Source organism: Acinonyx jubatus, chromosome F2 (genome assembly GCF_027475565.1).
Source record: "Acinonyx jubatus isolate Ajub_Pintada_27869175 chromosome F2, VMU_Ajub_asm_v1.0, whole genome shotgun sequence".
In the NCBI taxonomy this organism is placed as follows: Eukaryota; Metazoa; Chordata; class Mammalia; order Carnivora; family Felidae; genus Acinonyx; species Acinonyx jubatus.
This window is the reverse complement of record NC_069394.1, coordinates 65,559,047-65,619,994: the sequence shown is the minus strand read 5'-3', so window position 1 is coordinate 65,619,994 and position 60,948 is coordinate 65,559,047. Positions and strand designations below refer to the sequence as shown.

The 60,948-nt window shown below is 42.5% G+C and overlaps 1 protein-coding gene and 1 long non-coding RNA gene across 2 annotated transcripts; one reads left to right on the top strand and one right to left on the bottom strand.

The window, feature by feature from the left end:
• Positions 1-232: 232 nt before the first annotated feature.
• On the bottom strand, positions 233-47,412 carry LOC128312917 (uncharacterized). The gene is made up of 3 exons (XR_008292872.1): positions 47,147-47,412; positions 46,878-46,977; positions 233-441 (listed from the first exon to the last, which is right to left on the bottom strand). It is a non-coding gene; the product is annotated as an uncharacterized LOC128312917 (long non-coding RNA).
• VXN (vexin) lies at positions 21,863-45,532 on the top strand. The gene is made up of 6 exons (XM_015077719.3): positions 21,863-22,329; positions 26,508-26,563; positions 34,501-34,651; positions 38,591-38,652; positions 41,628-41,719; positions 42,431-45,532. Exons 1-6 carry the CDS (start codon positions 22,263-22,265, stop codon positions 42,612-42,614), a joined length of 612 nt encoding a protein of 203 aa, XP_014933205.1. The 5' UTR covers positions 21,863-22,262; the 3' UTR covers positions 42,615-45,532.
• Positions 47,413-60,948: the final 13,536 nt, after the last annotated feature.

Here is a 60,948-nt window from a genome sequence, read left to right as displayed (position 1 = left end):
CTCAACCTTCAGCATACATCAGAAGCTTCTGGAAGCCTTAGCAAAACATGTGTTGCTGGGCTGGGTCCCCAGAGTCTCAATAGGTCTGTTTCAATAGGTCTGGGTGGGGAGTGAGAATCTGCATTTCTAACTAGTTCCCAGGTAATGCTGTTGCTCCAGGAACCACACTTTGAGAGGATTGCAATTTTCTCACATTTCAAACTTAGCTGGCTCAGATTTCAGCTGGAATTAGTTCTACCCAGTGTGTGGCAAGACCATGAAACCCCGAGGAGAGTCAGGACAACGCCCAGAAACTTACCTCAGGACTTCACCAGACTGGGAACCCATGCCTGAGCGCTGTCCTATCTCTTCCCCACCATGACTGGCTTGCCACACAGCTTCTGCCTCTCGTTTCCACTTTATTTTCAAGGCTGAGACCTTTCGGGATGTGCCCATCAAAGCCTGAGCAGAAAGGAGACGCTTGCTTATGACTCTAGACTTGATGGTATTTGCTTCAACCGTGATGAGACCATTAAAAAGTATATAAAGTACCAGAACACTGAGTTTCATTTCAGTGTAATTATTTTAAAGAATGTAAAACTCCCAGCTACAAGGTTACCAGACTGATAAAACTTCTGTCTTATCTCTGTTTAAAAAAGAAAATAACGCACCTGGGTGGCTCAGTCGTTAAACATCTGACTTCAGTTCAGGTCATGACCTTACAATTCGTGAGCTCGAGTCCCACATCAGGGGAGCCCTGCTTCTCTCTCTCTTCCTCTCCCTCTCTCTGCTCCTCACTCACTTGTGCGAAAGAAAGAAAGAAAGAAAGAAAGAAAGAAAGAAAGAAAGAAAGGGAAATATCCTCCTTGTTATATTATTTTAAAAGTTATGTTGGAGGCACCTAGGTGGCTCAGTTAAGTGTCCAACTGGATTTCAGCTCAGCTCATGAATTCACAGTTCGTGAGTTTGAGCCCTGCATCTGACTCTGTGTTAATAGTGTGGAGCCTGCTTGGGATTCTCTTTTTCTCTCTCATTCCCTTTATGTCTCAAAATAAATAAATAAACTTAAAAAAAAAGTTATGTTGTTAACAGTTTCCATTTTAACAGGAAAGGAATGTTGAAAGAGTGAATACATACATAGTAGTGCATGTAATTATTGGTACAGTAGCTCCTTGGATACAAATTAGAATCAAAATGTGCTTCAAGGGCAAAAGTGTCAAAGTGGAGAAAAGAACGACTGCTCACATCCAGTTAGAAAAAGACAACCCAGTGGTCCTGCTGCTCACTGAGAGGCACCACAGGGCTCCCAGTTCTGGCTCTTCTTGCTGACATCGAACATTAATTAATTACCACATGCCCCCATTAACCATAACAATCAGTTATTTTACCAGCAAAAGATGGTTTTATTTGGGAATAGCAGGGAATCAGGATCAAGGACAAGCATACTACTGCAAAAACAGAAGCAAGTAGGCAGAACAAAGGAGAAGAGGGAAGTTGGGAGGACGATTATAAACAAAAAGCCCATTGGAGTAAACTGAAACGTATAGTGGATTTTCATTGGCTGAGTTGTGGCTGTCTCTCGTTGGCTGGGCATCTCTTCCTCCAGCTGGGACAGCAGTGTCCACTGCAAGATCTGCTTCTTCCTGTTGGGTCTGCAATTGACAAGTGGTGGGGCCTAAGAGCACCCCCTGCTGGCATCCAACTCTACTCTAAACAAGATATCCTTTTATTAATTTTCACACCCTTGATAAAAGGTTTCGGATGAGCTCGCCAGAAATGAGCACTGGCCAGGAGGGCTGTCATGCTCCTGAAACACCAAAATCTATAGATTTAATTTTTTTGACTTAAAATTGAGTACAAAAAGATATTCCCTAACTTTATGGAGGGAGAGAGACGGAGAGGTTCTCAAATTTTCATCGACTGCTCCCTATGACAAACAGGAGGGATATTATCTTTGCTAGCTTGGATTCTCAGCCTCCCTTGACTGAATTGTCTCCCCAGAATTCATGTTAAAGCCCTAATTCCCTCAGCATGAGACTGTATTTGAAGGTAGGGCCCATAAAAAGGTATAAGGTTAAAAGGGGTCATATGTGTGGCCCTTAATCCAATCTGACTGGGTCCTTATAAGAATAGGAAATTTGGACACAAAAGAAACAGCAGAGATGCGTGCACACAGAAGACCATGTGAGGACACAGTGAAAAGGTGGGCCAAGAAGAGAGGCTTCAGGAGAAACCAGACCTATTGACACCTGATCTTGCACTCCCGGCCTCCAGAACTGTGAGGAAATAAAATTCTGTTGTTTAAGCCACCCAGTCTGCAGATTTTGTTATGGTAACCCTAGTAACCTAGGGTTTGCTGGCAAGTGACAGTCTTGAAGGATTTACATGAGAAAGGGCTAAGAGCCAGTGGCAGAAAAGAAAGTAATTAGTCAAGAGGCAGGAAAGAGAAGGAAAACCTTGATGTGTGGCAAACTGAGTGTAGAGAGTCTTGGGGGAGGTGAGCAGAGAGGGAGAGATTATGGGCAGCTAACAAGCAAGGCACTGGAAGGTAAAGAGGGGAAGGAGAGTGGTTTGGTCTTGTTTTTAAAGTTTGGCTCTGTGTTATGAATGGAACCCCCTTTGGAGTTTCTTGGGAGATGGCAGTAATGATATAGATTGTTTTAAAATTATTTCTGCATGTCAGACTTTTGCTGTGATACTTTTGCTAAATGCAACACCAAGCCAAGACTGATTCAAACTACAGGGAGTTAAGGTTATAATTACACACACACACACACACACATACACACACACACACACACAGTTCACAAAGGCTTCATGAAGGAGGTGACTCCTGTGTTGAACCTTGAAGGAAAGTCAGAATTAGATGAGAAGTAGGAAGTCACAGAGACATTCCAAGTAAAATGAACAGCAGGAATGACAGCACAGAGTAAAAATAGGGTGTGCAGAAAATTTTCAACAATTCAGTATTGCTGGAGTGTCACATGCAAGGCAAGAGGTGGTAAGCTGAGGCTGAAGAAGTAAACATGGCTCAAGTCTGGTGCCTTGTTGGAACTTGGAATGTATTCAGAAAGGTGGCAGAAGACCATCAGGGACTGGCTGGTATGCCACAGACAGATCTGTATTACAGATCGGTCACTTGGACAAGAAGTTAGATTAAGTAGTTACTGATAACAATTATAGAATAAAAAAAGATAATTATAAATAATCTAATATTTCTTTCATCTTTCTCTGTACCTTTTTTAAAATTCTTATTTGGAAATAATTGTAGATTCACATGCAACTGAAAGAAGTAAAATCCCATATACTATCACCCAGTTTCTCCCAATGGTAACACCTTGCACAATTGTAGTATAATATCACAACCAGGAAATTGACCTTGATACACTCCTTGCACCTTACTCAATGTCACCAATTTTACATGAACTCATTTGTGTATGTGCTTAGTTCTATCAAGTGTTATGTGCAGATTCACGTGACTACCATTACAGTCCACATCTGGAACAGTTCCATCACAAGGATGCCCTGTGCTTCCCTTTTGGAGCCATAGCCACTTCTCTCCCTCTCCAATCCCTGGCAACTACTGATCTATTTCCTATTTCCATAATTTTGTACGTTTGAGTCATGAAACCTTTTGAGGTTGGCTTTTTTCCCACTAAGCATAATTCTCTGGAGATTCACCCAGGTTGCGGTGTCTACCAATAGTCCCTTCTTCTTTATTACTAAGTTGTATTCCGTGGTGTGGATGTGCCAGTTTGTTAACCGTTCAGCCACTGAAGGACATTTTGATTGATTCCAACTTGGGGCTATTACAAATAAAGCTGCTATGAACAATTGTGCACAGGTTTCTGGATGAACACAAGTTTTCATTTCTCTGGGTTAAATGTCTAAGAGTGCCATATGGTAAGCACTTGTTTAGTTACATAAGAAACTGCCAAACTGTTTCAGGGGGCTGCACCATTTTACATTCCCACCAGAAACGTGTGAGTTTCCCCACATCCTACCAGCATTTGCTGTTACAACTATTTTTTGTTTTAGCCATTTGGGTAGGCATGCCATGAGCTCTCCTTGCCATTTTCATTTGCATTTCTCCAGTGGCTAATGATGTTGAACATCTTTTCAAGTGCTGATTTGCCATCTGTATATCCTCTTTGGTAAATGTCTGTTCATGTCTTTTGCCTATTTTCTAATTGGATTGTTTATTTTTTTACTGTTAAGTTTTGAAAATTCTTTATATATTCCAGATACAAGTCTTTGGTCAAATACGAGGTTTGCAAATATTTCCTCCCAGTCTATTGCTTGTCTTTTCATCTTCTTACAGGATGCTTTTTCACAGAGCAAAAAATTTTAATTTGATTAGGTCCAATGTATCATTTTTTCCTTTTATGCATCATGCTTTTGGTGTCATGTCTAAGAACTCTGACTAGCCACAGATCTAGATCTATGATTTTAGCCTAAGTTTTTCCTAAAAGTTGTGGTTTTATATTTAAGTCCATGATCCATTTTGAGTTAATTTTTGTATAAGGTATGAAACTTAGGTTGAGGTTTCCTTTTTTTTTTTTTAATGTTTATTTATTTTTGAGAGTGTGAGAGAGAGAGAGAGAAAGAGAGAGAGAGAGAACGAGCGGGGGAGGTACAGAGAGAGAGGGAGACACAGAATCTGAAGCAGGCTCCAGGCTCTGAGCTGTCAGCATAGAGCCCAATGCGGGGCTCGAACCCACAAACCAAACCATGAGATCATGACCTGAGATGAAGTCGGATGCTTTGACTGAGCCACCCAGGCGCCCCAAGGGTTTTCTTTTCATTCCTTATGCATGTTCACTTGCTCCAGCACCATATATTGAAAAGATGATCTTTCCTCCACTGGTTTTTTTTTTTTTTTTCTGCCTTTGTCAAAAATCAATTGGGCCTATGTGTATGGATCTACTTCTGTGTTCTCTATCCTGTTCTATATGTCTATCTCTTCACCAATGCCATAGTTTTGATTACTATAGCTATAGAATAGACCTTAGTATTGGTTAAGATGATTCCTATTTTATCCTTCCTTCTCAGAATTGCTATAGCTATTGAATAACATGTACCTTTCAATATAAATTTTACAGTAAGCTTGCCTATCCCAACAAAAAATCCTACTGTGCCTTTAATAGGAATTGCATGAAACCTATTGATAATTCAGGGAGACCTGACATCTTTAGTATATTCTTCCAATCCACAAACACAATGTGTTACTCCACTTATTTACATCAGCATTTCATTTCATCAGCATTTGTAATTTTGAGGACATAGTCCCTAAGCATGTTTTGTTACTTTTATACCTAAGTATTTCATTTCCTTTACATCAATTATAAATGGTGTGTTTTAAAATTCCTGTTTCCACATGTTCATCATTGGTATATATATCTGTGATTGATTTTTGCACATTTATATTATATTCTGCAACACTGCTGAACTCACTAATTAATTCTAGAAGTTTGGGGGTTTTATTTGTTGTTTTTTTTTTTTTTTTGTAGATTCCTTGAGATTTTCTACATAGGCAATCATGTCATCTGCAAATAGGGACAGTTTTATTTCTTTATTGTTAATAAGTATGTCTTTTTTATGCTTTTCTTGCTTGATTGCACTGGCTAGAACTTCCAGTTCTATGTTGAGTAAGAGTGAGAGCAGTGAGAGGAGTGAGAGCAGATATCCTTGCCTTGTTCCTGATCCCAGGGGAAAAGCATCCAGACTTTCACATTACTGTCAGGTTAGCTGTAGAGTTTTGTAGGTGCTCTTTACAAACTGAAAGAATCCGTCATCTTTTAAAAATAATATAATAACATAGTAGCTTTTATTATTCTCTGATGTTTATGCTTAGATAATTTATTGGAGCTGGTTATTTTTGTAATTAATAGAAAAAGAAATCTTTCCTATTCATTATAATCCTGTTAAGGTACCCATGCAGGTATTATAATTTCCATTTTCAAAGAAACCTTTTAAAGATTTCTTTTAAAGAGATTCCAGGGATCAGCAAAACTAAAAGGCAACCGACAAAATGGGAGAAGATATTTGCAAATGACATATCAGATAAAGGGTTAGTATCCAAAATCTATAAAGAGCTTATCAAATTCAACACCCAAAAAACAAATAATCCAGTGAAGAGATGGGCAAAAGACATGAATAGACACTTCTCCAAAGAAGACATCCAGATGGCCAATTGACACATGAAAAAATGCTCAACATCACTCATCATCAGGGAAATACAAATCAAAACCACAATGAGATACCACCTTACACCTGTCAGAATGGCTAACATTAACAACTCAGGCAACAACAGATGTTGGCGAGGATGCAGAGAAAGTGGATCTCTTTTGCATTGTTGGTGGGAATGCAAGCTGATACAGCCACTCTGGAAAACAGTATGGAGGTTCCTCAAAAAACTAAAAATAGAACTACCCTATGACCCAGCAATTGCACTACTAGGCATTTATCCACGGGATACAGGTGTGTTGTTTCAAAGGGACACATGCACCCCCATGTTTATAGCAGCACTATCAACAATAGCCAAAGTATGGAAAGAGTTCAGATGTCCATCAATGGATGAATGGATAAAGAAGATATGGTGTATTACTCGGCAATCAAAAAGAAGGAAATCTTGCCATTTGCAACTACGTGGATGGAACTGGAGGGTATTATGCTAAGTGAAATTAGCCAGTCAGAGAAAGACAAAAATCATATGACTTCACTCATATGAGGACTTTAAGAGACAAAACAGATGAACGTAAGGGAAAGGAAACAAAAATAATATAAAAACAGGGAGGGGGGACAAAACAGAAGCCACTCATAAATATGGAGAACAAACTGAGGGTTACAGGAGGGGTTGTGGGAGGGGGGATGGGCTAAATGGGTAAGGGGCACTAAGGAATCTACTCCTGAAGTCATTGTTGCACTATATGCTAACTAATTTGGATGTAAATTTTAAAAAATAAAAAATGAAATTAAAAAAATAAAAAATGAAGAGACTGCAGGGGCACCTGGGTGGTTTGGTTGGTTAGGCAACCAACTCTTGATTTCGGCTCTGGTCATGATCTCACGGTTTGTGAGTTGGAGTCCCTTCTCTCGTTGGGCTCCACACTGGCAGTGTAGAGTCTGCTTGGGATTCTCTCTCTTCCTCTCTTTCTCTCCCTCCCACACCTGCCAAATAAATGAATAAACTTAAAAAAAAAAATAGGGACTCCAAGGGGTAAAATGTTTTGCCCCAACTTACATGCAGATTAGAAGATTTACACTAAGTCCTAGGGAACTAGTTCAATAATACTGACTATAAACCTAATATTGACAACATGGTTGAACCCTTATGTGCCAGGCACTGTAAGTGCTTTAGGTGTGTTATGTCATTTAATTGCTCAAAACAGCCTGATGAGGTAGATATTACTATTATCCCCATTTTACAGATGATAATATCAAGCCTCAGAGAGCTGTATAATTGACCAAGGTCATACCGCTAGCAAATGGTAGCAAGTAATTTGAACATAGACACAGATCGTTCTTAAAAAAAAATTTTTAATGTTTCTTTATTTTTGAAAAAAGAGAGAGAGACAGAGCATAAACGGGAAAGGGGCAGAGAGAGAAGAAGACACAGAATCCAAAGCAGGCTCCAGGCTCTGAGCGGTCAGCACAGAGCCTGATGCAGGGCTCTAACTCATGGACCACAAGACCATGAGCTGAGTTGAAGTCGGACACTCAACCGACTAAGCCACCCAGGTGCCCCAACACAGATCTTGTTCTTAACAAACACTCAGTGCCAAATCCTGTGCCAGGTTCTGGGGATACAAAGATGGATAGGAGAGAGTCCCCTGCCCCTGAAGGAGCTAATAATCCAGCAGGAGAAACAGATCAGCATATTTGTAGCTTGGTTCCTGAAGAAGCAAGCCACAGCCCCAGTTAGTAAAATATCTCACAAGTGTTAGAGCAGCTCAATAATATTTATTGATTGGATGGCTAAATGAAAGAAAGGAAGGAAAGAAAGAAGGAAGTAGATAGGAGTGAGGGAAGGAGGAAGGAAGCCATATTCCTGGTTTCTTGGACAAATCTAACACTGTTTGACATATCTTATATAGAAGTTTCTAGTAGAAAGTACTTTCTACTTTCCAGAAGTAGAAAGAGTTCCTTAAGCCCAATCATATACCTACCTCAGCCAGCCTGGTCAGTTTGCACAATTGTGCTGGGTAACAGTGACTAAAAACTATCAAATATAAAGAAAGGGACAGCAATATTATGGAATATCAGAACAAAAAAAAAAGATGGCAGGAGCTGGTCATCCAGAAAGAAGAGTAAATCCTTCGCACACAGCTTCATGGAATAGAAGGGCTCAGCCACAACGGCTAAGGAACGGCTGAGCCCATGGTAGGCTTTCCTTTCCAAGTAACTTTGACCACAGGGTTTCCAAAACTGCCACCATCTCACAAGATCTCCAACACCAAGTTCACCTCTCCTTCTTCATAGAGACTCATCCACAGGTAAGGTTTCCTGCAGGGCAGAGACTCTAGGAGACACTGCGGAGAACTGTATTCTCACTACAGTGTCCTTTCTTCCTTCCCATTCCCTAATTTTCCCTCTCCTCCTACCCTCTCCCTGTTCTTACTCTGGGCTATGCTATGACCACTAGGAAATACTCATTCCCAAAGAGGAAAAAGAAATAGGAGTTAACATTAACTGAGTGTAGGTTGTACAAGTTCTACTCTAAGCACTTTACATATTTTTCAATGTTGTCATTTCAACAACTTTTCTATTACAACCAACTTATTATACCTTCCTCTTTACCCCAAACACATACACAACCCCCTTGGCTCAGGCCTACCACCTTTCACTTGGATTACAGCAATCACCTTCTTAATGGTTTCCCTGCCTCCATTTCTTAACCCCTGCAATCCATTTCCCACACTACCCCCAGGGTAGTTTTTATAAAACACAAATTGTCTGACCATGTCTTTCCTTTAATTAAAATCCTTCAGTGGCTTCTCATGTCCTTCAAGAGAGGGCACACACTCCATATCAAGCAGGCAAGGCTGCCCCTGCCTCCCTACCCAGACTCCTGTCTCCACATGGACACTTCACTGCCGCATCACCCTCCTCCCTAGGGGTCTCCTCCAAATTCCCATGATATTCTCTGTGTGCCTCTACTTATCACTCTGTTTCTTGTTGTTCTTAAATACATCTTATTCTTTGTGCAATCATGTATTTCCTTGTCTATCTCCCCCTTTAATCTGTTAACAGAGGGTAAAAGACTTTGTCCTAATCATCTCTAGATCCTTATCACTTAGCATGACAGCAGTAAGTCATGGATAACTTGGCAGAAAAGAATGGAAAGGAGAACATGAAACAATTAGCCTGATTTTTTTCCTACTCAGACAATCTGACCTTTCATTGGCCAAAGTCTTGAACTTTTCAAGTAAATAAATGCAAAGACTGCATGTCCCAGACCCTCAGCTACAATGAACAAGCAGTAGAACTGATATCTCTTGCAAAAAGAGGTATCTTTTTATATCCTGATATAAAAACAACCTGGCAAAAAGCAAAAAGTATTCTAGGATGTCTTTTAAAGTCCTGGTCCATTGAGAATACTGGGAGGGTAGCCTGGGGGGGTCCACAGAATTTAGGAGCCCCCCTCTTACAGATCAATGCACAGAGAACCCCCTAGCTAGGCCAATGAGGGACAACTTTGTAAAGAACAGACAACTATTTGCCCACACAAAAGAAAATCTTCCTACCATTAGTAACACCATTAACATCTTAGCAGCTTTTCCATTATGAATCTGACATTTTCTTTTTCTTCAAAGCCCAATTTGAGTGCTTTTGATTTTTTTAATGAAATAAAGCCATCAACACACAATAAAAGCTATGCACTATTAATAGTTAGAGGTCTCTAGAGTATATTTTATGTTACAGAAAAGACTGAATTTCTAGGCCTTCCCTTTTAAATCTCTTAAAACCTTCAGCTTTAGAATGAGAGACTCAAACTCTTCTCTAGGGTCTTAACTTTTATGGGGCTTATTACTTTTTTATCCCCTCTAAAACTCTAAATCCCTTCAACATAGCTTGGTTCCTTCCATGCCTGAATTGGCAGCAGGCTGATCTTTTTATTGGTGGGTAATGGATTTAGTTTGATTGCTGACACGGGAACAATGAGAGGATAAACAATTCCATTTGTGGCCATGAAATCCCCCATCTGTTGAGTGGTTCATGACTGAAGAGCGCTGGGCAGAGACAGATGAATGAGCCCGCCACGCCCGATGTTAATGACATCCGTCATACAAGCTGAACATGTGGCTTCATAAATCAAGAGCTAATAGCAACTCTGGTTGCTCATGTCATTAACTCGCCAGCCACTTAAATACCTAAGAATGTACCATAAAGTTGAGCATAGAGACCTGATTTGCAATTCTGATCTCACCAAAAAACCAGAGGTAGCAAGGGAAGGCAAAGTCGTTTTTCTAAGTTAGAAAGAAAGAAAGAAAGAAAGAAAGAAAGAAAGAAAGAAAGAAAGAAAGAAAGAAAGAAAGAAAGAAAGAAAGAAGGAAGGAAAGAAAGAAAGAAAACTCTTTCAGATGCAGCATGCTTAAATATTTGCAGATGAGATATATGATACCTCAGATATATTGATATCTGGAATTGGTTTCCAAATACAATAAATGGGGGGAGTGGACAGAGATACAGATGAAAAAAAAGATGGGCCATGAGTTGATCATTGTAAAAGCTTGGTGATGGGAATCTGGGAGTTCCTTATAATACATTCTTCACTTTTTCATATGCTTAAAATTATTCATGATGAAAAGTTTTGTTTTGTTTTGTTTTTAATTTAAGATATGGAGGGGGGATGCCTGGGTGGCTCTGTCAGTTAAGCATCCAACTTCAGCTCAGGTCATGATCTTGCAGTTCTGGAGTTCTAGCCCGCATCAGGCTCTGCACTGACACTGCAGAGCCTGCTTGGGATTCTCCCTCTCTCTGCCTTTCTCCCACTCTCGTTTTCTCTCTTTCAAAATAAATAAATAAATAAAATTTAAAAATAAATAAATAAATAAATAATTGAGGATATGGGAGTTTCCATTATTTAGCATAAACATTTTTACCAAATTCTTTTTCTTTAATTATTTTTGAGAGAGAGAAAGACAGTGAGTGGGAGAGGGCAGAGAGAGAGGAAGACAGAATACCAAGCAGGTTCCAGCACAGAGCCCAACTCCGGGCTCGAACTCATGAACCATGAGATCATGACCTGAGCCTAAAACAAGAGTCAGATGAAACCAAGAGTCAGACACTTACCCCACTGAGCCAACCAGGCACACCTTGCCAAATTCTCTCTTAAAGAAGAGAAAAAAAAAAAAAAAAGCTATACTCACACAACAGCTCAAGCATTTAACATGGCAAGTAAGTCATCATCACCAAAGAGGAAAGCAACACATTTCAGAGGGAGGAGATCAGGCAACACCCGCTATGAGTTTTCAGGAATCCACATCACTTGAAGCTCAAGCTCTACTGCCAGGAGATTACTATGTTTGGGAAGTCTCAACAGTCTTCCCACCTCTCACCCTTTTTATTTTCCACTGCAGTGAGTTACCTATTGTCACCATCACTTCTGCATTTTGTGGCTTTTCATGCATGTTCAGTCTTTAATTTGGGGGCTTTTGTAAAGAAATGGAAAATGAAAGAACAAATGGAAAGGAAAACAACAAAAGGAAAATGATACTGTCCTCTGCAAAGGACTGTTCAGTTCATTTCTGTTAGGTAAAGCCTCCTAATGTCACCCAGGGTACATTGTCTCAAGTTCAGCTGGATTCCCAGAGGAAGCTCTAGATATGTCTCTATCAATCCTGATATTGTTGGAAGTCTTGAAGAGGAGAAAGAGAGAAAAATCCGGGCCCCTATTAGCCTCCCAACTCCCAAATTATATACAAATAGAGTGTTGCTATACTGAGAACTTACTCTGTGCCCCACACTGCATTGGGCACTGGAGTTAACACAATGAATAGGGCACACAGCTTTTTGGGGGCAGGCAGACAAAGAAACAATCCATCACTACTCAGTGTAGTGCTACAATGGAGTCCAGACCCCTGACCTGCCTCAGGAATCTTCCAGTAAAAGTGATGCTGAAACTGAGAATGTCAAGTGCAAAGCCCAAGAGCCAGGGGAGATTTGGCAGGTCGAGAACCTGTGTTGTCTGATATGGTGACCACTAGTCACACATGGCTATTGAGCTCTTGAAGTGTGACCAGTCCAAGTTGAAACGTGCTGTAATATAGGTGTAAAATACGTACCAGATTTTGAAGACTTAGCATAAAAAAATAATATATGTCATTAGGATTATTATATTGATTATGTAATAAAAAGATAATATCTTGGATCTTTGAGGTTAAATAACATATATTATTGGGGTGCGTGGGTGGCTCAGTTGAGCGTCCAACTCTTGATTTCAGCTCAGGTCATGATCCCAGGGTCATGGGATAGAGCCCCTGCATTGGGCTCTATGCTGAGTGTGGAATCTGCTTAAGATTCTCTCTCTCTCTCTCTCTCTCTCTCTCTCTAATTTTTTTTAACCCATATATTGTTAAAGTTAGTTTCACTTATATCTTTGAACTGTTTAAGTGCGACTACTTTAATGTTTTAAATTACATATGTGGCTAGCATTATATTTCTATGGGACAGTGCTGTTCTAGTGGCTCAGTGTAAAATGGGGTAACATTATGGGTTGAGAGCCACCTTGAAGGAACTGAGAGACTGTACAGTCCTCTGGTATCAGAAAAGGGACAAGAGTCATTTAACATTTCCCTTAAATATCAAACTTCAGTTTCAAAACTTAGGTCCTGATCCATAGTGCATGCTGTGGTTGCCACCCAGATTCTCCTGGACCAACACACTCTTCCCCCAGCTGCTTAGTATTGGTTGCTGACAGCTCACAGCTGGCTTTCCACCAGAGCTTGTCCTCCCCTGGGAAGAACTACATTGCCCAAGATCATGCCCTTCCCAAGGTGGCCTCCAACCAGTGCCAGTCAATAGGTGGTCAATTAGGAGGCCTGACCAACTAACTTGAACCAGTTTGGGTAACTCTGAAGGCTGCCCAGGTTCAAAGTTCCTTCGTGGGGTTGGCCAAATTCCTTGTTGGGACCACATGGCAGCCCAGCAGCTACCTCTGGCTGACCCCACTTCCTTCACTTCGCCCCCAAGTGTTGATCCTGCAGGTCCTCGTCAGCAAACTTGCTACCTGCAAATTTCATCTCAGAGTCAGCTTCCTGGGAACTGGATCTACAACATGATCTGCCCTCCAAATCTCTTTCTTCTCTTGGTTCCATCTTTAACTTCTCTCTTTCTCTCATACCCACAGCCTATTGGTCAGAAATTCTATTGGCTTTACCTTAAACTATGTCCAGAATGTGACCAGTTCTCACCTCATCTCCCACCACTGCCCTGATCCAAGCCCCTATGGTATTGCAATGGCCTCCCAATGCCTCTCCCTGCTTCTGCCCTTGCTGCCCTTCAGTCTCTCTCAACAGAGTAACCAGAGTGAAGGTCTCAAGCCAGACCATGGCTCAGCTCGGCTCAAAGCTCACCTGTGACCTCTCGTTCCACTCAGTAAAAGCTAAATCCTTGTTATGGTCTGGCATGACTAGGACAATCCCAGTTTATACCTGATTGCCCAGAATAATTTTAATAGCAATTGCTTTCTCCATCAAAAGTAGCCTAGTTTGGATTATAAACTACATAGTTAGCCTACCTATAAGGCCCTTTATGTAGCTGCCTGGTGGCCTCTTGGGCCTCATCTCCTGTCTCCTTGTCCACTCTACTCCAGTAAGTCCAGAACATTCTGCAAACAGGTAGACAAACCTCTGCCTCAGGATATTTGCACTTGCTGTTGCCTTGCCTAAGTGTTCTTCCCTCAGTTATTTGCAGGCTAACTTCCTCGTGCCTCTCAGGCTATTCAAAATCATTTTTTGGGATGAGATCTTCCTTGGCCACCCCTTTTAAATTTTCAAATCAACCCTTTATTTCCTTCTTCCTTACTGTATTTTTTCTCCTTTTTTACCTTTTTATAATTTATACATTTACATTTTACTCATTTATTCTGGTGTCTCAGTCCATTCAGGCTGCTGTAATAAAATACTACAAATGGGTGGCTTATAAACAATAGAAATTTATTTCTCACAGTTCTGGAGTCTGGAAAGGCCAAGATCAATGCACCAGCTGGTTGTGTTCTGATGAACACTATTCCTGGTCCATAGCTGATGCTTTCTCACTGTCCTTATATGCTGGAAGGGGCTAAGGAGCTCTGTGGGGTTTCTTTTATAACACTAATCCCACACATGAGAGCTCCACCCTCATGACCTAAGCACCTCCCAAAGGTCCCACCTCCTTATACCATCACATTGGGCATTAGGATTTTAACATGAATTTTGGCGGCATAAACATTCAGACCATAGCAGCTGGTTATCATCTGTCTCTCTCAATAGGATGTAAGTTCCATGAGTTTACACTTCATCATCCTTAGGGCTTGAAGCATTGTAGGTGTTCAATAAATAGCAGTTTGGAAGAATGAATGAATGAAATGTGGATGAACTTCAAAACGTTTATGCTAAATGAAAGAAGCCTGACACAAAGCTCACAAATTGTATGACTTCAGTTATATGAAATATCAGAATATATAAATTTGCAGACACAAAATATAGATTAGTCATTGCTAGAAGCTGGAGGAAGGGGGACTGGGGAATGACCATTTAATGGGTGCAGAGTTTCCTTTTGGGGTGATGAAATGTTTTGCAACTAGGTAGTGGTGATAGTAGGGATGATAGCACAACACTGTGAATATACCAATGTATGTATGCTTTAAATGTATGCTTTAAAATAGTGAATCCCAGGGGTGCCTGGGTGGCTCAGTTGGTTAAACATCCGACTTCAGCTCAGGTCTTGATCTTGTGGTTCGTGAGTTCAAACCCCACATTGGGCTCATGCTGACAGCTCAGAGCCTGGAGACTGCTTCAGATTCTGTGTCTCCCTCTCTTTCTGCCCCTCCCCTGCTTGCTCACACACACACACTCTCTCTCTCTCTCTCTCAAAAAATAAACATTAAGAAAAAACTTTTTTAAATAGTGAATTTTATGTTATGTGAATTTGACCTCAATAAAAAAAAAAAGCAAAAACTCAAATATGAATGAACAGTTGTGGAATGGTGAGGGAGGTCTGGACATCTCAGGATTTTGCTGTCTTCAGTACTGAATGGGGAGTGAAGAGAGGTGTTGTACCTTCCTCAGGCCACAGGAGGACAGCCTAAGAACCATGGTAAAGCTCATTTTCTTTTCAGGGCAGGGAGAACGCGCCCTGCAGCAAATGTGGGACCTTCTCATTCATGCCGTGTTTCAACAACCATATTAAATGCCTACCAAGTCGAGGCATGATCCACTCTGAATTGTACAGAGCCCTGTGACAGCACCCCAAAGAAGAAATCAAGCTGCAATAACAGGTCATGCAAAATCTCTGCATATCATTTTCAAATGATTTTCTTCCAAATAAATGTGATATGATAGATTTCTCATGATTCCTGAACTTTTTTTCTGGATGAAATTGTTGCAGTGTCTCAGAGCACAAGCTTTGGGGCAGGCTGCCTGGGTTTCGATCCTGGCTCAACATCTGAACAGCTAACAAACCTTAGATCAGTGGTGCTCAACCAGGGGTGAATTTGCCAGCTGCCCCTCCCCCCCCCCCCCCCAGGGGACATTTGGTATAGTGTCTGGAGACAAGTTTAATTATTACAACTGAAGGAATGCTCTATTGGCAGCTAATGGGTAAAGGCCAGGGATGCTGCTAAAAATCCTGCAATGCACAGGACAGACAGTCCCCACAATAATTACCTGGCTCCAGATTTTGATAATGCCACTGTTGAGAAACCCTGTCTTAGAGCAATCAGTAAGCTATTTGGGGCGTTGGTTTTCTCATCTGCTAAATGGTGATACTAGCACTGGGCCTACTTACGGGTTTGTGGTAATAAGTAAAAAGTGAGCAAAAGGCTCAAGCATACTGCTTGGCACATAATAAGTGCTATTTTTTTTAAAAGTATTATTAGGCTAAGCCTATGTCTGATTATCTTGATTACTACAGAACCTACTAAGACTGGGTGAATTTGTCTTCTGCCCCTCCTCCAGCCTTAGCTGCAAGCTTCTAACACAGGAGCATCACTGATCACTAGGAGATGGAGTACGTTCATCACCAGGCCAGAAAACCCACTGCGATAGTTGTGCCTGATTTAGCAAATAAAACTATAGGATGCCCAGTTGCATTTGAATTTTAGTAAAAAACAAATAATTTTTTATGTAAGTATGCTCCATGCGATATATGGGGCATATGTCTTATGCTAGAAAACCATATACTTATACTATACTAGAAAAACTTTTTGTTATTTATCTTAAATTAAAATGGAACTAGGTAACCTGTATTTTATCTGATCACCCTACCCTCCAAGCACCTGCCCTCTGACAAAGAGTCTTTTACACACACAAAGAACGTCAATTTGCATAAGTTAAAGATTGAAACCATCTCTCTTTCCCTCAGAGGAACTGAAAAGTGAATGTTACACCCGCTAAAATTACAAATGTACCTCCAATTTTACAAAATGAGCCACTGAAGATTGAACACGGAGGCCCCTCAAGTCTGCACAGAATAGCACTGTGGGGTTGTAAGGAGTCATGACTGACCTGGATTAGGGACACTCTACTGAAAAGTGGTAGTAGGTCCGCCTTGCCAGATTGTGGTAGGACTAACGTATAAAGCACAAGGCACATAATAGGTGTTCGACAGTGATATCTTCAACATGGTGTCGACACATAATGGGGTTCTTAAATGTGGAGTGAATGGATGAATGCTGTACAGCATGAGCCAGGGACCATAGGCCACCATTCATGTTGAGGGGCTATCACCCCTCTGCCAGCCACTAAATCCACATCCCCTGGGTGCCTTTAACGCCACATACTCCTAAGAACCACTCCAGATCTTTGGAATCAGAAAAAAATGGGAGTGCAGCCCAGGCTATATCAAGTGGCTTAGCAGGTCTGATAGGCAATCAGGGCTAAGAACCACGAGTCCAAAATTGGAGGATGGCTCTGTCAAGAGTGGTTCTCAAACTGGAGAGAAGATCAGAGGCCCTGGAGAGCTTTTTAAAACACAGATTGCTGCATTCTGTCTGAGAGTTTCTGCTTTAGCAGGCAGGGTGGGCCTGAGAATTTGCATGCCCCCAGGTGATGCTGCTGCTGCTGTCTGAAGACAATTTGAGAACAACCTCACTCCATCCAAGCCCCAGCTGCACATTATAATCATCAGGGGTGTTTTTAAATACCTACGCCTTGGCCCTGGAGAATCATATTTAAATGGTCTGGTGAGGGACCTGAGCCCCTCATAATTCTAGTGCCTCTGGGCCAGGGAATATGCGCTCTCTTAAGTGAGCTTTCTGCTCTAACTCCAAAGCGTGCCCTGGCACCAACAACAAGGGCTTCCCAGGGCCCCTTAGAAACTCAGTCTCTCGGGCCCCACCCCATCTTAGACCTGTGGAATCGGAATCTGCATTTTAACAAGGCATTAATTCCTATCACATTAAAGTCTGAGAAGCATTGCTTAGGATTCAACCTAAATGAAACTTCTTCTAACAGGACTCCTCCTAGTACCTTTGTGAAGGTAGATCTCCAGAACTTTGAGGTTGGAAAAACACAGAGCTAGCACCACTCAGCCCTTCCCATCAGCCAGATAGGTAGTCAAGCATGCAAAAAATAAAGTCTTCCAGTACACTCATTGCCTGCCCTTGGAGTAAGTGTTGAAGCAAAATTTTTAAATGAATGTAAGTAGGCGTCCAAGTCCCAGGGGTGTAGAATCCTCATCAGTGACTTCCCAGAATCTGAGAGAAGCGGATTCCAGACCAGGACAGACTGCCTTACTTAGGCTTAGGGGCAGAGAATGCTACCAGTATTATAAGTGCAGTGTGCACTCGCGTCGCGTACAGATTATGGAGTTTATGTCCCAAAACGAGGTCTCAGCCATGCACCCCTTCATGGATTGGAAAGTACCTGGGCTAGGAGCTCCATAACTGTCTAGTATGATCAAGATTCTTAGCTCAGAGCCCAAAAGCCAAACAGTATCATTAGCAAAAATTTAATAAGTATTGCCTAGGGTGTGGGGAATAAGCCCCTCATATCCAACTGGTGAAAGTGTCGACTCATACAGAATTATTGGAAAGCAATGTGGAAAAATCCCTCAAAACTTCAAATGCCCATATGCTATGACCCACACTCCCACAACTAGATATGTATCCTACCAAAAAAAAAAAAATTAGAAGATATGTATAAAGATATATACATAAGAATGTTCTTTGCAGCATTGTTTCTAATTTTTTTAAATAAGCTATAACATCTATCAAGAAAGGAATGGATAAATTCTTATAGAGCAGTAGTCTTCTGCACATTTATTTTAAAAATGGAAACTATAGGGGCACCTGGCTGGTTCAGTCGGTTAAGCATCCAACTTCAGCTAACGTCATGATCTCACAGTTCATGAGTTTGAGCCCCACGTTGGGCTCCGTGCCGACAACTCAGAGCTGGAGCCTGCTTTGGATTCTCTCTCTCTCTCTCTCTCTCTCTCTCTCTCTCTCTTTCTCTCTCTCTCAATCTCTGCCCCTCCCTTGTTCATGTTCTGTCTCTCTCTCTCAAAAATAAATAAGCATTTTAAAAAATTTAAAACAAGGGAACTATAGAGGAGCCTGGGTGGCTCAGCTGGTTAAGCGTCGACTTCAGCTCAGGTCATGATCTTGTGGCTCGTGGGTTCAAGCCCTGCATCAGGCCCTGTGCTGACATCTCGAAGCCTGGAGCCTGCTTCAGATTCTGTGTTCTCTCTCTACCCCTCCCCCGCTTGTGCTCTGTCTCTCTCTGTCTCTCAAAAACAAATAAATGTAAAAAATAAAAAATAAAAATAAATTAAAAAAACAAGGGAACTATAAATGTTCACACATGAACAGATGCATGCATGCATGTGTGTGTGTAGTACAACAAATCTGGAAATGCACCACCAATCTGTAAGCAATGATTGCTTTTAGGAAGTGAGGCTAGAATAGGGGAAGTAGATTTCACTTTTTCTGTATACATGTCTATAATTTTTGAATGTGTTATAAAAAGCATGTATTATTTTTATTGTTTAAAAAACATTTGCAACAGGTAAAAATGATTTCTTCAGAATTGTTTTTCTCTAGGTGTGTTTCCTTACATTAGCTCATTTAGTTCTGTGTTTCAGGCTTATTCATTAGACTTAATACAACATACTCTAATTGACTAAATTTGGGCTTTTTTAGAAAAAAAAATAATCCAGCCTGGATTCCTTGAGATTAAATCCAGGTGACCCTGATTGGCTTCTGGGTACCCTAGAGGGTTCTTAATTTTAATTTAGTATCAGGTCTTTGAAACTACATTTGTGTCTTTTAGCCCCTGCCCTTTACTATTACCTGTTAATAAGTATGTGGTTAGCCAAAACTCCAAATTTCTTTTTAATAAAATAGTGCTAAACCAGGTCACCCCAATTCTGTATAATTTTTTAATATAAAGGTAAATGTTTACATTTAGTTTTATTAAATTCCGTGTATGTTTTATTACCTACAGTCTGTTAACAAAATTTCAGTCTGTTAACATAATTTTGGACCTTACTTTCAATTGCATTATATATTCCTCTAGATATCTGTTATTCAAAAATTTAATCAATGTGGAGATTATAAAATTTATAGACATGTCTTTTAGACAGTACTATTTTTAGCTTAAAGTGACCAAAACCTACTTAAACAAAAAGGACCTTTATCAGGTAGAGACCTAGGTATTTCATTGACCCCAAAGTAGGAATGACACTAGGCCAGAAAGAGAGAGAGAGAGAGAGAGAGAGAGAGAGAGAGAGAGACAAGGCAGGAAATGGAAAACTATCAAATTGGAGCATTTTACTCTCCCTCCCTGATCTCTGTCTCTTCATGCTCTTTCTCAATCTCCCATACCCACCCCTTACTCTCTCAATGCTTTCTTTACCCTCAACCCCCCATCTCTCCCACTGGCTCTCACCCACCTGTGTAGGTAACAACAGACCCACCAAGTGTAGGTCAAGGTAAAAGTACTTGCTTCCTTCCCCCAGAAAAAACTCTTTACCCTGGATTTGCATTGAGGCCTCAGGCCCCTTCCAGACCATGGGCTCCATTTATTTCCACTGGCTTCCCCTCAATGTCATCCCCATTGACCCTGAGAACCACCTAGATATTGATAGTTTATACCTTCCCTCTAGCCCCAGGTTAAGGTCCAATTTCTGTTTCCAGGAAGTAGCAGTCTGGGTTAGGTGTCTACCTGGTCCAATCAAATGTGGTCAAGGGGACAAATTCTGATAGAATAAACATGGCTTCCCAGAGCCATCCTCTGTGGCTGGGTGCAATTTTGAAACAATTGTTATACTGACAACTAACTGATGAGTAAAAGCCCCAAATTTGTCTACTCTAGAAATAGCAGTGGACACCAAGTCCAAATCTAAGAGGGGCTCTGAACCCCCAGATTCAAACTAGGGGGCAAGGCTTTGGAGGTAAAGAATGGAATATAATTTAGTGATTAAGTACATTGACTTTGGAGTCAAATTAGTTATTACATCCTAATTCTGCCATGAACTCGGTATTTTAATCTTGGACAAATTACTCAATCTCTTCAGGCCTCAATTTCCTCACCTATAAAATGGCAAAAATAATAGCTAATCTCATTGGGTGACTGTAGATATTAAGTGAGATTAGGGGCGCCTGGGTGGCTCAGTCGGTTGAGTGACCGACTCGGCTCAGGTCATGATCTCACAATTTGTGAGTTCGAACCCCATGTCAGCCTCTGTGCTGATGGCTTGGAGCCTGGATCCTGCTTCAGATTTTGTGTCTCCCTCTCTCTCTGCCCCTAACCCACTCGCATTCTGTCTCTGTCTCTCTCAAAAATAAATAAAACATTAAAAAATAATAAGTGAGATTATATATCATGCTTCCTAACTCCTAACAAGCATTTGATAAATATCAACTGTCATTATTTTTTATTTTAAATTTTTTTTAACATTTATTTATTTTTGAGAGACAGAGAAAGACAGAGCATGAGCAGGGGAGGGGCAGAGAGAGAAGAAGAAGACAGAATCTGAAGCAGGCTGCAGACTCTGAGCAAGCTGTCAGCACAGAGCCTGATTAGGGGCTCAATCCCACAAATTGTGAGATCACGACCTGAGCGAAGTTGGATGCTCAACTGACTGAGCCACCCAGGTGCCCCTCAACTGTCATTATTAATATCATTACATCATCATTACCAATATGAAGAAGTAAGTCTGTCACCGTGTAATGAAAGGCAGTGGGTTTGACATAATACACATACATCTCAGCCATACCTTGTTTGTGTGTGTGTGTGTGTGTGTGTGTGTGTGTGTGTGTATGGAAAATATAAGACAAAATACAGGCTATATATATATTACTCTATATAAATATAGGATAATAAAATATATAGGATAAGATATATTAGCATATTTAGGATAACAAAAACATAATCTTCCTGTAAATCTAATCTTCCTGTAACACCTTGAGTGTCGGGGCACTGCTTGTCACCATGTCTCTGCAAGCACCTGCAAGGTTGTACACGGCTCTCTAGAACTGTCAGCCTTGTCACATACGGGCATGAGGCGAAAAGGCTCTGGAAAATAGTCCTTTTGTTTAAAATAGAAACATAGAAGGAAGCCAAATTAACACACAAATTACTGAATATCCTGTTATTGGGAAGGGGGGCAGGGGGGGAACCCCTTCATTTCTAAAATGAAGAGAGTAATTGCTGGTACCAAAATTCATGTTTCCTTTTGGGTGAAATTCTCCAGCCAAGCTTGGCGTTAACCAAGTCGGCAATTTCACTTCATCATTACTTCACAAAAGACTTCCAAAATCACTGCGGCAGACAGGCAAAATAAAAATGTTAAATACATCCTGGCTGGGAGGGGACTGAAGCCTCCACACTCAATCAAAGGTTTACAATAATAGGATTCATAAAAAAAAAAAAAAAAAAACAAGAAAAAAAAAAAAGACAGATGGGATTAGAAAATGTTGCAGTGAAGACTCTGGAATGAGATGAGATCACAGCACCAGCCTGTCTTTTGTGGACCTGCACAATGATCCCCGAGCCAGACTGGATTAGGAAACCTCGCGACTAGGGGTTCAGAGAGAGGCTTCCGGTTCCCGGCACTTTGGGGGAGAGAAGGCTGAAACGATGCATCAGATTTACAGCTGCAGTGATGAAAATATAGAAGTTTTCACCACCGTGATCCCTTCCAAGGGTGAGTAAAATTGCCCTTGACTGTTTCCTTAGCGGCACCTTATGCCGGAGGGTAAGGACAATCACGTGCTGTTTTACTATGGTTTTCCTCCGGTCTCTCAGAGGGTTTGATGGGCTCTCTGTTTTGATGGTATTGTTGTTGTTTAAAATAAGGTACATGGATAGACATTAATCATTGAGAAACAATTGATCAAGGGGGTGGGGTGGGAACGAGGGCGGTTAAATACTCCCAGTTTCACTTAATTGAACACTGGCAACCCAATACGCCACCGAATGAAAGTAACAGCAAGCCATTGTTTTAGGAAAGAGAGATGAAAACAAAATTCCCAGGGCAGCCAGAGAGATTCTTTCATGTTCTCCAATGAGCAAGTGGATTTTGAAATGAGAACCAGCTGGCTCAAAAGTATGATTCCGAGCTATGCTGTGAAATGTGAGGGGAAATACTCCCAGCACTGGCCTAAAGTCTAACAAAGTGGTCAAATAGTGCCCTGACCCAGGGCTGGCCTCTAACACAGATCCCAGGGCCATGCTCCCAAACTTCACCTCGAGCTAGCACTGCCAAAAAGTGTGACTCTGTAAGCCCTTGTGCTCCAGGGTGAATGGTGTCAAGTCCCAGGAAGGGCTTTGTGTTCGAGCTCAGAGGACAGCAGGTGTCTGGTTACTGGACAGTTCCCCCGTCCATCCCCTCCAAAGCTCAGCCCTCTCTCCTGCTCCCTCTGTCCCTCCCTGCAGCCCCTGCCTTGCTGGGAGAGCCTGGGACTCTGGCTTAGCCCTGGTTTCATTGTCAGACTTGAATGAAGGGGGCTGGATGTTTGCTGGTGTTGTGACCCCCTGTTCAAACAATTCTTTTCTTCTTCCCGTGTCAGCCACTGACAGGGCCACTGCTCAGGGGGGGGGAAGGGAGAGACTCAGCCTGGTCACAAAGAGACAGCCAGCAGAACATAAATAAAGCTTTTGACATCTATTGCCACATACAGAGAGAAAAAAGAGCTAGGAGTCTGCCCACGTGCAGGAGTTGGAACTCTAGAGACTCTGAAAAGTACCTGAAAGTCAAAAGCCTACCCTCTGACCTGGCAGTTGCACTGCTGGATACTTTTATCATGGACGTTCACAGTGACATTGATTCTAGGAGAGCAAAACTGAAAATAAATGTCCTTGAGGAGGAGAGGGGTAAAATGTGGTATCATCATACTATGGAATATTCCACAGTTGTCAACAGGGATGAACTAGATCTATGTGTATACACAGATCTCAAAAGCATAATGTTGAGTGAAAAAAAAAAAGCAGGCTGAAAAATTTTATATGTATGATAACAGTTACTACATCTGGAAATAAAAAACAACACTATACATTATTTATGGATATATATCCAGAGAAAGTATGAAAACATAGGCTGGAAAGATGCAGATAAAATTAGTGATCTTATTAGCCCTGGGGAGGGACGGAAGCAGAATTGGGGGAGAGTAGAAAGGGAATCTAAACTTGCCTAATTTTTTTATTTCTTTTACACGAAAAAACAAATTGGAAGCAAATATGAAAATGTTAAAATGTCAATTTTCTGTAATTTTTTCCCATTTAACAATTTTTAAAGGGAGAAAAAAATCAAAGCCCAACGGCCCTTTTTAATTAAAAACTTATTCAACAATTCAAGAGCAATGTCACACTTCACCTGAATAAAATAATTTAAAATATGGCCTCTGATCCCATTTGCTTAGCATAGTGGTCAAGAGACAACTGCCACTTCCGCACTGTGTGACCCTGGTCAGGCTACTTCACCTCTCTGGGTCTAAGTTTCCATTTTTGTAAAAGGGAGAGCTAGAATTTATCTCCCAGGGTTATTATGGAGGGAAAACTGAAATACAGATAAAATATATAATGCATCTAAAACAGCATGTAGTAAGCACCATTAACTATATCACTTACAAAATGATTTCTATTTTCATTCCATATTTAGAGCAATGAATATTCAGTCAAAGATAAATGTTTAATCCTATATTCCTTTCTTGCCATTTTCATTCATGGCCATCTCCGGGTAATAAACCAAATATTCATTAGTATTCATGGACATGTCACTGCTCAGGAAGTTCTCTAGAAAAGGAGTATTTGCAGTTTGACAGTGAACCATAAATGGAAGAAGTTCACCTCTTTTATTTGTTTTTATTTTTTGCCTCATCTTGCCTTCTCCAAAGCTATCAAGCAGAGGGCTTTCAGTGAGAGAAGACTGTGCTAGGTCTTCTTAAGTAACTGCTTATAAGAGAGATTGGTAACTCTTCATTATGTCCCCACATTCTTTAACAGCAGAAATAGAAGTTGGCTTAATTTTATCTAACAAGTGTTACAGTCCTCCCTGGTATGCCCTTTTCCAAATGCTATCGTTTAGCATGACTAAAATGACCAAAACAGTTTCTGAGCACAGCTTCAGCAGCATGGGCAGTGTGGCCAATGGTTAAAAGTATAGGGCCTTGTTCCACAATCAGCTGTGCGGCCCCTAACCTTCAGTATCCACACCAATAAAACGTAGTTAATAAAGAATACCTAGCTCACAGAGTTGCTAGAAGAGTGAATGAGATAAGGCAAATTAGCCATCAGCTGGTAAAGCTCAATGCGAGCTATTATTACATTTATGTTATTGTATTATATCCTCCTGTCCAGCACACACATACATACATATATTGGGTTCAGCTTAAAGGCATGGGATCAAGTCTATGACTGAGAATAAGTGTGGATTTTTACTTTCTGGAGAGAAAGAACCTTACTTGAAGGGAAAGATTTCATAGACAAAATTCACAGTAAATACCAAAGATAAAAGCTGTGGTTTTACCAAGAAGTTATACCAGAAGTTATTTCCTGAGCAACACACTAAAATGGGTTTAATTCTAGGGTGAATAATACCACAGCATTCAAAATAATTCTTCTGAGGATAAACAGCAATCGGGAGGCATTCGTGAGGGGAGTCAGGGGACAGTAGGAAGAAATGGAGAAAACTCCAGAAAGAGAAATCCTGAAGGAATGCTAACTTAGAAGTTATCACCTATTCTTTCTACCTGCCTTCAGTTTGCAGAGATAGAAGAAAGAAAATCGTAAAAACCACTAATTCCTGAGAACTTTCTCTTTGCTGGGCACTGGACCAAGGGCGTTATAAAAATTAGTTTATTTAATACCTGTCACAGCCCTCTGAGATGGTTGCTATTAATTACCCTGTCTTACAGATGAGGAGAGTAAGGTGTGGAAAGGATGGGTAATTTGCCCAAGTCACGTAACTGGCAAAGGGTCCTGTTCCAATTCATCCTCACGTGAAAGGAATCAGGAACCCTGGCTATAAACCAGCACACCGTACTCCAGGTTTCATGGCTGTAGGTGCTCTGCAGAAAATACCACCAGCCAGCACTCCTCTGATCACTTATCTGGTAGGTGACAAGAAGTCATCTCAGTTCTAGGCAGGGCAGTGACATGGAAGATTTCAGTTCCAAGTATATCATTTTAGCAGCAATATGGAAAACATGTCTGAGTATCTCCATTTCAACAAAGTACACACCTTTTCCCACCAACTAACATGTTTTAATGGTTGATTTTTTAAGCTTTTTACTGTAGTGATAAAACATACATAATATAAAATTTACCATTTAGCCATTTATAAGTATACAGTTCTGTGGCACAAAGTACATTCACATTGTTGTGCAGCCATCACCACTATCCATTTCCAGAACTCTTCATCATCCCTGTTAAATAACAACCCACATTCCTTTCTTCCCCCAACCCCTTCGTAACCTCTATTCTACTTTCTGTCTCTGAATTTAACTACTCTAGGTATCTCACATAAATGGACTCATACAATATTTGTCCTTTTGTGTCTGGCTTATTTCACTTAGCTTAATGTTTTTAAGGTTCATCCATGTTACAGTATGTATCAGAATTTTACTTCTTTTTAAGGCTGAATAATATTCCATTGTATGTATATACCACATTCTGTTTACCCATTCATCTGTTAGTGGACATTTGGGCTGTTTCCACCTTTTGGCTATTGTGAGTAATGCTGCTATGAATTTTAGTAACACCTAAAATTGTAATCACACCCCATTCTCCCCACTTGCCCCTCCCCACTCTAGGTGCAAACCCTCTCTGAGGCTACATCAGCCTCACCAGTGTTCTCTAAAACTATCCCTTTCTCTCTCTTTGCAGTGTCCAGTCCAGCCAGAAGAAGAGTCAAAAGTTCTCAACACCTCTTGACCAAGAATGTAAGGACAACTTCAGTTTTCATCCCTTTTGTTGGTTTTCAGTTCAAAAGCAGCATATAGCTTCTTCATTCCCTCTGCCCTGCTCTCAATAACCATGAAGTTTTTCTCTATCGCATACTGCTGTTCTGTATTTCCTGTCCTCCACTTCACCAAAATGATTGACAAATGTCAACTAGACAGCAAACAGCCCCGTATTGGACTCCACCACCCCAATTCTGCCATTTTCCCCAGACACATAGAGCAAATCTTACTCTCTTAAAAAATTGTTGTTCTTATTTAAAGAGAGTCCAAGATGTGAGTATAGCATCCCTGACCTAAGTGTTCTTCTATTGTTGGGAATTGGCTATGTTCCATTGTTTCACTATTATAAATAGCAGTGCAATTAATTTGTAGTAAATATTATTCTTTTGGATTAATTCCTTGGTGAATTAACAAGTAAAAGGATAAGAATAGTTTCATTTATCCATCCATCCATTCCATATTTGCATTCCTACTATATGTAAGAGACACTGCTAGATGTGGAGAATAGTGATTTTTTTTAAAAAATGGTTTCTGCTTTCAGTTTTGTCACATATTACCAGGAATTCTGAATGGCTGCCAGGCTTCCAGCAATGCTTTTCCATTTGCCTCCAACCTCACTAACATCAACTTTCATTTTTTTTGTATTATCTTTTGCTATTCTAATAAGCATATACATTACCTTAAAATTAGTTTACATGTCATTAAAGCCAAATGGTACTGTAAATTTCTCATTTTACTTACAGATTTCTTTATACAAAAATTGTCAATACATCTTTGTACTTTCATTGAAAAGGTTGAACTGCTGATTGTTTCCCCTCAGTTATGCTGAAGTTTCTATTTCTATCACAATTTTTCATAGAACACCATTTTGATCTTCTGAGTATCTCAATTTTTTAAAGCCTCTTCTCCATTAAAAAGAATTTTGGGAGGGGCACCTGGGTGGCTCAGTTGGCTGAGTGTCTGACTTCGGCTCTGGTTATGATCTCAAAGTTTGTGAGTTTGAGCCCCACATCGGGGTCACTGCTGTCAGTGCAGAGTCTGCTTCATATCCTCTGACCCCCTCTCTTTTTGCCCCTGCTCATGCTTTCTCTCTCAAAAATGAACATTAAAAAAAAAAAAGAATTTAAGTGTCCTGGGAATGAGACGGGGTTTTAGTCATTGTTTTATAAACATTACTTTTTTAATTCCCAAAGTAATATGTGCCCATTATAAAATTTCAAATAATATGAACATATAAAGTATAATATCAGAAAATTCTAAAAAGCTGTAGAACAGAACAGTTAGGTATACAGACTTTGAGTCAAACTGCCTGGGCTTAAATTCCAGTCCTATCCATTTCTAGCTAGGTAACCTTGTGCAAGTTGCCCACCATACTGGACTCAATTTGAATGCTAAAGAGCATTCAAATGGGAATAATAGGAGCACACATCTCAAGAACCATTGGAAGGAGCAAATGACTTAATACATGTAAAGTGCTTAGCCCAGAACCTGTGACACATTAAGCATTCAATTAATATTGGCACTTTCTTTTTAAACTTTTTTTTTAATGTTTATTTATTTATTTAGAGAGAGAGAAAGGGCATGAGTGGGGAAGGGGCAGAGAGAGAGAGAGAGGGAGGGAGAGAATTCCAAGCAGTCTCCATGCTGCGAGCACAGAGCCCAACTCAGGGCTTGATCTCAAGAACCTCAAGATCATGACCTGAGCCGAAATCAAGTGTCAGACATTTAACTGACCGAGCTACCCAAGGACCCCAGAGTTGGCACTTTTTAAGTGAAAATTTCCCATATACTAGCATATCATTATTGTGCTTCATTGCTCAATAACATACTGTTGTGCAATTTGCTTTTTTCACTAAACAATAAATCTTGAATATCTTTACATGCCAATTAATACATATAGATTTACCTCTTCCTTATGAAGACTGCATACCATACCATTATATGAATGTACTATATAATTTTCTACCCAAATCAAATTTGAAGTCTTCTAGATTATTTAACCAAATTACCAACAAATGGTAATTTTACTCTCTACTAAAACAATGCCACAAGCAATATCTTTGAACATATCTTTCATGCTCTTATGCAAATATTTTTGAGGATAAATTCATAGATATGAAAACGCTGGGTCATCACATCAACGCATTGTACTCCTTAAACTTACATAATGTTATATATCAATTATATCTAATTTTAAATAAGAAAATGCTAAAAGGATATGAACATTGAAGAAAATGTATAGTCATTGCCAAATTCTTAGCAACTGTTTTCAAGTACTCTTACCAGAATACCCAAGTCAATACTGTATGTCACAATGTTTTTAATCTTTGACAATCTGATAGGTGAAAATATCTTGTTTTAATTTGCATTTCTTTAATTATTAATATCATTCTTCACATTTTCAGGGATTTGAATATTTTTTCTCTATAGATTCCTAATTCATGTCTTCTGCCCATTTTTCTGTTGTACGTCTTTCTAAAATGACTTTTAAGAATATTTTATATATTAAGAAAAAAAAGGACTTTTAAAATTTTTTAGTTTTTTTTAATTTTATTTTTGAGAGAGAGAGACAGAGAGACAGAGCCCAAGTGGGGAAGGGGCAGAGAGGGAGATACAGATTCTGAAGCAGGCTCCTGGCTCTGAGCTGTCAGCACAGAGCCTGATGCAGGGCTCAAACTCACAAACCACGAGATCATAACCTGAGCCAAAGTCTGATGCTTAACCAACTGAGCCACCCAGGTGCTCCAAAAAGGGCTTTTAATGGATGGAAATTTCTTTGTGGTAGGGCAAGAGATTCTTACCTTTTTCCTGGTCCTTGAAAACTTAAGCCCACAGTCTCAAAGAAAAATGCTCCTGACTTTCAAGGAGTAGTGAATGTTACCAAAAATGGAAAGGGAAATCGTTGTCTGCAGGTAATTTAGAATTTAAGAAAAGTTTCACAACACACTTTGCGCTCAAGGGGCATCTGGATTTGAAGGAGACACAAATCATTCAAGAATCAGAGCAGATCTCTTGGGAATTGGGAATCTTTGGTTCTCAACCAAGTTCTTGCTTTGAATTTCTAACCTTAAACAATGTGCCTGTCTGAATCACTCCTAATACCAATACCTATTGGCTTTATAATGATAGAACAGTATTTACAAAAGCTTTTTTTTTTCAACGTTTATTTATTTTTGGGACAGAGAGAGACAGAGCACGAATGGGGGAGGGGCAGAGAGAGAGGGAGACACAGAATCAGAAACAGGCTCCAGGCTCTGAGCCATCAGCCCAGGGCCTGACGCGGGGCTCGAACTCACGGACCGCGTAATCATGACCTGGCTGAAGTCGGACTCTTAACCGACTGCGCCACCCAGGCGCCCCTACAAAAGCTTTTAAAATGGAAACTAAATCATTATGCTTTCCAATAGTTAAGATTTAGAACCTAAATAAAGGAGACAACTCTCAGTAGTGATGTTGAAGCCACACAGGCCTAAGATACACAAAAGAACCAAAACATGGGGCACAATCTCCTGGAATATCCAATTGACTTCAACCGGGCACTGTAGAACCAGGCTCTCAGGTTTCTTGGGAGTGGAAATTTTTGAGAAAGACTGTTATGTTTATGGTTTACGACTTTCCCTCTCCAAAATATTTTTACTCAGAGAAAAAAATGACTCAAGTATATGAATACATATTAAAATTTGCTTTCTATTAAAAAAATAAAATCGGAAGCTAGGGTCTTGTTTTCAACTATGCAATCTTCTGGGTGAGACAACTTAATAAGACCCTCTGGCCTTTGATCTCTTCTCTAAATTTCTCACTTCCCCTAACAGCCTGACTCATCCTTTGCTTGCAAAACTTAGCCTAGCTGTACAGAACATTCAAATTAGAAAAGACAAGAAAGGTTTTAGTCTACCTAAGATGAGGAAAGTGAGTCCTAAAGAAAGAACTGTCAGATTTTTTGTTTCTTCATCCAACTGGCTCTTGGCTTCCCTTTGAGTTCCCAAGAGAAACAGTATTTTGCAACTGCTCAAACCTACCAATGTCTATGACTTTCTTTGTCCTGAAATTCTTATTTGTATCTATTCCCACTCCTTGGGCTACCATGTGGAGTCAGGTTCCTTCCTTTACAAATATCTCTCCTCTCTAAGCCATCCTTAGTGCCACAGCGTCACTAAGGTATGGTCAGTTAGGCCTCCCAGTACAATGGAGCCACTGCCACTGATTGCCAGTCCCAGGATAATGAGCAGCATAAGTACCACCACCAGGAAAGACGGAGAAATAAAATGTGTAAATGTCACATTCTTCCCAGATTTCAACCTTGCCGGGGAGAAAGTGGTCTAGAAATCTACTGATTTTTCAAAATGCACTGAGCAATCAATTGTACTTGAAATTTCTTATCTGGATGTAGGCATTTCTACAGGTTTTACAAAAAGCACTCACTTAGAAGTCATGAAATCATGGCTCTCATCCTTGGCTCTGCCCCTTATAGCTCTGTGACTTTGAAGACACATGACCTCTCTTGGCCTCAGCCTCCCTATGTATAAAATTAGGGAGTTGGCTAGAACATTGCTATGGATCCCATCAGCCCTAAATCATGATGATTCTCCATCACTTAGGTCTCACCTATCTTTCCAACGCCCCACCAGCCCCCTAGACTTCAAACAGAAGTGTGAATCAAGGATGTCAGTAGATGGAATCCTGAGGCTTCGGTATTAGCCCATGCCTTCTGTTCTTCCAATCTCTGACCCAAGACCAGCAGGGGATCATCAGCATACTGCACTAGTACATTCCCCTACTTTCAGAAGGCAGTTTGCTAACTAGGAAAGGAAAATCCAGCATTTAACCTGGTCTCCCCGTTCCCTCTCCTCATTCCCCGGTCTTACCCCTGTACTCAGGGTGCTAAAGAACCTGCTCTCAGATCATTTTTTTTCTAAGACCAGCAGCAATAGCAAGTTCAAACTGTGCCCTACAGACCAGAAAATAACCCAGGCTTTCAGAAGGCCACAGCCATCCATTCAGCTGTCCATTCCCTGGTATGGGCCCAATGTACTCCTCTGGAGCCCTCTTAGAGCTGAACACCTCTCTCTTTCCTTTCCTGCCATTGGCATCCTTTGGGGACTCTAGAAGATACCCAGAAGAGGCACTTGGCCCTAAGTCATGACCTGGGAAGTAACCAGCCTCATCCCCATCCCCAGGAAACCTCCTGCATCCAGCAGAGGGCTGAGCAGCTAATGCCTCTATCCTTCCCAGTTCTCTTCTTCCACCCCACAGTGCAGAGAAGGGACTGCGGAGGTGGTTTCTTGTTCCTGAAAGGGAACATTCCCCTTTCAGAGGAGGAAATGTTGGGTTTCCCCCATGGACTCCTCAGGCTCTCATTACCTGCCTTACTTTCTCCTTGTACAAAGTAGATCTGAAAACATACCAGTTTTCACTCCTCCTCACTTAGAAGAATGCTGACAGAATGAAAATAAAACCAGAAATACCACTGAGAGCTGAGAGCCCTGTGTCAGTAATGAGGTTCAGGTCTCTCCTGTTCAACTTGGAGGTTCATGTTCCAGAGGAAGGCCTTTAGGCCAAAGATTACGTGTCCAGGGGAATGGAGCCCTGAACAACCATTAATCCAGAAATTTCCAGTATTCTGGGGCAACATCATGGCTAAGTACAGTGCCAAGGGTAAGGAAGGTAAGGGGAGAGCAGAGGGGACTGTTAGTACAGGGTGGTCAGTGCTGGACACCCACTGCTGTGCTTTACAGTCCCCAGTGAGCTGGTGCAAGGTGGATCCATGCTGCCCCCAGCTCAATGGAAACACCACCTTCTAATCATACTGCAATTTATAAATGTATCAAATCAACACATTGTATACCTTAGGTACAATGGGAGGAAAAAGGAATAAATATTTGAAGTTATCGGGGAGGGGGGGGTGGAGGGACCACCTTCTGCAGTGCCCAGAGGAGAAAAAGGACTAATCCTACATGCTCCTCAATTATCAGCTTTCTCCAAAGGCACAGAATGAATGAGTCTGGGCCCTAAAATGGGTTTGAGAAGAGTTATTTCCTAATCCAGAGAAGACCAAATTTGGGATATATTAATTTTCTAAGCAAAGGACTATTTGTGGTAAACTGAAGCAAAGAGTGACAGCTTCTCCCATTTTACTCTTTGGGAGATATGAACTGCTCTCTGATTCTGTAGATAAATATGTGGCACAAAGAGACAGCGCAAGCCATGCTAATAGAATCTCTACAAATGACAGGCATTTACCATGCCCCAATACAGCAAGGACACACAAGAATATCGATCTCCTTTTCACATAACCACAAGGTGTCAAAAGTCAGGTGTGAACTCCAGTCTGCATGACCCCAAATGGAGTTCCCTTCTTCATCACTGACAATCTGAGAGGAGAAAACAAAAAACAAAACAAAGAACTTTGTTTTCAGTTGCATTTAATTATTATTCAACACCTTTTCATGTTTAGCGTTTGTATTTCTATGGTCAATTGCCAGCTCATGTTTTTTGCCCCATTTTTCTGTTGTTTTCTTCCTCTTTATTGATTTGTAAGAGTTCTACATACATGGGATAATTCCTCCTCATATGTAACAAATGTTGTATTGAGCCATATTCAAGTCTAGTGTTTGTTGTTTTGTTTTGAACATGTATCTTTATCTGTCTGGTATTTACTTTAGTATGAGAAGTGTGAACACAGATTCATTTCCTCCAGTGACCTGACATTTATTCTAACACTATTTATTAAAAATCCAATTTTTCTCCACTAAATTGAATTATAACCCTATTAAAATATTTATAAATTTAGTCTTATTTGCTTCAGCATCCTCCAAAAGCAGCACAGTTGTTCTGTATGGACAACTGAGGGGGATCTATCACAGGTCAGACTACGGGGCTGAGGTGGGTCCACCTAATTCACAGATGCTCCCAGTGCCCAGGATCTGGCACAGAACATGGCCTCACAGGATATCTGCTGAAGGAGCAAGAGAATGAGTGTATGCTAACCTCAGAGAAGCCATGGTGTACTACTGGAGATAACTAACCAGCTTCAAAGAAGTGAAGAAATTCAGAATGAATGACCCCAATGTCCTAGATATGTATAATACTATGCAGGGTATGAGCCAAGAACTGCTAAGGTTCCCTTCATCACTCCTGGTATTAAGATAAAATACAGTATTATTTGTCTCAACTTTTTACATTTAAATTATTCCAGTGATTTAAGTATGTTTGTTATAGCTTTTAAGGCCCATTTTGGTGGGTCCTGATGAAAGGGGTGTTTCTTTTTAATGTACTTCCCAAGATAACTATTCAGCAGGTGATCATTACTGAAAACACCTTAGCTCCTAGCATTCTCTCTGGCTTTCTGGAGTTTCCACTTAGTGAAGCACACACAGTGGAACTTCATCTCCCAGCTCCACCTGACACAGGCGTTCTGCAAGGAGGGGAAACACGAGCAGGGGGGCTGTGCCTGCTCCATCTTGCCAGCAGCTTCTTTCTTTTTAAAACCTCAGAATCAGTTGGGCTCTGAGTCCTCTCCCTAGCTCTTCCCTCTGCTAGAGCATTCAGAAAACTGTCCTCTGTGTGAACAAGGGTGTCTGCCTAGCTCAAAGACTGGAAGACCCTGATTTCCAGAACTGTTCTCATTTCAAATAGCCTGTTCTGTTACCAAACCAGGTGATGGCTCAGGCTCCTGACTCTGTGAAGGGCTGCTGGTGAGGAACCCCCAGAACCTTCATTTTCCTACACCATGGCACCATTTGGCATGCTGAAATTGAATAAAACAGTTGACTGTTGGAGGCCAGTTTACCCAAGTTCTCTCACTGCTGGTAGCATTCGCTGGAGTAAGGAATACTCCAGTAATTCACTGTTGGCACAAAGTGCATCTGAAGATCGGAGGAGAGGAACAAGCTGACTGTCCTTCCTCCTCCCGGCAGGTGGTGATCGAGTCAGACCTCTACACTCCGAGGCCCCTGGAGCTGCTGCCACATCGCAGCGACCGCCGCGACGGAGAGGGCCGCAGGTCGGGCAGGCTCCACGGTGCTCGGCAGCAGGGACCCCACCTTGCCAAGGCCCCAGCCAGACCCGGTATGTGCGTCCTGGATCGAGTCCCTAGAATCTCCCTGGGGGGCAACGACGCGCTTAGACCAGCAGCCACAGTGTCTGTGGCCTGGCTTGCATTTTGTCCAATAACCTCACGATCCTCCCTGGCGTCCTCCATCACGCCAGGTGAGCGCAGCACCTGTGGTGTGGGGCGTGCGCTTCCCCCGCCCCCGCTTCCCCCGCCCCCGCCGCCGGGGCTGGCTCTTTGTGTTCCTGCTCTGAATGCGCCCGTTCTCCGGCCCCACCTACAGCTGCAACACAAAACACCTTCTACCTGAAAAACACTCCTGGCTGTGTGTAATGAGCAAATGCTTTCATCTACCATCTTGCTCCACAGGAAGTCCTGCTGGATTCAAGAGGAGATGAAAATCATCATGTTTTGGGGAGAGAAAACCAGTGTAGACATGACTCATGAAGAAACAGAAGCTTACATTATTTTACAGGCTGTGTGTGTAAATTATACAATCCTTCATGAACTGCCATCTTAAGATCTCAGAATTGTAAATGTGAATGATTTGGGCTATTTCAACAATCTCTAAAAAGAATGTAGGGACAGATTTGTTTTGGAAACCGAAAACATTGTAAGTCTTAACCTTAAGCACTATTTTGAAAAATGGCTTCCACCCCAAGCAGTTAAACAGGATTCTGCATCTAGCCCACTGAAGTCTGTGATGGTATTTCACCTTCAATTGCTGGTTTAAGTTATTTATGTCCACAGCCTAAACTAATTCATAATTTAACTCCAAAAATACACAATAGAAAGTCTGGGATGTCCTTCTCAAGGCTTTTCAGTGTCAGCAATTTTATATAAGAACTGAAATAATACATCATGGAATATGTATCTTTATCCATCCATCTACTCTCTCCATAGATGCTGGACTGGATCTCTAAGATTTCTTTGATCACTAACACCCTGATCCTGTTTTTATTATCCTACATATAATAACACATAAATCAAGCCATATTCTCTAGCTAAGTGATTACATATACACATATGTAGAGTGAAAGCATTAGGAAAACCACAATCTGCCTTGCAAATTAAGAGGAGATAAATTTTTCTCTGTGTCTATATATAGGAGGGTGGGTGGGTGCATGTGTGTGTAGAAAGAGAAAAAGAGAATATCTTCGCTACAAAATCATAAAATGAATTTACAGCCATGCTTCTCGAATTTAAGTGTGCAAAAGAATCACCTGGGAATCTTGTTTTCATGCAGATTTCAATTCAGTAGGACTTAGCAGGGCCCCAGATTTCTAAGAAGCTTCCCCATGATGTTGATGACGTTGGTCTGAAGACAATATATTGACTAGCAAGGATTTAGAGATGGTCTAATGGGTGGTTCTTGAAGTGGGGTCTCCAGAGCAGCAGAATCACCTGGGAACTTGCTGTAAATGCCTATTTTAGATCCCACCTAAGACTTACTGAATCAAATTCTGGGCTACAACCCAATAATCTCTGATTTAACAAGCCTCCCAAGTGATTCTAAAGCACACTGAAGTTAGAGAACCACTGATCTGCAACCACCCCATGCCCATTTACAGAAAAGGAAACTGAAACCATAGAAACTGTTTGACCCAAAGTCACACTGCTTATTAGCAATAGAACTGAGAGTAAATCTTAGGTCTTCTAATTTCCTAGCTAATGCCTCTATACCCCCCTCATTTCCACCCCTAGAGAGCAATGTCTTCCCAACTGTCTAGTTTTAGGGGCCACTTTCCTTCCTTTTTAAGTAGCCTGTGGAAGCTTAACTGCCCAAGTCAGTCTTTTATTCTGAAAGAAAACAGTAAGTAATGAAATGGAGAGAATCTGCCCAACATGTGACAGTCAGCTCATGCAGGGAATGTGCTAGTCAGGTTTAAAAAAAAAAAAAAAAAAGACCGAGCTGGGCATGGATTCAATTCCTTCAGCTCCCCCAATCTGATAGACTCCAGAGGGGGTTGGGGAAGACAGCAGGCTTCTGAGTCAAAGCCAGACCCAGTGCTTTCCACGGGAAAGGCTTGGTATTGGCCTTGGGCAAGGAGTCTCCCAACCTCCCATCAAAAGGATGTGTGTCTCCAGGAATCTCAGATCTGGGGGCATGCTTCTTTTCTGAGCTACAGGAGAAGGTTCCTGGATGACATAGACTTCTCACATGGGAGAAAGATTCTCTGAGGATCTCGGAAATTGCAGGAACTCTGAAGGAAGACGCCTTCACCATGAGGCCCTGAGCAGGTGAACCTCAAGTGCCTGGAATAGGGACACCCACCTCCTGGGCCCAAGAGAAGTGGCAGTCTCTGGAATGTCTCTACCAGGATGTCCTCAGGCACCTGAGAATCAACTTGTTTAAATGGAATGCATCCTCCTCCTTCAAACCACTCTTCCTTCCTCAAGTAGGATGTTTTCCTTAACATCCCCTTTGTCCTCCCCATCCCTACTCCACCCCCTACTCCACATACTAAATACTGACAATGTCAATTCCTGGATGTCTCATCTCTCCCTCTTGGTACCTACCTCAGGTTACCTGGACTCAGACCCCTTCATCTCTGGTGCCTAGCACCCCACCGTGGCCCTCAGCCACCAGTCCCTCTCCCTATACAAGGCTACCAAAGGGGTCCTTCTAAAGCAGAAAAATCTGCCTCTGCCATCCTTCTGCTTCAGTGTCCTTCCCATCCCCACTGCCCTGCAGACCATGCCCAAGGCCCCCCAGAACCCCTCCTCTGCTGACCTCTCCAGGGCCACCTCCTGTGACACTCCTGTCCCTGCCTGTCCATACAAACAGCAACCCTGAGCTGTGGGGTGATTCTGTGACTACTTCCTTATATTCAGTTTCCTGGTCCTTCCCTGACCCTGGATTGCCCTCCCTGTCTCTACCTGGCAAACACCTCCCAGAGTCCCTCAGTCAAGCTTCCCCAGCCCTGCAAGACCCCCAAAGCAGTCTGCCATTCCCTAGATCATCCTCACCTGGCTTCCTCTAATTGTTATGTTATCTCCAAAGCCTCCATTTCCTCATCTAGAAAGTGGGGACTATTATGATATCTACCTGACAGGGTTATATGGTAAGGATTAAATGAGACAATGTTTATGTGTTTTACACTCTGCACAGTGCCTGACACAGTAAATACTCAAAAATATGAGCTGCTGTTATGCCAGAGCACTGTACGTTATGATGTAATCTTGGGAGTCTTGTAACTTCATTTTATTGGCATTGAAATGTTTTCTTCCTTGGGTTGGGGAGTGTTTTATCTCTATCGGCTATAGTGTGAAGAATGGGGCTTGTTCTGGAATGTCTGCCCAAGGAGAGAATTATATTGAAAGGCAACTTTCCCCCACCTGTTATTGGCTACCTCAGCTTAACAACTTGATTCTCAGAAGCTGCAGGCGTCAGGGTAGAGATTATTCAGAAGTAGGTTGGGCCTCAGGAATAAAGGCCTAGCAAGAAGGTTCTCATGTGTCTTCCATAGCCAATGGCTCAGAACTCTGATAAACTCCAACCCTCCCACATTCTGAAGCAGTGCTTCCCAACACAGGCAGGACGTCACTGCTCATTTCCACAGAGGGGTGTCCAGGATCAGCAGGCTGAATAGATCCCAGCTGTAAAGACTTAACCCCTGATAACCTCTTGTGATGTTGCACCCTAGGAGGGAAGGACAAGCTAAGGGCACATTCTCTGAGTACCTACTGCACACACAGTATCAAATGCTTCCACACATGTGATCTCATTAGACCTTAGTTTCAGCACCCCCTGGAAGAGTGCCAGGGGTGCAGATTACCCACTCAACAGTTGCCCCACTGCGTGACCCTACTGCCTGATTTTGCTGCTTGGTACGAAGGTTTTTAGAAATTCCCAGCTTGTGATCAGTTAGCTAATGAGATCATCGACACAGAACTAGGGGGGAAGTAGAACACAGAGTTCCACTGACTAATGCCTCCTCTGTTCATCCTTGCAGTGGGGATTTCAGAACCCAAATCATCAAATCTGTGTGGGAATCGAGCATATGGAAAATCTTTGGTAAGTAAAATAAGCCTGGTTAGTTCTATCTGGTGTGTTTCAAACTTCTTGCCCTGCCCTTGGTTCCAGGCCTGAAGACGGTCAGAAGAGCTTCCCTGAGGGTTCTTTGCTCCCCAAGTCTATCATCTTATAGCACACCACTGGATGTTGCTCTCTTTCTTGCCAGAAATTCAGCTTTTAGGCAAACAGAAGATATTACCTAGTGGACATCTCAAACATGGTGGGGAAAGGCGTGGTTTCTGTGGTAGGCACATGCCAGGTGGAAATGCCTGACAGATTCCCAGGGGCAGCTGCAGGGGTAATGAGATGTAAGGGTCTTGAACATTGTGAAAATACAAAACACCAGCCATCTTAGGTCAGGACAACTCTGGAGGACGTCTGCTCCATGTGAGGTTTTCTGGAAGCAGACTCAGATGTGGGGTATGGGGTATGAGATGTACATTAGGGGTCAATATGTATGATAGGAGAAGGGAAGTAGGATTGAGCAGAGTCAACTGCTAAACTACCATGCACACCTGATACCTGCTGGTAGGAGCTCCAGGGCAAGTGTTACCCATCCAGATTGTCCTGAGTTGGGCCCAACTGGCCAAGCCTTTGTTTCCTCCTTGCTTTGTTATGGTATGTGGGCTGCCCCATGGTGTGTGGGTCAGGGTCAGCAGGGAGGGCATCCCCTGGGGTGAGAGGCCCTCTGCATCCTAGGCCCACCCAAAGGAGCTGAGAGCCATTTGCTGCCTGCCCCCTAGCAGCTGGGCAGCTTGTCTTTCCCTGAAGGGAGATCAGGTGGTGCATGTCCAGATCTAGCACAGAAGACATCTACATTGTCTTCTGGGCATGAATGTGGGTACTCTGCGTTAGCACAGTAGGAGTGGAATTCTGGCTACAGGTGAGGTCAGCTCAGGCATCCTGGGCTATGTGAGCATCAGCTCTCCAGATTGATAGATCATTCCATGTGAGGACCAGAAAAGATCCTGGAGATTGTGTGGGCCAGCCCCCTCATCCTTAAGGAACGAAGTGGGCAGTGAGCACTTCATTCCCAGTCTGAGGAGAAAAATCTAATCTAAATACCTCACTTAGGTCATCCCTGTTCTAGGAAAACCCTACAAAGGGTAGGGATGGGACAAGCTGTTTCATCAGGAGCCCCCTGCCCCCACCTAGTACCTAGGAGAAACTGAAGATGGCTGAGCTACTACCACAGAATGCAGACTGTCAGGCTGCAACAGTTCTAACTGCCCACAGCTCAGCCCAGAAAAGACTAAGGTTAAGGGGTAGAGGATGGCTCACAGTCTTGGATTACCTGCCCCCAGACTCTGGGCTGCAGTCAGACAGTACCCTTGGCAGAGAGGTAACTGCATTTGAGAGGCCAGAATGAGTTGAGACGGGATAGGGTAGTAATGGGGACACAGTTTCAAAGGAGGAGGGCAATACTAATGCAGAGAACAAGGAGGCAGGGCAGCATGACTAACCCTTTCCTCTGAGCCTGAGACAGTGCTGCTGGGGTCATGCAGCTCTTAGGAGGCCCCTTATCCCAGGGTGGGTGAAAGAGTGATTCAGAGCTTGCACAGCTAAATCTGATTCAATGCTGCCATGCACTGGAGGAGGACTAAGGACAGTGGAAGAGGAGGGATGTATGTATGTATGTTCCCAGGGCTGGGCTGTTGGCCTGATGGGGAGGAGAGCTCCTGAGAGGCCACAAGGTGGCACAGTAACTCTGCCCACACATTTGGCCAGCTCAGGAGAGAAACGGACTGTGAAATCATGATGTCCTTGACCTGGAATTTCCCAGCAATTCCAGGAATGTGGTGACCCTGAGCTTTCAATGGGGCTGGGGTGAAGGAACAAAGCATAGTGTATACCCATTGACTGAGCAAACTCTGGAGTTAGCCCTGGTTAGGCCCTCAGCTACTTTTCAATTCAATCCATGTTTCTTGAGCACTCACTACCTTCTTTAGGAGGGCTGCAGTGGGCCACCAAAGGGATTAAGTCCCAGACCCTGACACACACCATGCCACGTTTCTGGGGATCAGGAGACTAGACAAGCACATGACACAAGAAGAGAACGGTAGAAAGATAGAATTGGTAAAAAAAAAAAAAAAAACAACAACAACAACAACAAAGACAGAATTGGTGAAATGCCAAAACATGTCACATAAGTACTCAGAGCTGCGAGGACACGGGACACAAGGGCAGAGAGAAACCATCTTGAGCCACCAGCCTGAGGAAAGACTTCCTGGAAAAAGTGGCCTTGAAGGACAGGCAGAGATGAGGCTCAATCCAGAGAGCAAGGAAAAGCTAAGGGAAGATGCAGAGCTGTGCATGAGCATGAGGACAGACAGGACCAGCCCTTCTGGGACCAGAGCTGTCACAGTACCCACAGGCATCCCAGAAGCTGGAGCCACATAGATGAGGTGGAGCCCAGTTTTGAGGAGCCTGGAAGTGTGGGCTGCAAAGCTGGCCTAGGTCTGGCCTGCAGCGGGGAGGCCCTGCAAATCCAGCGGGGCTGGGATAAGTGGTGGGTCTGGTTGGAAGCAAGGAGGTCCCGGGTGACAGGATCTGAAGGCTGCAGCAGAGGAAATGGAGAGAATGGCACTGATGTAGGCAGTCTTTCAAAGCAAGAATCTGCAGGATTTGACAACAAAGTGGACACAGGCAATGGGAACATGACGGGGGACAGGTTCTCAGGTAGGAACTCTCTCAAGTTCTCTGGGTCAGTGGTTCTCAAAGTGGGGTTCTGGGACTAGGAGCACCTAGGAACCTGCTACAAATGCAGATTCTCAGGCCCATATCAGACCTGCTGAATCAGAAACTGGGGTAGGCCCACCACTGTATTAACAAGCCCCACAGAGGAGATTTGATGCTTGGCAAAGGAGGACCATTGTCCTAGGTGGTGGATCAATTTAGTCAACTGGCTCCAGTCAGTGCCAGAGTTGGGACCATGGCCACAGCCTCACATTCCCTTCCCCTTCCACACAACCCAGATTCCTCCGGTGGCCCGGATCTCCGTGAAAGCCCCAGCCGCGCTAGAGGCGACAGCCACAGGCTCAGAGAACGGAGCTGTTCTGACAAGAGGGTAAGTGCTGTCTCCCCCCCTGCTGCCTGCAGGGCTCCCCACACAGTCCTGGTCCTGCCACAGAGCAGTAACAGGTGGCCTGGTTTACAGACTCTCAAGATGCTAAAACAAAATCCATGCCAGCTTTAAATTACCTTTTAATGAGGGCAATAATCCTGGGTCTCTGCAGTGTCTTCTCAACTGTTTCCCTAGGATTAAGCTGAAGTGTTTTTGATGGTTTCCACTTCATTAACACCACTCTGTAGACTTAGAGAAGTGTCATTTGGGAGGGTTTTTTGGTTAATTAGATAAATGTAATTACAGGTCATATTCAGAGCCTGCTGGTAGGCACACTGGTCTCAGAAATGCTTCATAAATAAGGTTAAGGGCTCCTGCCCAAAGGTAAGGAGGTAGGTAAGAAAAGTTTCTAATCAAGTTTATAACCCCCACGATTTAACTGATCCAGAACCAGCAGCTAGAATAGCAGGAGGGGATAATCCCCCCACCAGGAACTCCCTCACTGCCTTCAGTGTTGCATTAAGATGGCAAGCATGTATGCAAAACTCAAGTCAACATGTACATTTATGCCCCTGCCACTATCCTCCATACTGCACATAGCGGAAAAGTGAGTTAGGGAGTGATGAATGGGGTCTACTCCTTGAGGGAAAAAATTAAAAGTCTGGCTCTGTGAAATGACTGTCCTCCTTACCCACCCCTGGCTTTTCTCTTTAGATCCAGACATCTCAAGAAGATGACTGAAGAGTATCCAACCCTTCCCCAGGGGGCAGAAGCCTCCTTACCGCTGACAGGAAGTGCTTCCTGCGGTGTCCCTAGCATCCTCCGGAAAATGTGGACAAGGCACAAGAAGAAGTCTGAATATGTGGGAGCTACTAACAGCGCCTTTGAGGCTGACTAAAGGTGACCCTCCCTAGGTGCCCTGCGTTGGCCAAAGTTCACTGTACAAGGGAAGAAAACTTCCAGATGGGAACTGAGCCACATTCACCTCTGCTAGTAGCTGGTCCAAACACATCACCGCCCCTTACTAACCGATAGCCCCGGCTTAGGATACAGGCAAGGAACTTCCCTCGAAGGCAAAAGAAAAGTATGCCTTCTTAGAATCGATAAAGCCATTGGTCTGAAAGTGGCTTTGGGAGGTCATGGAGTTTATATACCTATCTTTAAGCAAACCACACCACAATCAAACTTTCTCAACCCATTTTAAAGACCTCCAAGGAAGGAAGCAGGCAATTCCTCAGTCTTCCTTGTGAGTTGTTCTAATGTGTGTGATTTCTGGTATAAATATAAGAGCTTGATGTTTGAGGCACTTGTGAACACAGTGGTTCTTACTATTCCTCTTATCACATTTATTTCATCTTGACAAAGTACAATTTTTAATGACAAAGCACTATATATTTACTTCTACTTCTAATATCCATTTGACAGTATTGTCAAGATTGATATTGATCATTTGGCATGATTGCATGAATTCTCTATTCTTTTACATGCAGTTTTTCTATCGAAAAACATGATTAAAAATTAAATGTTGAATGCTAATGTTTTCTGAAGTGGCATAGTCTAGTGAAATTAATAATACCTTGCATTGGTATAATGATTTTAACTTTTAAAAGTGCTTTCCCATCCAATATCTCTTATCTTCACAAAATCCCTGTTAAAGAAAGCACAATTATTCCCAATCTACAGATGGGGAAGCCAAGGCCTTATGAACTTATGTGACTGGATGTAGTTAGTGGTATTAGATACTAGGTCCTTAAGTCCACCAGACTCCTTGCTTTGCTTACTCTAGTAACTGAGGAAGGTTTTGAGGGACAGAAGTATGTCTCTGGGGGCAATGTTTGAAAGGAAAATTTTGATAAAGTTGGAAAAAGGGACTTAAATGAAACACATTATGTAGTAGGTTGAACTAGAAGAAATTGCCATTTCTATAGGTCAAAAATAAATTGATCATTTATTTCATATGGTTCAACCTAATATATAATATTGTGCTTTCCCTCTCTTAATGGAAATGTTATCAATCCCATCTTTAATATCAATAGACTTACAATGATAATGTGATAATGACAGCTCTCATTTGTTAAATGCCTACCATGCACGAGACGTGACACTGAGCACTTTACATACATCCTCCCTATCTTTCTAACAACTCTAAGTTAGATGGCCTTATCTATCTACTGGATGACAGTTTAAAGCAGTTACATGATTAGTCTGAAGGTGCCTGACCCATATGGGTGTCAGGCATCAGTGCCTGTGCTTGTATCCCTTTACACAGAATAGTTCAGAACACAGAGAAGGATCATGGTTAGCAAACAATTTTCGTCTCAAATGCTAAACACAGATGATGGGTAGAGGCTGCCTAGAGTGCTGTGTGGGGAGGAGTCTAAGATGAAGGAGTGTGGTGGTCCATGAGAAATGCCTGCCTGTGGAGGGCATTAGTTGCACATGTCCTGAATATCTGTCATCTGTAGCGTCAACTCTACCCCCAAAAGGCTTGTTTTCTAATTCAGAAGCTTCAATTAATCCAACCCATTTAACAAAATCAGACACTCCATGATGAAATTTAAGTCCAAGACTGGGCTGGAAATTGTCAGGTACAATGAAGAATTTGGCTGCGTTACCAGTCTCAGACTCAATGGTTATTCATAGGCTACTGCTCTGTGGCCACATGTTGCCTTTTGCTGAGTTACCTGTTTCCATGTCTCCAGGTCAACTGTAAGGAGGCATGGAGGAATAAAAGGCCTGGGCTTCTGGGCTTTCACCTTGCTGATCCCTGCCCTTCAGCCATTGTTTTAGACTCTCAGCACCCAATCCTCACGTTGGAACATGACTTGAATATTTGGGCACTGAGTTCTCTTTCAGTGAGGGCCTAGTCTCAATGGACTAATAGTCTTGCACAGTATAGATAATGGCGGGGGGAGGGGTGGTGATTTATGCTGGACCTATCAGAGTATCTATTCTACTATTTATTTTAACTTATTTAATTTATAGCTGATGTTCTCTATTTGTATGTGGCACCTGGAGATTTCTGTAGGATCTAACTTATAAGGAACTAACTTATTTTTAATTTAAATATTTCATGATTAAGTGTTTGCCTGGCATAAAACATCCTAACTGACCAGTTCAAATAAAAATAAAGTATGCTTTGTTTGTGACCTCAATAAACCACCACAAGAGTATGAAGCTCCCTCATAGACTGAGAAGCTTTCACCAAGGGAAAGAATTATGAATCTGGACCTCACTGCTCCTTTACCTAAATGAAAAGGATTGTGAGAAAGAATCCAGAATGTTCTTTCCATCCTAAGGCAGTGTCTGGTTTTGATATTACAGGCCCTGCCCAACGGTCAACACTAGGGCCATTTCTGACAGGGCTTGGCCTGGCATGACCCATCCTCTCTGGGCTCACCCTCCTCCCTGATCTTGAGCCCTCAGTCCCACCACAAAGTCCAGGGGGGGCCAGTGGCCATCCCAGCCTGCTGGTCTCTCTCCCCCCTGAGGCGAGGGAAGAAGAGCCTTTCTCCTCTGTGCCCACCTCACGTTCAGCCTCACTGGAGACTGCCCCGTGACTCACGTTGCAGCCACTTGCAGGACGCTGAGGCCAGCTGCAGACTGCTGTCCAGGATGACGGAGCCCGGAGCCTTCCTGTGCCAGAGGCAACAGGGTTTCCAGGACATTTAGGGTAATAAAATCGCCTCTGTTAGGACCAAGTCCAGTCAAATATTTCAGTTCTTACTTGTGTGCTCTCTGGAAGTCCCCCCACCCCTCCCAATACTTGGGTTGCCTTCAGAGCAGGCAGATGGGCAGTGGGCAGGCAGAGCAGCAGCAGCCAGAGCCCAATTTTAAAAGGAATCATGTGATGTGTTGTCTCTGACTCTAAATTGGCAGAGACCTAGGGACAAGCAAGGAAAAACACACGAAGATAACTCGCCTAAGGATTCTAATTCTTAGGAATTGCATGTAGTTTTTAATATAAGAAATGTCAGCCTCTGTTGAGAGGCTGGTGGTGAACGCATTGCCAGAGTGCAGAGGAAGAACAACTTCATTTTGCAGACAGGCCATGTGCCTAGAAACAAAGTTTTTTATTTTGGGGGTTTTTTGGTCACTTTGGACCTGGCACAAGATTCACACCTATTAATATCCTTTGTTGGGAGGGAGCATGTAGTTTGGGGAAAGGCCATGTGCTATCAAGGGAGTGGCAGCAGAAGAAACCTGACATGGGACTTGTTCACTGACAGGACCCGTGTCAACCTGGTTCCTAGCCCCCAGTCAGGATCTGTGGGGAAACCAAGTAGATAGACTCATAGCATTTCACATCATTAAGTCCTTCCCACACCCCTGGTGCTCCTAGAGACCTCATAAATCTCGAGTCCTGGGCAGAGCCACTGGAGCACAGGTTGTCATGAGGCTAAACTCTCCTCCCAGGGGGGCAAGCAGCCAGGCCTATACCTGATACCCTAAGAAGCATATGTGCTTTTCCAGGAAGAATGGGGAGGGGAGGAGGAATCTGGACCCCATCTAGCCCCCGAAATAGCAGGGCTGGGGGGTGGTACCTAGAATTCTGGGCAAGTGCTGATCAGCATTTCAGACTCCATCCACAGAGGAGCAAATTGAGTTTCCTAATCTTTGACAACCTAGGCCCCAGCAATTCTTCAAAGAGATGCCCTACTCCAACACGAACCAGGTTTTTGCTCGCATCACAATCCACAGAGCTCAGGATTCTACGCAGCTTAGCAATGGCAGGGAGTGGGGGGGGGGGGTGGGCATCAGGAGTTAATCAGCAGCCCCTGATGAACAAGACACAGCTATTTCTAAAATCAAATGCCACAGCTAATGCTCCAAATGTGATCACATTCTCTGGGTGACAATCTTCCCATATAGGGCAAGAAGCAAAGCCAACAATGTCTCCCATGTCTGCCCACCTCCACCCCCCTTCATCTTCCCAGCCAGCATCAAAACACACACACACACACACACACACACACACACACACACACACACACCTTTTCTTTCTGTTGTTTCCCCACAATCTGCTCCTTGACATCTGGGGTTGGAGCCCGTGTGGTGAGTGCCCTCTGCCAGCCCAGGGCTCCCATCTCCTCTGTCTCACAAAGAGCCTCCCATCTTGGATACCCCATGCTCTAAACTTACCCAACTGCCAGAAACTCACCAGCTGTGAGAGCTTGAGAAGCTGTTGAACCTCATGGATATCGTTTCCTCAGTCTTTGAAAAGAAAATGTAGTATCTTCCTCCAAATATCCTAGAAAAGACTAAACAAGACAATTGGCATCAATATACAAAGGTGCCCCCAAGCATGGTGGTACAAGTGTGGAAATATCAGAGCGCTTCCCCACTAGCTGGCAATGGCCAATGCCCAGAGCTCCCCAAGGCGCCACACTTGCCCTGGTTGCCCAGCCCCCTCCTGGGATTCTTGCAGACCTTCCCCATGGATCAGCAGCTGAGGTGGTGCCTGGTGCTATGGAGGGGGTGACAGAGGCTTCAACACCCACTCCGTGCTCTAGCCGCCGTTTGTTCTCGCTAGCTGTCTGCTCAGGCTATGCCAGTCGCTACAAACTTATACTTTCTCTTGGAGACTAATAACCTTAAAAATAAAACTTCTGGTTCTTTAACCAGCAAAAATGCGTTTATTAAGGAATAGCAGAGAACTACAAACTGGGACACGGAAGCTATGCGAACACCACAAGCAAGTTCAGGGAACAAAGGAAAGGACCGCTCTTTTATAGAAGGCGGCTGTTATAAACAGCAAGCCCATTGGAATAAACTGGGAGTTTGAAGTATAGTGGCTTCTCATTGGCTGAGTTATCACTGTCCCTCATTGGCTGGGCTGTTACCGAGGGGAGAAGAAAGCTTTCCTTCCTCCTGCTGTTGTAGTGAAGTGGTATCCACAAGCAAAATCCCCCTTTTCCTATTGAATTTGCAATTGAAGAGAAGTGGAAGGGTGTGAGAGCCTCCCCTCCTGAAACTCCTGACTCCATTTTAGTGACGCTTTCTTTAATTCATTTTCACAAGACCGTGGGTTTGAATATGCTTTTCTTGTAAGTTGAGGCATAAACTACATAACTGTAAGGTAAGCTAAGGCCTGGAGCAATAGCCCTTTAAACTGTAGTCAATCATTTATGCCTTAGGAGAGTGAAGGAAGGGAGAAGAGGTTTTCTTAGGAACCTGGAGGTAAGGTGAAAGGAATGGGTAAAGTGCTGAGGAAGGACTGAGCATCTAGAAAGGGCCCCTCATGGGGGAGCAAATTCAGGCTACTTCCTCTACTTTGTCTATAGTCCTGCTTATCCCCCACCAGCATTTTAAATACCTTGGATCCAAAGTGCAGTGCTCCCCAGAAGCAAACTTCCTCTGTCAAGAAGAAAAGAAATGGCCACCACAGGTGGTCCTGCAGTGTCTCATTTGCCAGTGCCCTATATCCTGGACACACCTGGACAGGTAGAGTGGTAGGGATGAACACCAGACTCAAGACAGGAAGCCTGGTTCTTAAGACTCAACTCCACACTGACTTGCAGTGTGCCTGTGTGCATGGGTGTCTTGATCAAGCTGCCTGAGTTTCTTTGAGACTCCATTGTTGCTCATCTGTGAAACATAGATTAAATTACCTGCCCGGTGGACCTCACAGGCTGATGAAAGACCAGAAGAGAGTTGGTGCATAAAAAGGCTTTATAAATTGTGAATTGCTCTTCTAACATATGGTGTTATGCTAATCCACTCCATTCAGAAAGAAACAGAGCTGGGAGTGAGAAGTGACTCAGGAAGCTCAAGACAGGAATGAGGGCTGAAGAGCTAGTCAGCAACCTAAAATAGAATCATGTTCAGAGCCCGGGGCCAGACTGCGGGACCAGGCCCACCAGCAGCTGGCAGCCAGGAGCTCCAGGCTGGCAGGGGCCCAGGCTACCTGCTCCCTCGACATGGCCTGTGGGGTCAGTGCTTGCAGCCCGGTGGCTGTGCCTTTGCCAGGTCAGTGCAGGCCAACGGCCATCGGCTCACAGGCAGGAAGTGAAGGGCAGTGACAACTCGGGTGACTTCACTGTGAATTCAAACGGCTTTCCCTCTCTAGATGTCCCCTTGCTGCCAAATGCTGCCCTGGCCTCTTGCCCATATTCCCTACCAGCGAAATTAGCCTGCAAATGAAACCTACAAAGTACATTGGCCCAGGGGACCACAGGCCCTGCCCACATGCTCCCGCTCCAGGAAGGAAGCTGGCCCCTGCCCATCCTGCCCCAACCATGTTCCAGCCCTTTTGTTCCAAGGCAGGTAACAGACACCTGTACCCACAGGACTAAAGACTGAAGACCTACTGAGGGATTGGGGTCTGGAGGCAAGCTGGCCTGCTTGGATGTAACTAGGCAGGGATTTGATGTTTCACAAACAAACACTGCTCCAAGGCATTCCTGCTGCTGGCTCAGGCCAACGAAAGCAAGGTAATAACTCAAGGAACAGTGACCTCATCAGGAAAGCAGGCTCCCCAGTGTCTCACACACACCCCACATCCCCAAACAACCCAGGAGACTGTTTGTCATGAAAAGTCCCAGAGAGGCCTACCCTGTAGAATGAGCAGGTGGCCAGTCTGGAAGCAGGCTGGGAGCAGGGAGGGAGCTTTCTTTTCCTACTGTCTGGAGAAACCACCATTCCAGGGCAGAGGGGTAGGGACTGGAGGCTGGAGCAGGGGGGTCATTTTCCACCTCAGGGTCCTCCCTCTTGCCACAACATAAAGAAACCAAAACAAAACCAAAGCTATCTGTCATCTGGGCTCTCTAGGGCCCTGGCCAGGCTCTGAGCCATCATCATGCTGCCTTGGGCAAGCTTGGGGAGCGGGTGCTGTTGAGTTCATTCAGCCTGGCCCTGTCTCACTTCCCCCATCTGTTGCTACTTTGTTCTTCCTCAGGATGTGGCGAGAGGTGGAGATTAGGGGAAGAAGTAGGAAGTGGGCAAGAGAAGGAATGCCTGGATGCTCTGGCTGTTTACTCTCTATTCCTCCAGCGGGAGGAGAGGAAGGGCGGAAAGCCATCCTGGCTTCAGAAACTGGAGAAACTCACTTGCAGTTGCCCAGGGCTGTGTGCCAGGGTCTACCTGAAGCCACAGGCTAAACCTACATATCTCCCTAAGCCCTCCAGCGGGGCGTGGTGGACTTCATTACATTAAGATAAATACAGGTGTATTAGTCAGAGCAAACACTTATTGGGTGTTTACCATGTTCCAGGCACTGGGCTAAGTGCTTAAAGTACCTCAGCTCCTGCAGTGCTGCAAACAGTGCTATAATATAGTTCTTTCCTTTACTCCCTCCCTTTACAGAGGCTTAGAGAGTTCCCACAGCTGTGGGTGGCAGGCCTGGATATAAACCCAGGCAGCCTGACTCCAGAGCCCACTACATGCACATGTCCAGTCTGTTCAGTGCTCTAAAGGGCCTTTCTAGGGGCGAGTGCCATGTGCCCTGGCTCAGGAGCCTGACACACAAGCACCTGTCAGCTTGCCTTGAAGGGGCACCTGCTCAGTGGAGGCAAAATTCACTCAAATATTTCAGTTAAAGCCTGAGGTCTCTTTGAGTGTGTTGTATCAAACAACAATATAAATTATATATCTTATATAAAACATCTAATCTATATAATTTATTTTTTAGATGTAAAGTAAAATATAAATCATGTATATATATATGTATATGTATATATTCATTCTTCCTCTTGCTCTCCCCTTCCTAAATAACTCAGTCCTAATGTAGTTTGGCCCCTTAGAGCAAGCTAGGTATCCATGCAGGGTGAAGGGGCAGAGCCACAGTGACCCAGTGAGAAGGCAGGCTGGATCCTTTCGAGGTAAAAGACACTACTGGGTCAGTTGGAGAAACTCGAGTGGGGTTTGCAGATGGCAGTCATGTATCCATGTGAGTTTCCTGATTGGATGAGTCTTTTGGGTTTTATACGGTAATGAGCTTTGGCGGGGGGGGGGGGGGATGATGCCAGAGACTTACTCTTTTAAAATGTTCTTCTTTACTGTTTTTACCTTTTCGTTTACTTTTTTTCTTCCTTCAGCTAAGACAGCCAAAGAGATGATTTGTTGTACATGGGTTACATTCAGCCACAAATGAAAATAGAATTAGTCCTGAGAGTCACAGGTTCAAGGTAAAGGACCAAAATGGACTCTTTTAGTATGAGGAAGGTGGATCTCTCAAAGGTGGATGGATGTTCTAGATGCATTGAATCAAGTTCTAGAAAGTAGGCATGCAGTCCAACAATCTGTCCCTCTGGCTTTCCTTATTTCTGCTGGCTTCCATGGGTGCACAAGCTAGCAATTTACTTAGACTTCTGCCCCATCTTTCTTCTTTTTCACTTCAGTCTGCACATTTGCTTCCTCCATTTGGCTCTCATGGCACAGAGGTGTCCAAGAAGATGGTGCTAAGGCCAAGAGAACCCTTTTTCATTTATTTTTAAAACAAACTAGTAATGTATGCATATACTCTCACTGTGAAAAAAACATCAAGCAATACAGAAGTTATTCATTAAAAAGAAAAGTACCATTCCCTCCCTTTCAATTATCAGTGACTTTGTCAGAAGCTACCGCTATTATCAAGGTGATATCTTCATAAAATACAAATATATAAGGGAGAGAAAGAATCTTCAAGTCCTAATCACAAGAAAAAAATGGAAACTATGTCAAGTGATGGATGTTAACTAAGCTTATCGTAGTGATCATCTTGCAATGTATGCATATATCAAATCATTGTGTTGTACACCTTAAATTGATACCGTGTTATATGTCAATTATATCTCAATAAAACTGAAAAAAGTAAAATAGCCAAGTAAAAATAATAAAAAAATTTTTAATTATCACTACACACACAAAAAAAAATACTGTTGTGAAACTTTCATTACATTGGTTGTTAAAGTCAAAAAAGGTTAGTAAAATATAGTTTGCTTTTGAAAAAATATATATAGCCAGTTGACTTTTACATGTTTCAGAGGAAAGCAGTTATTTGCACTGTAATGCAATGTGGTATGTGTGTAATGTGTGTAATGCAATGTAATGTTGGGATTGTTTCAGCATATCTTAAAAATTAACAAGAAAACACACACAAACCAAACATAAGCCTTGAAAGAAAATTTGCTCTTAGGTTGGAGACCCCCAGGGCGTATCTCCATGGTCTTCTGCCATTAGAAACACTAAAGTAAGGGTATTTGGGGAGTCTGGCCACACCCAAGCCAAGCTGTCTAGAAATACCAGGTGCTCTGAGTGTCCCCAGGGAGTGGAGGTTTCCTTCCTGGTGGATCTATGCTCCCTGGGACACTTCACGCCCTCCAGCCTCCACTTGGGAGTTCCAGCAGAAAAGATGACCTAAACAGCAATGCCTCCAGGTTCTCTACTGCCCAGACTTGCACCCCTGCCTCCACCCACCACTCCCGCAGCAAAAATGCCTGCAAGGTCTCATCACACTTTATTGATTGCAACAATCACCCTAAAGAAGAAGTGGTCATTGTACTCTGGGTTTCCTCTCCAAAGGCAGGAACTTTTCTGGAATTAGTTAATATTGATGGAGAAATGTCTTGGGAGGGAGGGAGGTATGAGAAAGTGCCAGGTCTAATGATGATGTCCCCAGCCTGGGACTGTCCAGGCTCCTAAAATGGTGTCCCTATCCAGTTTCTACACCATGAAGATCATGCCTACCTGCTCCTCTGCGTTCAGGGCAAAGGGCATGGATATTTTCCACATTTCCAACAATCTGTTTCTGTCGGATAGTCTTTCATTTTAAGGACCAAGAGAAGGGTAGAAACTCCAGCCTTCCTGACCAGAACCACAGCTAATTTTCAGAGGAAGGAAATGCTGCCTGATGTTCCCAGCCTGTTACTCAGCAGGTGAGCTGATTGCGAAAGACAGTTGTCCCAGTGTCCAGGGCAACAGCACAAACAGTGCAGGGGGTGTTCAGGTCAGTACTCCCTCACATAAAATTCCTACCTCATGTGTGCTGAGAGGGGGCAGAGCACAGAATAAAACAGGTACGCTTCTTGATGTGAGAACACTTCTCCAGTCTTGGAACACCTCTAGGCCCCCTACTTTGCCTAGAAATACAGTTAATAAGAAACCGTGGGCCCAATTCCCACCTAAGTCATTTATACAGGACCTTCAGAATGACAGCCCCTCCCTCACATGAAACTTGGATTTGTGACAGGGATTTACGAAGCACATCCTCCTCCACAATTTAATACTGTTTTTTGAAATGCAACCCCTGCCTTCCTATAAGACAATAAAAAGCAAATTTATCCTAAGGAAACACCAAATTTAATGGTGCCTATATAGGAATTACTGGGCAAGCAAGAGGAAGAGGAAGTTAGGAGATATGAGCCAGCAGAAGTGAGCTCAGGGAATCAGATGTGAGAATGTGGGAGGGCAGGTAGAAAGAAAAGACAAGGAGTTTAAAGAAGCTTAGAATCAGAAAGCAGGATGATTTCAGACAGGAGAAACTGACCATTCAGCAAACTATCCTGGACATGGAGAATACAAAAATGTAAAGATAGTCCTTGCTTGAAAAATGAAACAGTCTAGTGGAAGATACAGACATAAACCAATTCAAAAACCCCATGATCCTAGTCACAGTTGAGAATTTAGAGGCCAAGGAAAAATAAAGGAATAAGCATCTGACTGGGGGAGTCAGGGACATTCAAGCTGGGATGAAAGGAAAGGATGATACAAGTTTTGCCAAGAAAGGAAAAGGGCCTGAGGACCTTCCAAAGGTAAGTCATTACAAAGAACTTGAAGCAAAGGGCAAAGAAGTCAGTTCAGGGAGACTCCTCTTACTATGAGAGCAGATAGCATCCTGGGCAAGATGTCTGGACTCTTTGTTAAGGGCTTTGGAAAATGACACTACAGATCAGTCTAAACTGAAAAAGCATGGTGAGCAGGGGAAGCGAGGGAGAATGGTCTTAATTATACTTTGCATAAAATCTGAGGCTTTCACCTCAGATTACTTGCCAATAAAATAGAGATAATAATATACGTGGTAAGGATACCCACTCCTCTAACATGTTTTGGGGGGAGTGATCACTAAATACTCTTTTTTTTTAAGTAGGAACCCAATAAATACTTGTTGAACTAAAAGTTAACTATATCAGTTTACCTAGAGGAAATCAAGACAATCCATCGCTTTCCTGGAAAATAGAATCCCTAAGAAAGTGGGGTTGGTACTATGCCCTCCAAAGGAGGGAATAAGAGCCTGCCTTGCCAACCACTCCTTTTAACACTCCTGCCTTGCCAACCATGTGAGGGGAGCTACAGTAGAGGCATTGGTGGTGGCCCCACAGACCATGGGTTCCATGGGAACATGAGGCGGATTACCCTGGAACTGCCAAGATCATTCCTGAATGGAGAGGTGGGAGGCTGAGAGGCATGGTGCTTGTAGCTGCAGTGATGGAGGCTCTTGCCCAGAGTGTGCCACTTCATGGCACCCTGGCCCAGGAAAAAAATGTCACCCCATTGCTGGTTGTGCCTCTTAGTAGAAGAAACTCTGGGCAAAAGACATGGAACCAAACTTCAGGGGAATGATGCTGTTACGGGCTGAATTGTGTCCCCCCTAAAAAGTCACAGATTAGAGTCCCAATTCCCAGTACCTCAGAATGTGACCTTATTTGGGGATAGGGTCTTTACAGAGGTAATCAAGTTAAATGAGGCCATTAGGGCGGACCCTTCTTCAATACATGTCCTTGTAAGAAGGGGAATTTGGACACACTTGAAGGGAACAGAGTGCAAAGAGATGTGGAAGGAAGACTACCATCTACAAGCTAAAGAGAGAGGCCTGGAACAGAGACTTCCCTCACATCTCTCAGAAGGAATCAACCCTACAGATACTTTTATTTCAGACTTCTAACCTGCAGACTGTGAGACAATCAATTTCTGTTGCTGAAGCCACCTAGCCTGTGGTACTTTCTACAGCAGGCCTAGCAAACTAACACAGGTGCCAGCCCTGCTCCATTCTCTACTGCGGCCCCCTTCAAGTGGTGCTCAAATTTCAATGATGCACAGATAGATTCCTTTTAAGGGTGGAGAGGGACATTCTCTTGCTCCATACCTATCCCATGGCAATTTAAATTATTTTTTAATTATCTCTAAAGTAGCAAAAATAGTGGTGCCTGGGTGGCTCAGTCAGTTAAGCATCCAACTTCAGCTCAGGTCGTGATCTCACAGTTCATGAGTTCAAGCCCCACATCCAGCTTAGAGCCTAGAGCCTGCTTCAGATTCTGTGTCTCCCTCTCTCTCTGCCCCTCCCCCACTCATGCTCTGTTCTCTCTCTCTCCTTTCAAAAGTGAAAAATAAAATTAATAAATTAATAAATAAATATTAGTAAAAATAGTTACAAACATAAAATCAAGCATACATTTATATTTTCTGCTCTTGTAGAATTAAAAAAAATCAAAACAAAATGTTCTCTGCATTAAGATTATCCACTGAAATAAAATCCCAGAATTTAAAAATTCTTGTGGCGATCTTGGGGGTGTCACTTTAAGGAAAACTACCCTGAAGAATTTATATGCTGGGAAGACTCTGTGTCACACTATAAAGCAATGCCAGTGGGTGGACATGGATGAAAAGTCCCAGGAATCGTAGAATCAGATGGACAGCTGGATGGATTGTGCACTAATGCTGGTATATCTCTAAGGAAACAACTTCTCTGTTCCCCTGCAGAGAATCTTCTAGATGTTAAGAAACTGATAGCTTCCTACAGCTCAGGGCCTGTAGTCAAATGTTGAAGCCCTGAGCAAGTAGGAGGCTATGGAGGAGATATTTGGGATGGAAGTAGGCAGGCACCCCATGTGTGCTTGTCCCCTTCCATATTCACTGTGTCTGCTTTGTAGCAGATTCACAGGCTTGGTTTATTAGAATAATTAGATAAATAATTTTTAAAGTGCCCCACGTGTTAGGGGCTGAATTGTGTTCCCCTAAATTCATATGCTGAAGTTCCAACCCCCAGTACCTCAGAATGTAACCATATTTGGAGATAGGGTTTTTACATAGGTGATAAAGGTTACTTTAGGTCATAAGGGCGGGACCCTCATCCAATAGGACTTATGTCCTTATAAGAAGAGAGAGAGAGAGAGACACCAGGGGTGTACAAGCACAGAGGAAAGGCAATGTGAGGACACAATGAGAAGACAGACACCTGCAAGCCAAGGAGAGAGGCCTCAGGAGAAACGAAACCTGTTGACAACTTGATGTCAAACTTCTGGCCTGCAGAACTGTGAGAAAACAAATTTCTATAGTTTAAGCCACCCAGTCTGTGGTGTTTTGTTATGGCGGCCCCAGCAAATTAATCCCTCTACCCCCGACCCTCGCATGCCACACGGATGATCTCTCCAAGCCAATATCCCCCAGCACACTATTTGTTCATGATATGGGTGGGTGTCTGACCACCCTGCAGAGAGCATCATGCTGGCTGCTTTGGGAGTTGTGGAAATCAGGGTTGGATATTTGTGGAAATGTTTTATCTCCTCTACCGAACTGTAATTCCTGAGAAGCCAGGACTGTGTCTCACTCTGCTATGACCAAGAGCACACAGGGGTCTCCTATTCAGTATGTGCTGGATACATGAATGAAAAACAGAAACATATGAGATCTAACTTCATATTTAGAAACAAAGAATATACACCAAAACATTTATAGAGATGGCCTCTGAAAATGGGATTATGGATGATTTAACTTTTATTACTTTGACATCAGTGTTTTCTTGATCTCCTACAACAAATGTGTATTGTTATAATAACATAAAATAGGGAATGTTTTATTTTGCTTTGCTTGTGGTGTTTGAATATCAGAACTGTTGCTCACTGAGACTCTGACAACAGAATTTAAACTCATTCCCTTGTGATTGCACCTAGAAGAAAAGAAGGACCCTTGAGAAGACCTGAGCCACAGGGACTTTTCCCTCGGTACCCCTGAGACAAGGGGATTTCACTTAGAATAAAATCCCCAAATTATCTGCCAGCCCTAAGTCCTGCTATGTGAAGAGAAGATCCAATATCCAAGATCGGCTGAGAGGGAGCAGGCAATTTGACACCAGGGCCTGGGTGGTGCCTGCACTGGAGGCCACAGACCAGCTTTCTACACATTCATGTTGGGTGGTCCAGGGAAATGAAGCCTGTGTCCATTCATGGAGCTTCATAAGGACTTGGTCACCCTGTCTTCTACAGAACGCGTCAAAGTTTTGCACAGACCACAGTTCACTCTTAGGCAAATTCAGCCTGTACTGTGTAACATAAATAGTCCAGAGACCCTCCAGCCAAAATGATCTCTTACTTTGTCCAACAAGAGGCCCTCAAATCCCCACCACCAGTAGCTGCCCATAGTCAGGCATCATCTGACAAAAGGATTCAAGGGTAACAGCTTATTAATCCATTAGCACATAAGTGCTCAGCAAGGAGTCCCAAGGGACTGAGATGAAGGCATTACATGTTGTGATACAAGGAAGAAGTTGAGTAGTATCTATTACAGTTCTTCCCAAACATGAGCAATGCACAGACTCCTTTTAAAGGAAAAAAATCACTTGTATCCCTAGTACTGACTCAATTTAGTGTTATTCTGAGGCAACGTAAATATGTGCAAACATATAATTAGGTAGGAAAATAGACCTTAAAATATGGAAATGTATGTTGAATATGGAAAATGTAAATATTAACAAAATCCAAACTATTCCATACTCTCATGTGACACATTGAACTGTTTTGCTGAAGCTAATTCATGGCACACAACAGGAATGCAGTGCTGGTCACAGCAGCAAAGTTATGCTAGAGAAACTTGAGTGTGCAGGGCTCCCACCAATTTCTACTTGAATCACCACGAAGCCTCCATTGTACCAGCTGCTGTCCAAACTCTTGGCTCCAACACATCATTTACATATTCCATCTTCCTCCATTCTTTTTCTATTAGACAATTAAAGATATTCTTACCTACTTGACACTGATGCCATTATAACATCATCAACAAAAGCCTGACACTGAGAAGGGATGGTCATAACTTCAGTAACAAGACAATTACCCAGATCACCAAGGAGGTGTTAGATTATCACAAATGAAAGCACATATTTGAAAATTCTCACTGATGCCTCTGTTCGACCTCCAGTTTGAGAAACTTTTATTCATAAGGCACACTACTATCCAGAGAAAATAAATACAGGTGGAGAACAAGGTTGGAGGAAACTTTTAAAAGAAAGCAGCAAAAGACTATGATTAGGTGCCTAAAAAAGGTTGAAAAAAGAGCAGAAGGAACTGAAATAAATTGGGAGATGTAAATGAAGAGAGAAAAACAAACAGAAGCTACCTGGTTTGATTCTTGAAGATGATCATGATTTTTGGTCTGGTTTTGGCTAGGGCTGCCTCTGGATTTCTCCTAATCATCTCGTTATAAAGTAGTAGTTAGAACATGTGGTTGAATCAGACACCTCTGAGACAAGATTTCAGTTCCATAATTTCCCACATAAACTCAGGAAGTAGCTTGGCTTCTCTAAATCTCGGCTTCTTTCTCTGCAAATAGGGATAATAATTTCACCCTCCTCAAAGGATTGTTTTGAGGATTAAATGAAATAATCCTTGTTTTAAAAAAAAAATCACTAATAGGGCGCCTGAGTGGCTGAGCTCATTGGGCATCCGACTCTTGGTTTCAGCTAGGATCAGGGTCTCACAGGGGTTCAAGCCCTACATGGGACTCTGTGCTGACAGCATGGAGCCTTCTTGGGATTCTCTTTCTCCCACTCTCTCTGCCCCTCCCCATTTTGTGCTCTCTCTCTCTCTCTCAAAAGAAATAAACTGAAAAAAAAATTTTTGATCTTATATTTTAAAGTATTTTTCTTAATAAATACCTATTCATAAAATAAAATGTTATAAAAGACATTGAAGTTACTTATTAAAATTTATGTCAACAAACAACTACTGTCAGTCATTATCTAAAAGATCTATCTAGGGGCGCCTGGGTGGCTCAGTCGGTTAAGCGTCCGACTTCAGCTCAGGTCACGATCTCGCGGTCCGTGAGTTCGAGCCCCGCGTAGGGCTCTGGGGCCTGGAGCCTGTTTCCGATTCTGTGTCTCCCTCTCTCTCTGCCCCTCCCCCGTTCATGCTCTCTCTCTGTATCAAAAATAAATAAACGTTGGAAAAAATTTTTCATAAAAAATTAAATAAATAAATAAATAAAAGATCTATCTAAACTTGTACCATTTTCCAATGATTGGCTCCTCACCTATCAACTCACTGGACCAGATCTCCTGAAAACCACATTTTAGAATTGTATGAATTTTTTTCTTAAAATTACTTCACTTTGTTAAACACATTTTAAATATTCAGCAGGAGGGAAAGATAAAACTTCTTCTACATGGTTTAAAGAATTGGTAATTGCTGGGTTACTTAAGCAGTTGCAAGTGATTTGATGCAAAGCAACTCATACAGAAAAGAGAGATGCCAAAATTAGCGGAAACTTGATTTCCAAGGAAATAATTTTTGGTTAGAAAAAAATAGTCATTGGAACTAAGTCAAGAGATAGGCTCGTGTGTGTGTGTGTGTGTGTTCTCCTCCAGAAGAGGAAATATGAAGTAGTACTACATCTAAGAAAAGAGAATTTAAGGGCTTCCTTGAGATGAGCAAATTAGTTTTATCAAGAGTAGCATTAAGTGGTTGGAGGAAGCTAACCCCCCAAGTGCAGTCATGAAGCAGGAAGGCCATCAATGCTTGTCAAGGAGAGCAACACAAAAACTAAAATCCATGTCACTAGCAAAGAGGTCATAGGCAGCCAATGGCCCAGGACTTACAGGCAATGAGAAAAATCATAGCTGGCTAACCATCTGATTTATCTCCCAAACCTACACACTCTTGAAAGTAAAAGTGAACATAAAAATAAATTAAAATTATATACACTTCGAAATATTTATTTTAATGGACAAATTGAATTTATTATATGAGTGGACCTATATAATAGTTATATTCTGAAGTAAAATTCTTTCTTTAAAATAAACAGCCAATGACCATGTATATTAAAGCAGACTAAGAAAAAAAATGTATTCATATGGATTATCTGAAGACTAAAAATAAAATCATTCTCAGTACATATTTCTGTAATCAGTTACTTAGTCATATCTTTCTCATTGAAAAAATTTGAAGAGTGTATTTTTTATTACATTCTTATAAGTTTTACTTGATGAAGTTGCCTGCAATTTTCTGCAAAGTTGTATTTTATGATTAACAAATTTTAAACTGTGTACATCTTCAATTGATTCCTCTATGAACAACAATATTTTTAGTTGGGAAAATACTCTCTACAGGTGCTCAAATACCTGGTAAACCGAGAACAAATTCTGCTAAATAGAATGATTCACTGTTCTAATTTTCTCTACATTGAAATGTATAATTTCTACATTGAAATGAATAATTCAGACCAAATATTTTCATGGATATTATCATCTTTCCTAAGGTCAAAGTACATTTCTTTCACAAATATTTTAATAAATGTTGCAGAATTATAGGCCTTCTAGCTATCATTCCATTCCACTACAGAATCTAAATTCATCCAATTAAAAGTAGGGGTTTTGTCAAAAGACTGCACAAGTCAAAATTCTCCAAAGCATCAGAACAATTATAGATTTTTTAAATTAAAACTTCTACAACATTTAAGGCTTCAATGTTTAATTGTTAAATTTCTCCTTTGCCTTGTGAGGGTAAATTTCACTATTGTCCTATTTGCAACTTTGTTTTCAATAGCTGCAATTTGTTATAAATTTCCAATTCTGAAGTTTTTTGGTCCTTCATTGAATACTTTGATTAAACATTTAAAACTTATTTTAATCTAAATGCAAAGGACTCATTTACCAAAAAACATTTCTTCTGCTACTAAAGAAGCCACCACATTAATATCAATGGTTTCACTTTTTGAATACATACATGAAACTTGGAATTAAAAGTGACTGAAATTCATCTAGAAGAAATGGAATTTGATCTAATGAAAAGTCATGCTTCACTGAGTGATCCATAAATGCATCTTCTACAGCTATATCATCTTTCTGCCCAGTCTTAAAATTAAAAAAAAAAACAACTTTTGAAATAGATGCTGATGCATCCTCAGTGGACCTGTGTCTTCTGTTTTTCCTGTGGCCACTATGGCCTTCCATTGTGGACAATAAATGTTGACACTTTGTTCAAGTTACATGTTACATCAGTTACATGTTACAACATGTTACAGGTTACATCAGTTATCTTGAGACACATAAA

Bases quoted from the DNA above. Each gene is read 5' to 3' on its own strand.
- VXN (XM_015077719.3), top strand. From the start codon at position 22,263: ATGCATCAGATTTACAGCTGCAGTGATGAAAATATAGAAGTTTTCACC. The intron at 22,330-26,507 runs GTGAGTAAAATT...CTCTCTTTGCAG, and splicing joins CACCGTGATCCCTTCCAAGG to TGTCCAGTCCAGCCAGAAGA. The intron at 26,564-34,500 runs GTAAGGACAACT...TCCTCCCGGCAG, and splicing joins AACACCTCTTGACCAAGAAT to GTGGTGATCGAGTCAGACCT.